The sequence below is a fragment of the Microtus oregoni genome, unplaced genomic scaffold, assembly GCF_018167655.1.
Source record: "Microtus oregoni isolate MIOR12 unplaced genomic scaffold, Mior012 000006F_ref0000085, whole genome shotgun sequence".
NCBI lineage: Eukaryota > Metazoa > Chordata > Mammalia > Rodentia > Cricetidae > Microtus > Microtus oregoni.
The window spans coordinates 5061457-5133545 of NW_024543065.1; the positions used below are offsets into that span (position 1 = coordinate 5061457).

General features: G+C 37.7%; 1 protein-coding gene across 1 annotated transcript; it reads right to left on the reverse strand.

Moving 5' to 3' along the window:
- Positions 1-5606: 5606 nt before the first annotated feature.
- Positions 5607-57093, reverse strand: Eya4 (EYA transcriptional coactivator and phosphatase 4). The gene is made up of 14 exons (XM_041653890.1): positions 57050-57093; positions 55574-55716; positions 55320-55463; positions 53940-54019; positions 49780-49963; positions 37551-37684; positions 36186-36269; positions 23706-23795; positions 16844-16902; positions 16576-16736; positions 14699-14813; positions 12401-12522; positions 10365-10465; positions 5607-7085 (listed from the first exon to the last, which is right to left on the reverse strand). The coding sequence occupies exons 2-14, from the start codon at positions 55674-55676 to the stop codon at positions 7005-7007; spliced, it is 1458 nt and encodes a 485-aa protein (XP_041509824.1). The 5' UTR covers positions 55677-55716; positions 57050-57093; the 3' UTR covers positions 5607-7004.
- Positions 57094-72089: the final 14996 nt, after the last annotated feature.

The following is a 72089-nucleotide window of genomic DNA, read 5'->3' on the forward strand; positions in this document are numbered from 1 at the left end:
AGCCTTTACTCTCCGAGCCATGATTTTTCAAATAATTGATGTGATTTCATGAAATTATTTCAGATTTTACTTACTCTGTTCAGAGTGATTTAGCCATGATCTGGCAAAGCATTTAACAAACAATCAGGAAATTGTTGCAGATTCAACTCAATGAACAATACTGCTTTGCAATGCATTGGTTTCCTCCACACCGACACTCCAGCCAGACATCTCCAGACATCTCCAGCCAGAGGTGAGCAGTCAGCCCTAATAAAAACCACAACCAGAATCTCATTTTCTTTTGTGTTTCTGATCAGTTGGAAGCTATATTGCCATCTACCAAATTGCTCAGGCAGAAACCCAGAGGTCAGGGTGTCTATGCCTGAGGACAGGAGGAGAAGCAACTACTGCTGCTGACATCTTAATTTCCTTGAATTCATTTCCTTCTTTTCTCATTTGTGGCCATCATCTTATTCAGGAATCAATAATCTTTGACATTCTGTGCTATCCTCTTAGGTCCCACAATCTTTATGGTGTGACCAGAAAAACTGTTGTGAAATTCGAGTCTGGACACATATACCCCTGGATCTCTCTCTTAATACCTTCTCATCCATGGTAAAATAAGCTCTGTAATGGAAATCCTCCCCCTCTAGCTTTTATTATCATCCCCCCCCCCATTCAGTGTAATCCCACCTGTAAGAGGGATTCTTTCTACTTCTCTAATATAACCACCCTCTTCTTTCTTTCCTTGTTGTCCAATTGTCCTGTTATCAAATTGCTGTAAATGTATTTATGTTTATACCTGTTGATCTGTGCTGCTCTCAACCAACCATGCTCAGAGATGTTTCTTGTCCCTTGGACAACAGCTAACGCAACACCTCATAACTGGTCCAAGGGTTGCGAATAAGCGACTGCGAATGTCCAGCCATAAATCTGACATCGATATCCCACCCACCACTGCTCAAGGAATGTTATGGAAGAGGGCGTGGAAAGAGCCAGAAGATGTGGGGTAGCTTCCGGATGTGGGGTGACCAGTGTTATCACCAACTCACAGGAGTAAAAGACTCACATAAGATCAAGCTAGTCAAATTTCCACTCCAGGTGGGAGAGGAGTTCCTGAGACCCCACCTCTGACTGGCAGGCTGTTGCCAGTTGATAGCTGCTGGGAGAGGGAGAGTCAGTTTTCTTCAGGATTGTGGACTCTGCATGGTTGCCAGGCTCCAGTAGATGCTCCCATAGCCACGCACATATGGGCAGGACTAATGGTACTTAGTGTATTTTACACACACACAGACACACAGACATACAGACACACACACACATGCATGCATGCATGCACACATGCACAAGAGAAGAGGACAAGAAGTTGGCAGGGGGCACATTGCAGCCATTCTGGGGTAGTTGGAGTATGGGAGGGAGAGGTGAATACAATCAAAATAGATTTTATACAGATAAAAAGCTTTTGTTAAACTTGTTTTATTGCCAGGATTCAGAATCATGAGCCATGGAACTTGTAGAGAAGTGTGTTTTATGCAGGATTTTGTTTCTCAAAGTATGCTCATCCAGCCAAGCACAGTGATTTGAAAGTTACCATTTTAAAGTTAATACATTTTTAAGTTAATGCAGTGCCTTCCTCCAATAATCCCAGTACTTAGGAGGCTGAGACTGGAGGATTGCCACAAATTTTAGGCCAACTTGAAACACAAAGTGAGTTGTAGGCTAATCTGAGTGACAGGGTCTCCCTCTGTCACAAACAAGTGAACACATACCCTCAACCAAAAACAGAAGAAGAAAACTAAGGAAGCAACTTATGAACCATTAGAAGATTGTTCTTAATCCAGCTGGTCATTATCAGTTCATACTTTTCAAATGTATTATTGAAACATATTATTGCTTATATCTATTGTTGTTATTTTCATATATCATTACATTACCAAGCACCCCCAAATGCTGTAAACCTTTACATTGGTCTCATCCAACCTACCTGCATGTATTCTTTTCCCCGCTTCAGATCTTGTGTCACTGGAAGTCATGCTTATTTTAGAGGCTGATTGTACATGTTGTCCTGTGATTTAGCCACCCACTCCACAAACACGTCTTAAATTCCTACTATGTGCCATATATCATAGGCCTACTATGTGCCATAGTTTCCACTGTGTTCCAGCAATTTTCACAGACGTTTACTTTGCAGAAATGAGTAAAACAAAGAAAAATCCATCACTTTGCAGAGCACACCTTGTAAAGGTCAAGCGACACCATATTAAAGGTGAATAAATTACATATTGCACTAAATAAAGCAAAGATTAATATTATCTAATACAAAAAAGTGGAGACCTATTTAAATTTAGAGATTAGAACCTTGTTAGTTCCAAGACAGTATTGGGGAAAGGGCTGGAAGAGTATTAGGGCATAAGCAGTGAATGTCTGGGTGAAGAACTGAAAAGAAAAAATGCTGGAGACGAGTCTCCGAAGCTGGTAGCCAGTGTGTGGCAAGATTAAAGATATTCAGCAGGAAAAAATAGCTAGAGGAGGGTAGAGCACGAAGATGAACTACTTACATCACTGCACCATTCATGTAGGCTTCATAAGCCCTTACGTACAGTAGTGCTTATGTTGAACGCGGTGGGGAGGCAGTCGCTGAACACTTCCTGAAGCAGAGGAGCTTATTCTGATTTAAAGGATTGTCCTGGCTGCTGGAATGACAGGTACTGAAGGGCTGTGAGGCCCAAGCAGGGTACTCAACCGAAAGGCAATCATGATGCAACTGGGAAATGCTGGTGGTTATGACCTGGGTGGTGATGGTGGAGAGGTGTGACGTGGCTGGGGTAGAAACACAGGCTCTGATTTGGATACGCTCATTTGAGCTCTTATGCCCAAGCAGGTAGACGAAATAGGCAAAGGAGACATACTTGTTTGGAGCCGGGGGAAGGAAAATTTAACATTTCTCCAAAAAAAAAAAATCACCTTTCAGTGATAATTAGATGTGAGGGAACAGAAAGAGACACATCTGGTCAATTAATTTTAAGCATACCTATTGTATTCTGTAGGCCTTAATGGTCTTTGGTACAGCATACGGTTTCCTAGAGTATGCTCACACACAATTTCCTCTAAATTTTGTTAATTTGAGGCTTAAAAAAAAAAACAAGTTGTAAATGGGTAAAAAGTGGTTCTGAAATTTGTCTTTGATCTTCGTGTAAACAATGCCCTTGTGAAGAAATTAATATCACACATGTGATAACAAGCTGCTAAATTCATTTCATGAAAACACTCTCTGTTCTCTTGGAAGATACTGATAACAAAGAGCCATAGGTTATAACAGTTACAGCCATGATCATCTAAATCTTTAAATATTCTATTATGGACTGGCAAGATGGCAAAGCAAGCCAACGGATGACCTGACGATCTGAGTTCAAACTCACATCGTGAAGCAGGCTCCCACACATTGTCATCTGACCTCTACATGTGTATGCGGGAAATGGTACGTGCACCCCCACACACATTCAGACATACCAAAAATAAACATATAATAAATGTATACAAATTCGAATAGACAATACCATATTGTTAAAAACACTTGTGGTTGTATGGTGATTGTAGCTGAAGGACTGACGATTCCTATGCACAACTCATGTCTTCACAAACCAGCCGCTTTCACATGTTCAGTAGCAACATTTACTGTATTATAATTCATTTTGCCTTCAATGAAAACTCTTCAGCATAGGCATAAAAAACAAACACCACATTCTGAGACTGAAATATGAATTCCATCTGACTTAGAAGCATGGAATACATGAGCATTAAAACTCTACAAAAAGGAATATGAAGAAAATGAAAACAGTTGCAAAGGTATTTATTGAGAAATAGTAAAGATGTACATATTTTTACAAGCTTTTAATATTAATTTACATTTTTTAAATTACGTAGGCCCCAATAATCTATAACTTTACTAATACATAACAGAAACCCTTGACTTCGACTGTGAGATCCCTACAACACCACCATAATTGGGAGTCAAAAATGCAACTTTGGCTCATGATGCTTACGTTTGTGTTGAAAAGAAAATGCCATATTCACAAACAAGTAGGCTTCATTAAAACTTCACAGTAGGGCATGCTGTTGAAGCTATTTTGATCTTAGCTCACCAGACAGTTAGTACTTATTTTTGTGCACAGACCATACAATCTTAAAACCTTATTTTTTTTAACTTCTGAATTGGGTTAACACATTTCTTTGAGTTTTATCATTTTAGATGTTTGCTATAATATTATAGTCAGGCCACCTATTTTATTACTCAAGTGATAGGGTCTTGATATTTTTAAGGTGCAATATAAGGCAGTTCTTGTTTTTCTAATATCATATCACATTTGAATATGTAATAGCCCAAACCCACCTGAGTTGGAGAATGGTTTTCAAACTCATTTACAGCAAGGCACAGTATTCTACACAAAAACAGAATGTAGGAACTGCCCGTGGGGCTGCTTTCTTTATTGTTGGTTGTCTGAGGTTACATTTTTCTTGTTTTTTTGTTTTTCAAGAAAGAAAGAGGATTTTCCTGTCCTAAGGTGGGAAGGAAAGAGTTGCAGTCTGAGCTTGCTCAAAGTCACATAACCAGGCTGGGCCCATGGCTTTCTGGCTACCACCATTGCTGGTGTTACATTGGCTGTCTCCTCTGGACAGATACTCTGGGGGGCTGGGGAGGAAGAAGTATGCCAGCAGCCAGCCCTTGGAGTCCTTGGAAAAAGGGGAGTCTGTCTGGCCCTCAATTGGAGCAGTGTTAGAAGCCTTGTTCATCAGATTCTAAAAAGAATTAAAACTTTTGATGCAGGGCCACAAGTCTAGCCATGAGAGAAACTGGCTTTTGCCAAACTAACTTCATTTTATCATAGTAATAAATATTTAATGTTTAAATTCACAAATGAGTACTGGTAATAAAAAAATAGTCTTTAACCTTTTAACCATTTTCAAGCTGAAGACCCGCAGAAGTGTGAAATTTACTGTTAGTATTATTAGGATTAAATTATTCCCATCATAATTAGCCACTATAGCATTATGGGAAAAGGTAGCCAAAGCCACATTTAATCTATGAGGATCGTATAAGGATTCCCTATCTTCTGCAGAATTATTTCATTATCTTTCTACTCCACACAGGGCCTCATCATTCTCTAAAGAAAGACAGCTCTCCCTCCAGAGTACTCATTGCTATGTTTGAGCAAAGCATTTGTCTTGTTGAGTTGCAGAAGTCTCAGGCAATGAGCTGTCATGAACTAGCCTCAGACGAGGGGCACTAACAGCTGGACTCTAGGGTCTATCTGACGCCGTTCAGAGCGCAGAGCTTCAGGTGTTTACACCATTAGCATATTTTACTTCTTGAAGTCATGAATTTCCACAAGGCCAACCGTGTCATAGCCAATGAGAGAATCTGTATCATGTCACCAACACAGGCTACACACCAGCAAAACAAAAAGACATGCAGACACAATGATGGCAGGCTCTCCCGGCAATGAATGCAGGCCTTGTTCAGCAACCATACTAAGAGGAAACCAATGTATTCCTGTCTGTAAATGGGAAGACCCTGGACTAATGTGTTCCAAGGAGAGCTAATCCCCTTTACTGTTGATATCTGGTGATGTTGTCAAGACCTAGCTTGTCTGATAATGAATTTATGATGATATTCTATAAAATTTTCATAGACTCAGTGTTTTTTCCCTTGGGAGCTATCTGATAGACCTGCCTTCTATCACTGAGGGTATACTCGCTTTTGAGTGACATGAAAGACAAACGTATTCTGTCATGTCCACTCAATGTGCATGTTAAGCTATAGCCATAGCATATTATAAAAATGACTTGAAGGATATTTGCTAATGGTTTGCACCATAATATCTTTCTCTAAGCAATTTACACATGTCCAGAATCTTAAATTGAAATTGGGTAAATTAGCATGAATATGGCTCTTAGTTTTCTTCCAGAAAACTGTAAGAAAGGATAGTTGCGACATCAACATATATTTCACTTTAGAAATAAAGAACTCACTGTTTCCCAAACCTTTTGCTTATTGATGCTAAGATAGTTGACTCTTACCTATTACTGGAAATATTCAGAAGCCAAATAAGATGCAAGCCTTCTTGTATTATTACGATTGGTTTCTCATTCTAACAAATCCTCAGTTTGTTGATGATTCAGTATTAAAATGCCAGTCTGAATTTTAAATTTGGTCATGCCAAGGATTATTACCAAGCTTTTTGTTTATTTGGGTTTTTTTTTTTTGCTTTCTGTTTGTTTGTTTATTTTGTCTTTCATTATCTACAGAGACTTTAACCAAAGTTACATTGTAACACACAAACGCTGTCTTGTCTTTAAGGCACAATGCATCAGTATGAACATTCTCTTTGCCAAACTTAAAAAAAGAGACAATATTATATTCCCATTTCCCTGGCCCTCTTCCCGCCCCGACAAAAAAAGAACAATTGCATCCACTTTCAGAGTCAGCTGCTAATAAAGTCACAGTAAATTATTTCCATCAATAATTTACACAAATTACAGGTCTAGATAGGACTGTCAGTATACAGTCTGAGTGCATTCAGATTCAGATTTTCTGGGCTAGGTAGGCTAAAAGTCAGATTCAAACCTCAGGGGTGAGAAGAACTCTCATTTTGAGGAATGTTTTCGACCACCTTGTCAGAGGCAGAACAGGTGCTGTGGTCTGGAGGGCTCGAGTTCTTTACTAAAGCTGTTAATTCCAGTTAGGACTCATTTGGTGGCTGTCAGCAACCTCCACAGATTTTTTTTTAAACCATGAAAGTATTGTAAAGATAATAAGACCATAGAGTTTCCTTTCTGCAGCACTAAAGTTTAATTCCATTCAGCAACCTGAATTCTTCACTCTGGAGTTCTCATTCCAAGCATGATTTCCTCCTTTAAGACCATTTAGATGTGGAGAAGAAGCCAGCGGCATTGGATCACACATAAAAATTCAGTGTACTTGAAATATAAAAAAAAAACAATGGATCCCCAGCTAGAGAATACAGTTACAAATACTCTAACTCCAGTGCTTGATGTAGAGCCAAGAGGTCCGAGTGGCTTGATATCCTCCAAAAGGGCATGTTGTGCTGTGTGGTCAAGACAAGGGGAGAGGAGAGAGGGAGGGGGCAGGAACGAAGAATGGAGACAAATCACAACCATCATCCCATGGAGACAGACAGCAGCACACATCAGGGTGTGGTGTTTACCCGAATTCAAAGGAGGGAGTTTAATAGAGGGAGAGCCACAGGTGAAGGTCTGCTAGCTAGCACCAATGCGGAATTTTCTAAGAAATTGAGAAATAGATCTGAACTGTATTTTAATGTATAACAGTCAACACCGTGTTTCCTACATGGTTTAATCTCTACGCTGTAAATCAGAATTACCAAGGTCAACACTGGGGAAAGCAAGATGACATAAAACTCTTGCATGGATGAGTGATAAACTCTCTATCAGCATATTACTTTTAAAAGTTGATTTCTTGGTTAGAAATAAGAGAAAATTAGACTATGATCTTGCTAAACTCAGAGGCCTTTGGTAATGTGAGGGGGATAAAAGAGTGAATTTCTAACTGTGCAACAATTTGGAGCAAAACTAAATAAACATTGGAGTTGATAATATTCAACTTGTCCAGGGTAATTAATAATTTAAGCCAGTATATGGCTTGATTTATCACACCAGTACAAGACAGAGAGGGAGCGGACTTAAACTTCCGGTTTTCATGGGGACATACCATCCCCATGTGGATAGACAACTCTTAGATGGCGCACTAGTTTGTGGCCTCCAGAGATGTGTTAGTATGCACCACAGATGTAATTAACATTCAGGATTTACAGAGGAGACTGATTAGAAGTAATATCTGAGGAGACCTCATTGGGAATAATAATAAGGAAAAAATATACTGTAGTAAATGACAAACAACAGCATTATTTGTTATTTTGAACTTGAAACATCTTCTAGGACATATGTGAGGGGAATGTAGTCAATATGCAGTAGAAATATATATATATATACATATATATGTATATATATATATATAAGTATCTTATTTTAACATGAAAGTTTATTATAATCACTACTACTATGTAATTCTTTGCTGCTCAGTATGGTAACCACTACCAACATGTGGTTATGAATGCTTGAAATATGTTTAATCCAATTTAAAATACATTATGAATTTTAAAACCAGACTAAGGCTGACACAGGAATCTAGACATCATGTCAATAATTCCTATATAGACTAGGTGTAGCTATATAATATTTGGAACAGATTAGGTCAATTAAAGATACTATTAAAGCTGGCTCTACTTGTTCCTTTGGCTTTTAGAAAAATTAAAATTTACATATACATCTCATGTGCATCTTGAGATGGGAGTGCAGTTATTGTTATTGGTAAGATTTGACCTTTTTTCCTCTTTGATTTCACAAACACATGTTTTAGTTCAATTAGAGTAAAGAATTTGAGAAGGGTAACATTTTCCATTTCAGCTCAGATCTATTTGTAATAATAAAACAGTACTCAGTATATCTGCACATGCGATTACTTCTACGTTAAAAAAAAAAGCATGCATTCTGAACACTAGGGCAACCAGCCACCTGTGTTTCCAAATAGATTCACAGCCTTCACCCATCACCCAAACTACACCCACTTCAACAACCATTTGAAAACAGCATTCTATCCAAAGTTTGGATCCATTTGGAGTCAAGCTATATGCCCCTGCCGCTGAGAAGCAGAAGGCATCTTCATACTCTACCATCCCCAGTGTGGATAACTAGCATGGACTTGATAAATCTTGATTCTGAAAGGCACACATTGTTTACTGGCTCGTGAACTTTCCTAGTTCTGAGCAAGAGATCAATAAATTTCACAGAGGTTAAAGACTACTTGTATTTGTCTAAGGGTCTGTTGTTTGTTATGTGTGATTTTAGTGCCAACATGAAAAATTTAAACAACGAACTCCCATACAATGGACATTCATAAAGTCCAGAAAAGATGACAGCTGTGTGCGCCTTAAACACCTCAAGTAGCAGGCAGCGGGGCAGGTTGGGTTGTTTGAGGCTGCAGGGCTGACCTTATACAGAATGTCCTTGGGACCAGTGTGCTGTCTTGAGTCATAGCCACTGCTAATTAACACTCAGGAAGTCCCATGTCACCAGCTCTTGTAACAGAATGGGAAAGCATGGGGACTCTAGGGGACAGCTGCCCAGGATGCCTGAAACCTTTTAAGTAGAACCCTTTCCCTTTCTTCAGTTTGCTGGGTTTGAGTTGACTGGATACATCAATCATTTATCTTTCTGTTATGCTCATAAGCTCTTCTATATTACAGTTTATGAGGTTATTAAGCTTATTAGAACAAGCAGTTCTAATTATTCTATAGAAAATAGAAATTGAGTCTATGCTGTGATATGTGCATTTGGAGGTTTTATTAGAAAGTGATTTAGATAGTCCATATATGAGAAGTATAACATTATCTTTATAAGCTAAAATGCCATTTATTGGTTTTGTTTTGTTTCAAATTTTGTGGCCCTCCAGGGAAGGAAGTAGAGGGCACGGGTTTGTGTTGTTTAGTGTGGAGAACAAACTTTATATCATTCCTCTTCTCATGCTGAACCAACCACTTAGTGATTTAACTACTACCCCAATTCCTCATCAGAAATATGCATCAGATAAAAAAGGCTTATTTAAATCAGTAGGGCGTATGAGATCTGAATAGGCTCAAAGCCAGCTGCTTGGTACTTAACTACCAGTGATTCACTGAAATACGTGAGAAACTTCTAGATGGAAGGGACATTGCCAGTTTGACTCTAAAACAAGTTGGCACAAAAAGTATGAACAATGCACCAATTCCAACCCTGCTGACTAAGGCCTCTTAAGTTCCCTTTCAGCTATCAAGTCTGTCTTCAGTATTCATTATCAAGGAACCGATCTGTCTCCAGGCAGTCACAAGGAACATGAGGCATTTGAGAGCCATGGGCCACCCTCGCTAGCTGTGTCATGAGTTTGTTAAATTTCTTCATCTGGTACATTTAATGAGTTTTTAAAAAATCGGTCTCTATGTGCACTCCTGTGTGTGTGTCTGTGTGTGTGTTAAATGCATGCTCTAAGTTTATGACTATGTTTCTTATATAGTTAGATACATGTGAATAAATATCAATAAATTATCCTGAATGTCCTAGCAAATTCCAGGCATAAAATGCTAGACTCCAAATGGTTTATTGGCAGGTCAACATTGGCTCTCATGCTCTTATTGATTTGCATTTGTAAATGTCAATCACTTGTCAAGCTGCCATTGGGCCAAACTACGGGAACGCAAACAAAAGAGGCTTGCACTAGAAGTACCACACCAACATTGGTTGAGACGGGTTACCTTTTTCGCTGCCTGCTCTTCTTCTACACCATCCCCAATTACAACATATACTACTTTTCTGCCAAACCTTTGCATTATTCGTTCAAAGCAACTTTCTTTTCCTGGAAGATAAACAAGATAAAGTTCAGAGCGAAATTACCTGCTTAGCTGCGTGCTCTTCATCTCGGCCGTCTCCAATCACAACATAAGTTATGTTAGTGCCAAATCTGGACACTATACGCTCAAAACAGCTTTCCTTGCCTGAAAAACAATGCATTGCTTATTCTTCCAGCCATGGCACTCACTAACCTAGAGATTCAGAAAGTGTTCAATGAATGCCTCTTGAACAATGTGTGAGTGAGCTTATGACCTTATGATCCCTGCATTTAGAAAGCAACAAACACATTGCAGTAATATTGCTTTTTATCTAGGAGAGATCATTAAAGAAACGCTTTTGTTAGTCTAAGAAAGACAGTAGGCTTGACAATTTGACCCTGATAAAATGTTAGTGTGTTTTCAACTCCACTGAAAGAGCAGTGAAGCACCTTTTATGGGCAAATAAAAGTTCTACAGCATTTGTTTAATTCTAAGAACCAGTTTTATCTGATTTATCTTTTGGATAGGCAAGTCAGTTGGAGAAAAATGAAGTCTTATCTCTAAGGAAAGAGGGAATACTAACAGATTTACCTTGATAAATGACCCCTTTAAACAAGTATGTGAGCACACATATAGTCAGATTAATTACATCAAGTGTGCTGTCCAACTGACCACAGCTGTGATTGCAGCAGATTCGCTGACTGCACCCTGAGGTATGACTGTGGGGACCTTGCTCATGTCTTATCTTTACAACATTGGCATTTTTTCCCCAATCCCATTCCAAGAATGTTCTTGCAGCCATCACTACTTTTGACTTTTTTCTTCCTTATCTGCTAGTTCAGGATGCTGAAACAAAAATTACTAGTGACGAAAGAAAAACAATGATTACTGTCTTGGGTTCAATGGAACACATTTGGTCAATGGGAAGAATATTAACCTTTAAATAAAAGAAATAGGTATTTAGATAAAAAATTATTTGTTCTGTCAAAAAGAAAAATCACATTCTATCTATCAATCCTACAAATATAATGTATGCCTCTTCACAGAGCATAGTATGGGATTGGAGTCTAGGGTCTGATTTGGAACATGCATGACAATGTGACATATACTTTAAGAAAGTCTGGCCCTCCCTAACTGTTCCCCCACATAGCTGCAATCTTCACAAGACTTAGAGCTAGCTATGATGGTGGGAGGTTTAGGATTTTGAAATTGTCAAAGTGCCAGCAGGTAATTTTGTTGCTTTTGGGGGCACATGGCATAACCTAGTTATTTTCCCAGGCGTTTCCTCCACAGACAATGGGATATATATCCTGCCTTCTTTTAACTCTATCAAAATGGCAGAACTTGACGAAGTTTTATTTTGAATGATAATTGGAAGTCAGACTCTGCAAACCATATTTGAAGATGAAGATGGCTCCATAGATGTATTTTACCTAGGAAACAGATTGTAGTTATTTGAGTCCTTCTGTGTACTGGCAAGAAATGTATATTTCAGGTACACAAGTAAAAAATGTATATTTTGGTTTATGAAAAATTTTCACTTGTTCCTGAAATTATTTTTTGATTGCTGGTAGAATTAATCTGAGGCTTCCCAATGATGCCAAAATAGTATTTTTATTTTTAACCTTAGACCAAGACATAATTCCATTTTATAGTAATTGAACAATTAAGTAGTATGGTTATCACATGTATTACTCAGCTGGTATAGTTAGAATACTGTATAAAATGGACAGAATGAGTTAGGATTACCTAAATACCAAGTTCAGCATTTTACACCTAAGAGCTCTCGTCAAATATACACATGCATCATGAATTATATGTGATTTTGTTATTCGAGGTGCTCCCAAATTTTCTGGATGTGTTAATGGAAAACTGATTAAGAGAGAATCATGCAGAAATATAAATACAGTTGTGGAACACTCCAAGCACAGATGTGGCTACATTTCAAATAGTTCCCTTACCTATTTTCGTTGCACTGTAAATGTTCTCAATGGGAAAAGCACCTCCTAGGCTGTAGAGCAGGATCTTCGCCAGGGCCGGGATCAGCTGCGTCGTCGTTACCAAGACGTTTACACAGTTACTCCTACCAGGGAGGAAATGCACGGATTTGCTTTCTAGTGGCAAATAACTTCTAGCAGTAAGATTGAAAATTGCCCCCGTTGTTTGTAAATGCTTGAGGAGACCACCTCTTTCAGTCTTTAACCACCGGTGCTATCAGCCAACAGACTCTCCCTGGAGTTAAGGACAATTCCCATAACCCAAGACCATTTTCTGACATTTAATGGCTCCATTGTGTTTGTCAGAGCCAGATTCTATTCAAAGTCCTTTAACTCTACAGTGATGAGGAGAAAGAGAAGTAAGTCACAGGCTTTGGAAGTTTGGAGAAGCAGTTTGACCGGAAGCTTCAGCATTTACTAAATAAAATGTGATATTAGCAGCTGCTTCATCTTTCAAAATTATTAACACTCTATGACAGAACATTTGTAAAGGACAAATATAAAAATGGAAATGAGAGGTATAAATATTAATTACATATTCAGAGATAGTTTCCATCTTCATTTGCAAATTTGCTTTCCCAGTAGGAATTATATATTATCCAAACAATTTCTTTTGTCTGTTATCCTCATATTATCTACAAGCAAACTCTTTTGCCAGTTGGTACAACATAATTTTTCAAAATAATGTTTAGATGAGTTTTGGTTTCTCATGGTTGTATATAATGCTGTCTCAAGGCTGTTTTTGGTTTTGTTTTCCTAAACCTGGAGTTACTTCTTTAGTGAATACCCACAGAACAAGGAAGATAGATGGTAACTTAAGAACTCTGACACATAATCCATCAAATAATTTGCTTTCCCTACATTTTTGGATCTTGTGTAAATTTTAAATATGTGTTAGTGCTAAACTCTATGGACAATTTAGCAAGCTTTGTAGTCTCTAAGCAGTCTGGTTGTTGGCTTGTTCTGTTTTTTTTTTTTTACGTCTTTTCTTTCTATTCATTTAATCATTTCCTAAGGTCACACAATTTTGAGGTGGCTTTAAGTTCTTTTATAAAAAATACATAAATGAGCTGTTGGTTCAGTTCTTGGAGAAATGCCCATGACGGTCCACAGTTTCAAAGTCCCGGAGTCCTTGACCTCTGGTTGATTAGTCACAGTTTCAGACATGATACCGAAAGTTCCATGTCCAAGCTTTCGCCGTCAGACAATTCTTGCATAGAATTCATTTCCCTACCTGAGATTCTTACACATTTACTACGTACCCTCACCTTTCTAGACACAGAGTAAAACCTAACTCATTTTAGGCCCAACATTTCAAACAGTTGCAATGGACAAATTTGTTCCCCACTTGACTCTTTGGGCTGAATTCTTGGCAGTTTTCTCCTTTGTGTTGTTTCTACGGATCAAATTCCAGGCACTAACACACTGGACGCTGGAGACTTCATGTCTGTCAGAATTTCCATTAGAATTGTGACACCAAGAACTGAAGAGAATGTTCGTGTCTGCCCAAATCAACACAGGAAGCTAACGCAAGCCCCCATCACAAGAACTTTCTGTTGTTGGTGATGTTTCTGATCTTGCTACCAGAAAGGAATCACATGCCAGATTTGACACATAAATTTACTTTCATGTCCTAAACATATCAGACTCTTCTTTCACTCTTGCAAACTTTTTAAGTATCTGATATCTGTCCGGACAGCACCTCTTTTTATGCCTGGTACACACACACATGGGTTCACCTAAGCCAGAAATAACACTATACAATACGAAAAAATAATAATTTCACCACCAGCACTTTTTCCAAATGTATCCTGCTGAATTATTGTTCATAGAACAAAGCTGAAAAACAACTTGAAGTTGGTGTAATTTTGTTATCTATATCAAGTTGGTAGAAACACTGTGAAGACTTGCGGTGGTCAGCAGCTTCCCTATGCTTTCCTGGTACACTTATATGGTGCATACCACCTGTCAGACCTAAGCCACGCGTCTTTTAACAAATCTTCTTTTAATTCTGTCATTGTCCTTTGGATGATTTGAATCCTTTGATGATCACAGCACTGCTTCCTCCTCATGACATGTTATATAACTTTCCTGTGGGATTATCAGTGGTTATGATCACACACACACACACATACACACACACATTGAAAAAAAATCATTGGATGTGGTGAATTGCTAAGAATTGAAACAGTTTTGCTATGTTATGTTGTTAGACTCAGATCTTCCATATAATTGAAGTAGAGGGGCAACAATCCCACTTACCTAGTACTAATAATTGATAAAGACTTAAGTGCATTCGTTAGCCAGGAATCTGTTAGGCCTTCGATCTCTGCCCTTAATTGCAGCCATGCATCCCTCTTGGCAGGGCCAAGGAGTCCTGAAACACCAAAATACAAAGTGCAGTCAGGAGTGAACACTGTCTCTGTGATACAGAATTTGACATCTCTTCTGTTTACAAGAAACAGTTTTGATTTTGGTTGTGTTGTAAGGAAAGAGGTGCAGGCTTCTTCTACTAACATAGATTCATCCTTTTGGAGTCGACTATTCTCAATTCATTCAATGAATTCTTATTAGACCAAACACTTGGCTAGTCATGTGGAGATATGACACACACAAAAAAAAGACCCCAATATTTTCCCTCTTGCGGATCCCGGAATTCAACACAATAGCTGGAAGGCTCAGCTACTTCTAGGCCTGAGTCTCCTGATGAGGCTGGAATGTGTTGGATCTGGAGGAGCAATGGGGTCCCTCCAGTCCAGGAACACAAATGTGGCACTTAAAAGTATTGCCTCTTCATAATTACAGTTCCATGTTGGAAAAGTATTGTCAGGATCAGTATGCAGCTGCTACGGTACTTCTTAAACTTGTGCCTGAGCTTACTGATATTTTGTGTTTTAAAAGAAATCGATAGCTCTGTTTAAAATCCCTAGGAGTACTATCCCAGCAAAAGCAGCAATGGTGGGAAGAAGTTGGCATGTTAAATTTTAGTTCCCAGAGATGTTGGGATATTCATCAGTGGTGACAAGCATGCAAGAGGCTCCAGCACTGTACGAAAGGAAAAGAGGAAGGAGGGAGGAAGGAAAAAGGGAAGACAGGCAGGAAGGAGAGGAAGAAAAAAAAAGAACAAGACAAGAAAAAAGAGAAAAGCAAAGCAGCCCTGCTTTCATGATAAAATGAAATCACATGAACATCCATTCAAAAGGAAGGTTTCTCACTCAAATTGTATTTCAGCTAATGGGAGCAAATACACACCACATACAATAGGCACTATTTAAAATTAAAACATTTACCTTCCAGAAAGTCTCATTTTTCTAAATTCCAGTAAAAAAAATGCTACTATCTGCCAGAAAATAAACTCTCACATCATTGATTTAAGTACCCAAGCCACAAGACTATATATTAACAGCCTTCTCAATTTTAAAATAATTTTAACAATACTATGCTGTAAGATGAGGGAAAGACACACAGATACTAAATGTTTCAGACCTCTCAAAGGGCTGTTTAGCTTTTTTTTTTTAAAAAAAAAGGTAAATGTATTATTTACAATTGATTTTACTTTACAAAAGTGTCTTGTACAAAGCATTAGAATGAGTTGGGAAACATAACTAGGAGCAGGGCTCAGTTATCTGTTTGGAAACAAAAGTCTTCCCTGTATACAATTTCTGTTGACTCAAATGTTCACATAGTTGTGGTTCTGTCTTGCTCTTTACATCTATTGAGTAGTATTCACTAAGCATTTAATGTGATTTAATGGTAGAAAATATTGGGAAACAAGCACACAACCCCATCTTCACGTTGTTACTAACTCTTTCAGTAGTTATGGCTCTCAGCTTTTCACCACCCCTTCTTTGTCTTATTTTCATTGATAATTTCAGAGTACTGCCGATGAAGCAGAATAAATATCCTGCTGGAAATCTTGATAGAAAACGGGTTTTTCACAGAATAGCCAAGTCCTTTTACAGAGGTGCATTCAATTTTCTCCTAGTAATTCAAAGAAAGCAAAAATTCAGGCTTGGCACTTTTCAAGGCGAGCCTTTAGCTGATTGGTTCTCCAATGGGTCAATCTCCATCAGGAAACTACAAACCAAATTCTACCGAGAGCCAGGATGCCAACACTGGATGGACTCGGCCGCACGTACCTCCGACATTGTTCTTGTATGTGTTATATAATTCCTTTACTCTTCTGTAGCGAAAAGCCAACTTCCTCATCCAGTCCACTCCTCCTCTCACACCTGTTGGCAAACAAAGGTTCGCACTACTTGCAGCTGCATGGAAGCCATCAGTTGCAAAACTGTAGGTACTGCAGCACCCGAAATGCATCGAAAAGAAACAGAAGAAATAATTACGTGTGCAAAACTCCGCGGCTGAATTTCTGTAGCAAATGGAAGATTGAAAGGCGTGGCTTACCTTAAGTCCTGACCGTTGTCATCTGAGGAAACATCATCTATGTGAACTTGATCACACTCCTGGGAAAAAGGAGAGAGCAGACAGACATCACCAAACACATCTACCACCAGAAAGGTTTCCCACCATTCCATGGCATCACACTATGGCCACGAGATGGCAGCATGGGCCCATCCATCCCTTCCTCCAAGGCTTGTTTTCTCATGTGGGTTAATAGCCCCACTTCCTTTCTCAGATCTAAATCCAGAAGGGTCACATCAAACGGTCTGAAAACTTGGAGTGCTTTGAAAAATAAGTTTATTCTTAACGTCATTGAGAAGAAGAACTCTTGAATCTTTGAGATCAGTGTCCCCGCTAACCTGAAAATACACAATGTGCCATAGGTCTGAGCATATCAAGTAGTCACTATTATTTATTATTTGCTTGGTGGCAAAAAAGGGGTCTTGACCTCAGAACATGGTGTCCTGTGAGCTTTCCAAGACTTCCTGCTTTTTGCTAGAGTGTTTTTTTTTTTTTAAACTTAAAGTCATGCTTTTCTGATACAGAACAAAGGTGGTAGCCAGAGGAGCTGACATTCTCTTTTCATCAAGCTTTGAAAGCATTTTTAAATTTTCATGAATACAAGTAAAAACAGTTAAGATTTACATACCAAATGAGCTCCAAACCCCAAGGAAAATAAACTTGGTAAGGATGCTCATTTTGGATCTGATTTCAAGTCAGCGTTTCGAAAAGCAAATCGTGGCTTCCACATAAGAACTGGCCTCTTCGGGGCTCTAAAAATCCTGTTCTGTGTTTAAATAATTTCAAAGTTCCCGTAAAATCGTATATGATTTAAGGTGAAATTGGCTGGCTTGATTTTAAACCTAGCCCTCAGAGGAATAGGTCCATGGTTAATAGTTGCAAATGATTACAATTCACAATAAATCAATGAGGTGTGTGTGTGTGTGTGTGTGTGTGTGTGTGTGTGCATGTATGAGTTTTGCAGGGATTGAGGTTAGACTCTTGTAGAACCTTGCATATGTTATGCAAGTGTTTTACTACTGAGTTACAATCCCAGCTTTTGAGCCTCTTGTATATCCTTTAGATTATTAATATACCCACTGATTTTGATGCTACACTTAGTGCTTATCATTCAAAAATCAATTTAAAATGATCAAATTTGAAAGTGTGCCATATTAAGAAAGACTCTCCACTTTGAATTTATTATAGACGTGGAAGTGTCTATAGCCAAACACTGAATGCCTAGCCGTCAGCCTTTCAAAGAATATATTTATCCCATTTAAGTTGACTCGGATTTCTTTGCACTTACAGAACTAAAGGGTGAGGGGATGGTTCAGCCACAGGTAAAGAGCATGCTGTTGAGCCTGATGACCTGAGTTTGACCCTAGGAGCCCGCAAAGTGAAAGGAGAGAACCAACTCCTGTGAGTCCTTCTCTGACTTCCACATGCGTATGATGCAGATAGTTTCCATCCCCAAGAAAATAAAATAAATGTGAACTAAGCAAACAACAAAACACAAAACTAGGTGGCAAGCTCAGTCAGTAAAATTTTTGGATATAACTTCAAAATGTAGTTTGGATGGAGAGATGCCTAAGCATTTAAAAGCATTCGCTGCTTTCCCAGAAGACCCAGTTTTAGGTCCCAGCACTCCCATGACAACTGACAATACCCTCTTCTGCTGCATACACATGCGACCCATACATGCATGCAGGCGAAATACCTATAAACATAAAATGAAAACAAAAAAAATCTTTTTAAAAAACTAGGTATACATATTTTAATAGTTCATAGGTTTTACACAAATTATGGGATTAGCACGTTTTGAATAAATCTCTACCTATGTTCATATGTAAGGGCTGAGAACAATTATTCTTTACTAGAGATCATCTGAGGGCACTTCTGGGAGAGATAATCTGGATATAGTGATTTTCCGAGGCATATTCTAGAGACAGAAAATAAGCAATCCAGAAATTGGGGAATGAAAGAGCTGAACGCAAAACTTAAGAACGGGAAGGAGGGGTAATATGGAAAGGGAAATATGCTCAAAGTACATAATACGCTTGTTTGAAAGTGTCATTATGCAATCCAGTACCATGGGCAATGAATAGTCAGCAATAAACATAACTCCCAGTTAAAAAGCAAAAGAATTGCTTCTTAAATACACAGTAGAAGTCGAGACAAATGATAGTAACTGGTAGAATTGCCACAATCATTTCAAGTTCCTGGCAAAAAGTCTTAGTGACATGAATTAAAAGCCCAGATGGTGAGGGTTGTGGGAAGATGTGGATGTAATGGGTTGAGGGAGAAGAAAAAGAACAGACTAGGATAGGAATTGAGGCTTCCTGAGCTCTGCTGTTTCCCTTTTATGAAAATTAGTTGAGAAGGATGCAGGCTATCCTGTTATAAAAGGAAGCATTGCACCTCCAAAACAAATCAGATACAAGTATAGTAAGTTGCTGCACTGGGCTGTAAAGTGATCTAAACAGTTAGCATGACAGCTGGAAAACTTAATTTTCCCCAGAATATGGAGGCACCAGAGTAGTCCAAAATGACCTAAGTATTTCTTCTTCAGACACGGTAAAATTCTTTAAATAAATAAATGTTAATGTGTATGAGTGTTTTGCCTGCATGAATATCTGTGGAACACATGTGTATCTGGTACCCTTTGAGTCCACAAAAGATGTTAGATCCCATGGAACTGGAGTTACAGACAGTTGTGAGCAGCCATATAGGTCTTGAAAGTCAGATCTATGGAAGGGCAGTTAGTGCTCTTAGTCACTGAGTCATCTCTTCTAGCTCAGACATGGTGAAATTCTTGGGAGGCATTTAGGTCGAAATAAATGTCTGACACTCCTCACTCCATTGAACTGCCAAAATCTTTCCTCATATAAATAATCTCCATGTGTCTCTTATGTAATAAACTTATTTAAATTCCCCAAAATGAGCAGGGAGATTTTTGTGAGTTCCTCCAACCACCAGAAGTTATTTCTTGAATACTTTTTGATTTTAATTTTTTGAAAAGCTCCCCTGACGTTTCAAGTATTAAACTCACATGATTAATTTGTACATAGCTTGCCCCCAAATTCATTTTTTACTCTTGAGGACAACAGTATATCAAACTTATTGGACCATGCACTCTGTATTTGAAGTTAGGTTTGAGGGTCTTCCAAATCTAACTCTCTTTAAATTTATGCTTCATAACTCTCTGTGTTGACTCTGGACAGTTGCCCGAGGATTACGGTCCAGTTAAAGAAACTTGAACTTCAATTACTTAGATTTTTAAGGGAAAAGATAAATAATTGTTCATCAACTAGCTTTTACTGTGAGGAACCATGCAGGGATCATTTTAATCCACACCTAAAATGCCCCCTCCAAACATCCAAGAGCTTTGGTTTTGAACATAGCTTAGCAAAGACCTCAAATGTTTGAAATAATTCTGGTGTTAATCATAAATGCTTTAAATTTGTCTTATAGGGGTAACCACAAAGTTGGTCCTGATCTATTCCAGTTAGAAGCCACAGGGCTCTTCTCTCACTTTCATGAACCCCAACTCCCTGGTGCTTTCTCCTCTGGAAGTTATTCTAACTAAAATAACATTTTTTTGAACAGAGAGAATTCTCTCGCTGGGCTTGGGGGTGGGCAGAATGGAATGAAGTGTTGACTAGTCAGAATCCAGATTTGGATCTTTTAAGGAAGTCTGAGGAGAACAGCTGCCACTGCCATGGTCCACCATGTATTGAAGCATTTACTGTTTCAAATGGACATTTGGATTCCACAAAAGATCCTAAGACACAAATATATAAGAAAAAAGGTCCTCACAGTAAGCTAATGAGAATATGTACTGCCTTGAGTAATTGTGCGTGTCAGCAGAAGCAGGTTTGGCTTAATTCTGTGATGGAGCCTTTGCAAGAAGTGTGCTGACAAATGGGTTATTGACATAAACGTGATATTCAAAATCAGCCACACAGGATGGTAGGTATGTAGGTAGGTAACTCTACCAAATGGACTTGACAGATACTGCATAGATCTTATTAGTGCAGCGCTTATCTGTGTCACATGACCATACATGTTTGTGCTTCTTGGGCTCATCTACCTGCGCAAACACACACGCACACACGGCTGTTTGGGTTGGGCTTATCATTTACTGGGCAAGTGGAGTGCAGTTGAAGAGTTAACTGTGTAGTTTGAGTCAAATAGTGTTTCTGTGGAAGTCTAAAACACACCCCAAAGAGAAATGTCAGCACCAATGTTTTCTCAATAAGTTCAATATTGCTGTTAATGATCACAGCTGATATTTATAAAGTACCTTTAACATAAGATCTCGCATGAGATGAAAAGTCTGAAAGCTCAATATATAGCCACAGCTTTGTATAGACATTTCAATATTTACTCAAAGCGTGTAAATGATTTACATATTTGTGTTAGGATACCCTCACATTCTCATTTTGATCTTCTGTTTAAAGGTTAGGATTTTATTTAGATTCTGATTATATATATATATATGTGTGTGTGTGTGTGTGTGTGTGTGTGTGTGTGTGTGTGTGCGCGTGCGCAAGCACTTCTGGAGGGGGCATGTATGCCACATTGCCGGAGTGGGGCTCAGAGGACCACTTTGTGGAGTTCATTCTGTTCTATCACAGTGAGATCTGATAGGCATGATGGTCCTACTTTTCTCTATGTCATCTTTTTTCTAATACACCATGAAAAAGCTTAAAGTTCATTTACTTCACGTGTTTCTAGTGAATGGAAGTCAAATGAGATAAATGTTATAAAACCAGGACAAAAAGATATACAATTCCTCATTTCTCTTAGAAACTTTGAAAATATTAATCAGCTTACATTTTAAGCTAAGATTATCCATATTAAGAACAAGAAAAGTAACAAATAGGTATTACTTTATTTAAAATGTCAAGTTCCACATAAGTTTGATTGTTTCCTATAACAGGCATCATCATAAAAGCATTCTGTATCCCAGGGAATAACAAGCAGTGAGTGGAATTAGCTGAAGTCGGGTTTTACAGGGGTCGTTAGTAGTTCTTATTATACAAAAATTGAAAACTAGAAGAAGGATACTGACTTTCATATTGTTTATTAACAAATAAAGCTTCTTTGAACAGGTATTATCAATGAAAACAAGGACAGAGCTGAGAAAACAATTGATCACTTCTGACCTTGTAGCTTTCAGCACATGATTTTATGGCTCACATGGAATAATTTTTATCTCCTGTCTCTGATACAGCTAAGTCTTTACCTAAAATCTTATCTAAGTCACTCACTAAAATATGATTTTCTTTCTTTTATCCGAGTTTCATCAAAGCTTGGGGGCAGAAGTCTGTGCTCTGGACTCAAACCTGATTTATAATCAGAGGCCCATTATTGAGCTAACTGGTAACCTTGGACACACAGGCGCATATGACATATATTTTATATATAAAAGGCATATATGACACACATATGACATATATATAAGATATAGTATATATTGCACAATTGAACCTATAGTTTTCCCTCTGAAAAGTAAAGTGATAGTCTTATTTATATAAAAGCATTGACAGTTAATGGTAAGTTCAACATAAAATATCTAGAAACCAGATGAGATGTTATAATAGTCATCATCATCTCTGTTCATAATTTGGCTATAGATAAATACTTTTACCTCATTGTGAAATCACAAAATTAAAAAAAAAATTAGACATGTCATTAAAAAAAGAGAAATCTTTATTTTAGTCCAGTTGTATTCATCCATAAGGAACCTTTGTCCAAATTACTTCATTATTTCAGATTCTATTTTCTGCATGTCTGGTATACCAAATTGCTAACACAGAGATTATGATCTTTATCATGGCATATATGTAGCTACTCTGAGGCTAGATTTTCTTGTGCTGTTTTATTTTGTTGATTTTTACCCTTTTTGTCTCTTGTTGGTCAGACAACTGGTGTGGGAAGTCCTTCTGCACATATGTTGCTTTTATTAATGAATAAAGAAGCTGCTTTGGGGTTCACAAGGCAGAATAGAGCAAGATGGAGGGGGGGCTGGTGGGGGTGAGACTAAACTGAATGTTGGGAGAAAGAAGGTGGAAACAGTGAGAAGCTATGGAACCAGAGGAGAAAGATTCAGGCCACCAGCCAGAGCCTTGTAGGTAGGCCACGAGCCTCGTGATAAAATATAAAATAATAGAAATGGATTAATTTAAGATATAAGAGTGAGCTAGAAATAGGCATAAGCTAAAAGGCCAAGCAGTGTTGTAATTAATATAGTTTCTGAATGATTATTTTGGGCAGCTGGGAAATGCACGAGCAGTCTCTGACTACAGACAACTGTGTTGGCATTGACATTAGGATTGGAAGCCCCATAGAAGAAAGTACTCAATGCATCAAAACCCATCAGCTATGCTATGTAAATAGCTCCAGCATTCTTTAATCTAGAAAGGAAGTTAATGAGAATGAGAGTTTGTCTAATGATGCGTGCAATAGTCAATGTTCCATGCTGGGAAGGAGGATTGGTGAATATTGCTCAGTGAATAACATAAATTGTATTCTGAGTAGTAACCTCAATAGGTTGATGCTAATGCAAAGATGAAATACCAAGAACCAAGGACAGAATGAGGAATTGCCTGACCGAAGCCACGAAGGGGACCATCTACTCTTCTAAGACATTTTATTCTCAGTGTCTGTCTGTAAATATGTATAATTCAAGAGCACAAATTTTCATTCTGTTTATAATAATTTTTCCACTTGAGAAAAACTTAACAGTTATCATCAGATGAGTATCATGTTTGTAATTTCTTATGGTTTTTGACATAAATGACACCATTTGAGAGTTTTTGTGTTGGCAATAATTATTTTTAGCTTTTAAAATTCTTACCTCTAAGTCATTAAAAAACAAATGCGTATCAGCAAGATTAAAGATCATTTCCTCCATTCGGAGCCCGAGGGTCACAGCCATTGGGGGATCCTGAAAAATGCATACATGATGAGGTAAAATTTCAACAATCATGATGACTACTAAAACACTTTAGGTACATATCATTGAGAGGGCAAAATATTAGATGACTTTTTAGTGAGGATTAAGACATTGTCCAGAGGTGAAGGAGGAGTTAAGAAACTGGGAAATATACAACAATATGACAATGTCCTAGTGACTGATAATGTAGAGTAGGGCGACTGTAGTTTACAATATTTATTGCAGTCTTCCACATGGTCAGAATAAAGGATTTCAAATGTTTTTACCCCTAAGAATGACAAATGGTTGAAATGGAAATACCAATCATCAACTTCATCATTACAGAGCACATACATGTATTGAAATTTATGGTAACACCCAAATACAATTATGCTATTTGTAATATTTAAATAATTAGGTATGAGTGTATAAAATGACTTATGAATTACCCACAAACATGAATCTCAAAAGATATATCTGGTAATTCACATAAATATATATGAGCAAATAGACTAAGAACATATTACAATAGAAATTTATCTATCAAATCAGTATATTCATAATTGAAACATGAAAGCAACTACTTTAGATGACTTTTTTGCATACATGTTATGTATATCTTTCAGAAAATGTATTTGGATGAGTGCTGAAGAGCAGAGAAAACATAATAAACATTTGAAAGGATACTCAATACTATACAGATGAAATAGGTTATATTTAGAATATCTATGCATATGCATGCAATAACAGCCAGTGAAAAAAGAGGAACTGAATTGAAGAGTGGGAGAGGTACAGGGAGGATTTGGAAAGAGGAGAGGAAGGCAGAAAGGGAGCTTGGGGACAGGTGAATAATCCTTCACACGGTGTGTTGAAATGATTGCAGGTGGAAGAAAAGCTCAGAAAGTAAAAAAGTTGGAAGGGATGATTCCTTTGAGTGGAAGGCTAGCTGGATATTTCAGAGGGAAGACAATGGTTTTGCATAGAGCTGAGAAGTCTAGAAGAACACTATTGGTTTTGGCTGAGAAGTTATTTGGGAAGTCCTCAGAGTATTATTTGGCTTGTGTGGCTGGGCCATGAAACAGACTGCAGGAATTTGAGAACAGAGAACTGAAATTGGGATTTTAGCATTTTAATGAGTGACATTTTAAGAACTGTATTAAACTTGGAGACATGTGTAGCTAGCTTTACTTCAATTGCAGATAAGAACACTCTATCCACTTCAGGCCCAGGGACATTCAATTACACCTCTCGTCTACAACATTTGCCAGTAGATACCCCTCCACAGCACCAATCAGCTTTTTTCCTATATCTATGTTCATAGTGTTTTGTGAAGGAAACAATAGAGTATAAACATATTTCAAATATCTCACCCATATTCTGTTGCCTTGGAAACATGTGGAGAATGGGAGGGTCAGTTTAATAAATAGGAATTGAATGCTAATGGAATGTGGAAGCATAAAGAACAAACTTAAGGCTTGATGTAGAAGAAGATGAGGTTAAGGCAGGAATAATGTGTAGCCATATGTTATTACTCTCATTTTCTCAGCAGGCAATTTTATGGATCTCTTAAAGATTATTGACAAAAGCCTATGTAAATTGCTCATATCCTGGAGCATGTCCTTTGGTGACTTAGACTTGGGTTCTGCTCCCACATTGATCTGCTGTCAGTGACACCTTACCTGGATCAATATACACAAATACACCCAAATCAAAAATGTGGGATGATGACAGTATGGCAGTGTTGTACGAGTACACTGATACAGAATATACATATGAGTTCTGGAAGGATCAACGTATCTATAATAGAACTCAATACAAATCAAAGATCAAATTGTTTTGTCTAACAAATACTCATTCAAATGTAAAGAAAATATATGTTGTGTATGCAAAACTTTTAAATTTTATTTTATTTTATTTTTAGCTCAGGCTATTTCAGAACTCAGAAGAACCCCTGACTGACTGTGTTTCCCTCCATTATATGACTCTCTTTTGTTGTTGTTCATATCCTTTATTGCTATTGAAAGAACTCTCTGAAGCTAGAATAATTTTTTAACTACACATTTTGTCTTTTTCTGTTAAAAATTGCTCCCGCTAATCCTCTCTTTTGGAAGGAATGGAGTGGGTCTTAATTAGCACAAGGTTATAGAAGACGTCTAAATATTCTGCTAAGTCATGGACCCGTGAACAAAAAGTCTACAGAAATATCAGGAAAATCAAATGTAATTACAGCATGAAAACATATAATTCCATTAGTGACGCTCCCTGCTTTTGAGGAATGTCCATGATGCAAGACAGTAGAAGGGAGCCTCACGGAGCTCTGATGATTTCTGCCCTAAAGATATCCATTTCAGATGGGGGTACAAAAACATCTTGCTTCTTAAAGTTTTTCTGTCGGAGGCTAGCTTAGTGAAACTTTTATCCCAACTGGTATCTGTTTCCCTTTTTAAGTTTTCAATAAAATTATTGGCTATCTCATGTTCATTCCTTACATTCTTTGCATTTACAAATCTGATTGAAGGGAAGAAGGGAGAAAACCTAGTGGCCCCGTGATTGTTACTTTGATTGATAACATGCTTCCAAACTGCATCCTACTCTGTGCTATCCAACAGGGATAGAAAAATCCACAAAGAATGCATTCTCTGTGTGTCCGATAAGCATACATGGAAATACATTTTTAAAATAAATGGCTCTTCTGGTAATGAGGCTCAGCGTGTGGTGATGAAAGCTGTCTGTGATCACACCACTGGAGTCAACCCCATGGCACTCCGAGGGCTAAGCACTTGTTTTGCAAGCTGTGGTGTCTGTACATCACATACCCTACTACAGCCAGCATGCAATAAGTATTCTGGCAAAAATTTCATTTCTTAACTAGAAAAGTTTAGATTTGGCTTTGGTCAGAGTGCGAGCTAGTTAAATTTGACTAAGGTTTCCAGAGAGTAAGCCCATTGAAAGAGAGGTGTTTGGTCATCTATGCCACAAGACAAGGAAAATGAAGTTAAAAGGTGGAGATCTTGCTGCCCAGAGGCTGTTGGGGGAAAGCTTCCATGCAAATATAGAATTTTATCCACCTCTTCCAGGTAAGTAATTTTACAGCTAATATTAAGGAAGCAGATAACAGCATCACATTCTTCCAGTTGAAGGATTTACAGATCTCAGATTAGAAAATGATGACTGTGTGTCTGGTGGGTAAAACCTTCCCAGAGTTTGGTCATCGTGGGCACCCGTGGCTGGGAAGAAGCCACCAAGGGCTGCAGTTCCACCACTTTTTCAAGCATTTGAGAATGAGACATGCTTCTGGAGAGAAACCATGATTTATACTAAAGTGCCTACTCCTTTTCATAGATGTTTACAGATGAATCTGGGTTTGCTGCATTTTTTCCATGTAGCTGTGGTGAGTGTTGAATTCAGAACTGAAAATGAAGTGATAGCAAAAACTTGGACAGAGTGAAAAGGTGGGAAAATAAAGGCACAGTTGGGGTTGTACGATTGTTCTGATACATATTACACATATAAAAGAGTTCTGAAAGATTAAGCGTGTCTCCAACAGAGTTCAACACGGGGCAAGTGGAACTTCTGCCAATTTGCCAATTTATCCCGTATACTGCTCTATCAAAACATTGAAATGATTCCCAAGACACTTAGTTGGAAAGAGTAAAAGGGAAGGAGAGAGAGAGAGAGAGAGAGAGAGAGAGAGAGAGAGAGAGAGGAAGGAAAAGAAGATAAAAATAAATAGTACTTCGCCTTGAAATGCGCACCTCTAAGCCAGATGTTGCTAGTGTATATACCCAAGTTAGGATCAAGTAGAGCACTTCTCTAAATCAAAATACTAATGCCTATTAGCCATGTTAGCACAGAACATAAATTGGAGCCAGACTGTCTGTCTGTGGGTGTCTGCCCTGCATTGGGCCATCAGCTGCAATTCCTCCTCTAGGGAAACACTGTAAAAATATCTCAGGAGAGGCAGCAATTATGTATTTTTAAAGAAATGGAGGACTATTTTTCTTTTAAGATCCTGGGATCTTAGACCAGTTATTCCTTTGGGACCTAAAGCACATTTGTAGAATTTTACACAAGGGACAGAAGATACCTGAGGACAATGAAAAGGAAGATAAGCTAGCTCCATGAGTCAAGGTAGAACTTGTTTCTGGGATCCCTGGATGCAACGGTTCTTGTAATTAGACATAAGATAGGAAATAAAATCCAGTCATGAACCAGAGAGAAAACTCTGTATTTGACTTATTTGTCCGAGAAGTAGGTAGTAAACTTCAGAGTTCCTAAAGGAAAGCCTGGGTCTGTGGGTCTGCTCGAGCGCTTGCTTAGTATCTATGAGGTCTTTGGTTCAATTTTCAGTATTGCCAAAAAGAAAAGAGAAGGAAGAGGAGGAGGAGGAGAAGGAGGAGGAGGAGGAGGAGGAGGAGGAGGAGGAGGAAGGAAGAAGGAAGAAAGAAGAAGAAGAAGAAGAAGAAGAAGAAGAAGAAGAAGAAGAAGAAGAAGAAGAAGAAGGTGGTCTTCTTTAGGAACATTAGAAATATTAGAGCATGTCTTTAGCAACCTTCCCTTATTGATCATATGTTCATATTGATCATATTGTCATATGGCTTTGAGTGCCTACTACTTGCTCAAATTCTGACAAGGGAGAAGTAAAACAAAATCAACAAAATAAAAGGCGGGAAAGATGACTCAGTTGGTAAAGCACTTTCTATGGAAGCATGAGGACCTGAGTTCAGATCCCCAGCATCCACAGGAAAATCCGGGCTTGCAGTTATAACTTCATTGCTAGGGAGGCGAGACCAAAAGATTCCTGGCGCTCAGTAGTTGAATCAATGAGCTCCAGGTTCCAGGAGAGACTCTGAAATGGGGAAAAGGATATATGTGCTTTAATTTGGGAGAAGGCAGGGACATCAATATAGAAGGAAAGGGAGGAAGGAAGGAGAGATAAATCACACTAAGGATGTCTGGAAAAGCTATAGGGAACCATATTATATTTAACTAAAATTACATATAATGTATAGGATGTGCATAAAAGTTTAGTTTAAATTAAATTGTACCATTTGAGGTGATAGTGTTTTCTCCAAGAGTCAAAGACTGCCTAATAGAAATCCTGATACTAGGTATGAGAAGACTCCTTTTAAGTTGTTGGTCAACAGAGTTCAAAGGCTCGTAAGACAATACAGAGTATTACTATTGACCTTAGTTGTCTCCAGAGGTTGAAGGTAAGTCCGATTACAGATGGCACCACATACATCAAACATGGGACTCTGAGGAATGGAGCTGAGTCAGACCTAAAAGTCTCCACAGTGAGGACTAACCTTCATATTACTGGAGGTAACCATGCAAGCACCAAAGGAGGAAAGTCATTGGTAATTTTACCCAGCTGTGATGCCTATGAACTACAAGGTAATAATGATAGCAAGATTTTGCTGAAGATACAATAGAGGCATTTAAGTCTTGGCTGTAACCAAGGCAGTGCAACAGGACAGAAATCATGCCTGGTCCTGAAATCCTAGCCAACTTCCAGAAGATAGTAAAGTCTTAGAGCTTTTATTTTTTGGTGTGTGTTGGGGGGTTGAGATAGTGTTTCTCTGAATAGCTTTGGAGCCCGTTCTGGAACTCACTCTGTAGAAAAAGTTGTCCTTGAACTCACAGAAATTCATTCACCTGCCTCTGCTTCCTGAGTGCTGAGATTAAAGGTCTGTGCCACCAGCACCTGGCTAAGGTCATAGATCTTAGAGGAGTACCTACTAGTACACAACCCTCATCAAAGAAGCTTCCTTTTGTATCAGACCATTATAGAAAGCCCTAACTAGTCAAACATAAAGACTGTAAGGGTGTTTAGCTGTAATTGATACATCCAAAACACAACTCCTGCATCAGAGGCCCAGGGAACATCACAGAAGATGGGGGAGAGAACCGTTCTAAGAGTCAGAGGACCAGAATGTCTACTGTGACATTTGTTGTCTGTATACGACTGGGAATCTAAACTCATGCAATTTCAGCTATACAGTTGTCTAAACAAAACCTGAATAATAAAAGCATCAGTTGATTTATGATTGTGGTTAGGGGAAAGCTCACAGGGCCCCCCACCTCTTTATGAAGGAGTACAGGAAATTAATGACTCCTAATAGAAGGGGAATTATTCTTCTCCAGGAATGGGCCCCCAAAGTGATCAGTACCAAGTGGTCAGTCCCAAGTACATATACATACAAGTAAGACCAAACAGACTTAGCTGATTGTGTTTATATATTTATACACACTTATATATTTATACACACATATATGCACACACATGCACACACACACACACACACACACACACATAAATGTTGCAATAGTAATTAAAAAAGAAATCATGAATTTGAGAGGGAGTGTGGATTACCGGAGGTTTTGAGTGGAAGGAAAACCATGTAACTACTGTATGCACATATGAAAATTTAAAAAAGTGTCAGACACAACACTTTGAAAAGGAGGTGGTAGGCACATTGCCTCCCAATCTCCCATCACAGACTTTGACACATGTCACTGACCTGGATTCAACTTCACTCCATGTGTGTGCATTCTATTTGTGTCTTACTACACGCATGGATACATGAACATTCTATGAGCAACCATAAAAAGTACTACCCATTTTATTTGGCCTTGAACTCATAGGAATCCTTATGAGTACTTGGAATAAAGTATACACTACTACACGTGACCCATATTGTCTATTTTTTAACACTTGGAAATTTAGTTCTATTTTCATTTACTTAATGTGTTTCAAAACCTGACTCTAGTCACCCTGAGTATAAATAATGCTGAGTTCTTGTCACTCAATTGAGTGTCTCATACTGAAGGGTGAAGTTAACAGATACAAATGGAAGAAGCATGTTTCCTGGAAAGCATTCATTTGCCCAAATTTTAAATTCCCTTTGAACCACATACAAAACAAACTTCGCAAGGTCATATGATCTTGAGAAGCAGAAATAAAATTTGAACTCAGGTCTATATTCCTCCCCAAAGCCAAACTTTAACTCTTATGTCCAGAAAGGAGGTAATGGCATCATGTTAAGTGTCCTGATTGCTACTTCAGATGCACAATTCTAATTGTTTAGCAACGCCTGTTACTTCCTATTAAATCATGCAAGTCTACTTTCTTCATAACACTATAAAAACTCAGCCAGTGCTTCTTTCAAAGTCTTGGTTCTATGTGAGTACGTAGATTATTAAATCCAAGCACAATTGGATGGTTTAATTTGATGCGCTCTGCTCTTTCACAGACATTGCTTCATATAGGCAAGCCTTCTTGGGAGCTTGAATTATGATCATACAGCTTAATGTAATATCCACCTTTCCTTGATTTTTCCCCTCTGGCTTGGGCTATTTATTTCACTGGCCTCCTTACTGCATAATGGCTTTGGATAGCCATGGCTTCCAAACACAAAAGGCAATAATGCTCTAACATAAATTGAATCCCTGTAGCAAAATTATTAATATTTATTCCCTCACCTACTAGGGAATTATTGTTATTTAGGTAAAATAATACATCCAATAACTCAGAGCATCAGAAGAGTCTCCATAACTCCCAGGTGGTGGATGATGCCTGGGTGCCATCCTGTCAAGTCCGTGAACTTCTATTTTAGATTTTTGCAGTGATGAAACTGTGTGTGCCAACTGGTGCTCGGCCACAGAACCCATCACCAGCCTTCCGGCAGCAGAGCCTTCACTTGCCACTCTTAGAAAGATCCAGAAATAGTTCTGCTTGGGAAGAAGGAGTGTTGACAGTTGAGCAGAGTCAAAAAGTGACAACATATGAGGAAGAATTCTGAAAATTTTGTATTATTTACAAGTGGATACAGAATTTTCTACAAGTGTTCTTAAGCGAATAAATAAAATTAGTTCCATGAGAGCACTTATGAGATAATGGCATTCCTAGAACATGGGAGACTTGAATTTTATTTGCTAAGGTACCGTGCGACAGTACCAAACTGAAGGAGGATAGAGACTTAAGACCAGGTCAGAAAGACAAGTTCTGGCTAGTTTTGCCACCTGTAAAATATGTTGTACACCATCAAATGTGCAGAGCAGAGGTGAGAGCTAAGTAGGCAATGCACGGAAGAGAATGTACTTATGGAATGGAAACACAGTGTCAGAGGTCAAAGACAACACCTGCTAAAAGTTCCGGGTCTGGGAGAAAGATGGAGGCAGGCAGGTTGATAGGTGTGATAATGTCAGGGTTTGGTTTAGGCACAGTTCAGGTACACATGTCTACTACTTCAGGTTCAATGTATTTTATGCCATGCAGCACCATGATGCCCTAAGCATCATGAGAGCAAATCTTGACCTTCTGCAACTCTGAAAGCATCTGTTTCCAGTTACTTATCATTTGGGGGAAAGAGAGTGCATTGCTACTTAAATGTATTTGACTTGATAAATAGAGTCTTCTGTTCATAGCTAAGTGCCATTGATATATTTACATGACCTCATTTAAACCATCTAATAACTCCAGCAAGGAAGACAATCACCTTAAGTTCTTTTTAAGTTTTAAGTTCAAAACCACTTATTTATTTTGAGACAGGGTCTTGCTATGTATCTTAGGCTGGCCTGGGACCCACTAAGTCCAGACTGACCTTGAGGAACTTACTGTATAGTCCAGGCTGGCCTTGAAGTTACACTCTTCCTACCTCGGTCTTTTGGGTATTAAGATTACCAGTGCATACCACCATGCCACTATAATCACCTTCTGATAAAGAAGTTGCCTTGGAGGTTAAATGATTTGTCATGCTTATCCAGGTCCAGGGCATCTGGTTTAGATCAGCTGATGACTCATTGAAAGATGTATTCAGAGCAAGTCTCATCCTCTGTAAGCTCATCTTGGGTGACCAAAAGTAACAGAAGAGGGCCCTTGCTTTGTGGGGATCATGAGAAATCTCTCATCCCTCACCAATTCCTTCCAGCTGGAGTAGCCCTATTCTTATGTATTTTGTATAATGACACTCTGAGGGATAGGTGTATCATATGCAAAAAGAATAAACTCCACTTCAAACCTGGAAAATCATCAATTACATCAAGTTGGGCATTAGAAACTTGGCAGTGCCTCTTGAGAGATTTGTCAGTGGTGTACCGCTGTGGAAAATGCCCTGAGATCTTGGATTCAGTGTTGCTCTTAGAGTCAGTCAATTTGTGAGTCAACTGAGGAAAGTCAGTTGAACTTCCCTGCCGTTCTATGGCATTTTTGTTTGAAGGAGGAGAGGTGTTTGTTTGGCTCATGGTTTCAAAGGTTTCAGTCCATAATCACTTGACCTCATGCACTGGACAAGAGAGTAGTGGCACTGTATTTTGATGGGACAGTTCTTATCACTGAGGATGGGAGACTTTGGAGCTTTATATGAGCTCCAAAGGTATTCTCCTATTGACATAGTTCTGCTTGTTATGCCCTTCTGCCTAAAGGTTCTATAACCTCTCAGAATGGAGCTAGTGTCTGGGGGAACAAGAATTCAGGACGTGAGCTCATGGGGATCACTGGCGTGAGCCACATCATAACAACATTGGTTGGTGTTTCTGTTGCTGTAGCAGAGTATCTGAGATGGGGTAACTGAGAAAGAAAAGCAGATTTTAGCTGAAGGTTGTGGGAGTCTGGATGTCTAAGGCCTGGTGATGGTGTTAGCATTACATTCCAGTGAGGTGCTATGTGGTTTCAACTAATGACAGAAAATAGAAGTGCAAATAAAAGGGTGGACAAGGATCCATGGCCATAAGAACTCACTGGGTAGGGTCGGGACTCATGAGGCTATCATCACTTTATTCAGGCATCTCATTTGGTGGGAGAAATGAAAAACAATAGATTTCATAGCCCACTAGTCACAGAATTTTGATTTTGCATTCCAGATTTATCACAATAATTTAGTTATAAATTGTGATCATGTTTTAATTACAATCTCATCTAGATATGTTATGAACTGAATGTTTGTGCCCCCTTAAAATTTATATGTTGAGGGCTGGAGAGATGGCTTAGTGGTTAAGAGCACTGACTGCTCTTCCAGAGGTCCTGAGTTCAATTCCCAGCAACCACATGGTGGCTCAAAACCACCTATAATGAGATCTGGTGCCCTCTTCTGGCCTACAGGCAGGATACTGTATAAACAAACAAACAAACAAATCTTAAAAAAAATTTATATGTTGAATTCCTAACCTCCAATATGGGAACATGAAAGAGAAAAATTTGGTTACAGGAATGGCACACTCCAACAAGAACTTGTTGTCTTCCTCTGTGTTCCCCAAAGTTTGGGAGAGCAAGAAGGTCACCCTGACCAGAATTAAACCTTATACTCTGAACTTTGAGAAAAACTCTATTGAACTTGGAGAAAGAAATTGAAATCAGCCAGTCTGAGGTGCTGTGTTACAGCAGCCTGAGCTCACCCATATACTTATAAAACATTATCTAGGAGCATGAAAAAGGAAATAAAAGTCAATAAATATGAGAGGCAAATGTGTGTGCATATTTATTTTACTATTCCACATGTTCTTTCCTTATCCCAGACATATCTATGTACATATCCTGCTTTGGAGCCAACTCTTTTATGTATTATGGAAATAATCCCTGAAAGTATAGTTGAAGACAACTATGCCAAATGATTATAGTGATAAAAAGGGACTAAGATATTTTCTGGTAAATAGTTGTTAAAAAATAACTACCTTTTGTATTTACTAAGAAAAGAAAAACAAAGGACAATATAGATTACCCAAGTTAAAATATACAAAGATACACTTGATACTAGAAAGACAGCTCAGCGGTTAAGGGCACTTCCTGCTCTTTCAGAGGACCTGGGTTCAGTTCCCAACACTGATATTACTCTTGTAATTCTAGCTTCAGAGTCTGACACTTTCTTCTGGCTTTCATGGTCACATGAATGCATGTACACATGAACATACAAATACACACATATAAATAAAAAATGAGATAAAAAGACACACTTGAATGCAGTCCATCATATATTTTCTAGAAGATAAAAATATAACAATTGCTAAAATTATCATGCTGATAGGACATAAGGATCCACCAACTAATTGTCATGCTGTAAAGGAATGGCGAGGCATTTCTGTAGGTGTGACTCTAATAAGTAAAAGAACCAAAGCTAAACACATTTTAATACAGGAGTGGAAATTCGGCCAACATTTTCTTGCCTGAATCTGCTGAGGTCAAATTGTACTGACATAGTAAAGCAAGTGAAGATGTAAGCATCCATGTTTCCATCAGAACAGCCTCCTGTGGACATGTCAGTCCAGAGGACAGAACTCACATAGGCATGATGGTGTTTTTAGAAATTCATTACAGAAGCAGTAGCAAGAGAGAAAGGCAGAGGGGTGGTGAGCCCTTCTGTAAGTGAAGGGGTGTGGTCCCCAAATATGTGAGGGTAAGATCTTTGGCCTTGAGATAGAAAACTCAAGATTCCTGTAAAGATGTAAAGGCAAGCCCCTCTAGGATCAGGTCTCTTGCCAACCCTAAAGTGGTTCCCTTAACTAAGAATTGTGGTTCCGTGCTCCCCTGTCCCAGGTGCCCAAGCTGAGGTCCCCAGTTAGTTCCTTGGGCAGTTGAGAATAGGGAACCTGAAATGACCCTATCCTTGAGCAATACTGACGAATATCTTGCATATCATCATAGAACCTTCATCTGGTGATGGATGGAGATAGAGACAGAGACCCACACTGGAGCACGGGACTGAGCTCCCAAAGTCCCAATGAGGAGCAGAAGGAGGGAGAACATGAGCAAAGAAGTCGGGACCACGAGGGATGCACCCACCCACTGAGACAGTGGAGCTGATCTATTGAGAGCTCACCAAGACCAGCTGGACTGTGACTGAAAAAGCATGGGATAAAACTGGACTCTCTGAACATGGCGAACTATGAGGGCTGATGAGACGCAAAGGACAATGGCACGGGGGTTTGATCCTACGTAATATGATGGCTTTGTGGGAGCCCAGCCAGTTTGGATGTTCACCTTCCTAGATATGGACGGAGGTGGGAGGTCCTAGGTCTTACCACAGGGCAGAAAACCCTGACTGCTCTTTGGACTGGAGAGGGAGGGGGAAAGGAGTGGGGGGAGGGGGAGAAGGGTGGGAGGAGGGGGCGTAGGGGAGGAGGAGGGGGAGGGAAATGGGAGGCTGGGAGGAGGTGGAAACTTGTTTTTTTTTTTCTCCATTTCTCAATAAAAAAAAAAACACTGGAAAAAAAAAAAAGATGTAAAGGCAACTCCCAATTAGCTCTGCCGAGTTGCCAGTATACATTTGAGAACAAGAAGTTACCACAAAGGGATGACTATTCTAAGACTTGACAAGACGAGTGAAAATAACGTATTTTAAAGCAGACCTTGATTCTTTTAACTAGCTAAGTTTTGAACTCTTCCTGGAATAACTCTTGATTTCTTACCTTGCCATACTTCTGTGCGTAAGAGCCAGTGAGGAGAGAGTGGAAGACAATGATGGTTTCATCCAAGTCCCAGACGAATACACGCTGAGGAGAAATGGCCAGTGTCAGCACAGTTATGGTTGAAGGACACAGGACTTTATAGTTGGAAAATGTTCTTGCTATAAGCAGCCTTGAGTAGTCTATAACAAATCACCCCTTCCATTATTTATTCATTTGTCATTTGCCAAGTCTGACTGTCGGAGAACCTGGCGACGTGGGTGATAGAACTTATCAAAAGCTTAATGATCAGGTGTCCTGACTGGAATGAATACAAACAACATTTGATCACAGTTACCGTGAAAAAGATAAATTCTGGCTGTATGATTAGAAGGGGGTCTAATGTTGATATATTTTATAGTTTTAGACCTCCATGGATTCATTACAGTTTGAAATAGAAGACATCAAATATTTCCAAAACAGTCTATGAATAGCATCTAAATAGCAACTGTAAAATGCTGACCCTTGTGTCATATAGGATGGTGAATGTGTTGTTTGGCCTGGCAGGACTTATAAGAGATCTCAAAGGACTCAACAAATTTAGGAGATTTCACCCAGATACTATGGGTTTGACTCTGGAAGGGAATCTGGAGTTTGGACCACACTGAATTACACTCCACAATTGCAGGATGGTGAAGCCCTGGGATGGGTCACTATTTCTGCCCTGCCACCTGCCAACTCGGATCTCTAGCTGTCATTTATCATGTCACCAACCAGGCTTCAGAATGCATCTCATCTCTCGAGTATAGCCATATAAATCTTTCAGAAAGAGGCACAATATCTGCTGTTTGATTTGAGGTACAACTGGAATTTTTTAATTCAGTTAAAATATGTAGCTGTGTAATTGTGTAGCATTATAGTAAATGAGAGTTTCTCAGTGTTTTATGATAGAAACTCAACTTGCTCACAAAAAGCTCACAAATGGAAAAATACAGTAAAAGCCCACAAAATCAATAGATATTCATTAACAAGATTTTTTCTTTCTACACAGATTGCTTTTATCTTCTTAAAAATCTGTTTTCTTGGGATATTATTCCACAAATAATAGCTTTATTTTTAGCCTTTTTAAAATCAGGTTAGATCAACAGATGAAATTATGTTGGTATTCAACTTTCAAAGTTCTCTTGCCTTTGACATTACTGTTTTAAATTTTGGTATTATAGTAGACAAATATCCCCAAATTCAAACTGATAAAGTAGCTACGACAAAGCAGGTCCATTCAATTTATGATACATATTTTAATTTGGAAATGTACTAGGCTCTAAAGTATGGATGATACCACTTAGTAAAATTGAGTATCTTATGTTCCTCAGAGATAAGCAAGCATACCTCCAGGTCACTGTCCGGAGGTGGTGAGGGGTTGTTTTTCCGGCCTCTTCCTCGAGACTTTGACCCAGAACTTCTACATGTTCTGTCATCGAGGTCTTTGATTGGTGTGGAGGGGCTCTGCACCGTATCAAACTCTCCTATAAACAAAAGGATTGTGTCAGGAAGAGCTGCTTACTTTTAGAACAATTACACGTCTTCATTATTACTTCACAAGTTCCTACACACGAGTGACCTCTTTATCACAAAAAATATAGTTCGTATATGTAAAGTTGTAATTTAGTCAACAAATTGTATAGTCATATAAACTCCTCATAGAAATCTGAATGCCTTTAATATACCATATACATTCAGCTTCCTGTCTGTACTTTCATCTCCATTTTATCTGTATTTTCATCGAGTCTCACCTCCATTTGGGTCTCATTTCAGAGAACATGATGTCTTCTGGATCAACCCACGCTTCCCCCACAAACATGCCTTCCCAACCCCACCTCTTACTGAATCTGCCCCCTCACTTCTTTCCTGTCTGATCTTCCCTTTACCTGGGCCACTTGCAAATTTAAATCTTCTTCTTGACCACAAATTTCTATCGAGCCATGCTTTGCTTACTATTTTCTTATTCAAAGGAAACTTCTTAAGACAATGATTCGTACTAGTGCTACTCAGTAGAAATAAATGAAAGTCCCAAGATTGATTACAAAATTTTAAATTTCTAGCAGTTACATTTCAAGGCAAAAAGAGACCCATAAAATGAACTCAACATATAAAATGTTAGCTCAATATAAACAACATATCATTTTGGCATGTTATTGATAAATAAAATTAGCAAGAAAATTTTTACCATTATTACTTTTATTACAATTTTTGAAATATTGTGCTTATTACAATCATTTCAATGTGTGGTATATGTGTTGGAAGTGCTTAGTAGCCATAAATGGACAGAAGTCACACAACTATATAATACAATTCCTTCCACTGATTGATATCTAACTTACTAAAATTTAATTTCAGATCACCAAAACATGAATACACATACTTTACCAAGAGTCCCGAATAACCAACAGCTTGTCAAATTCAATATACAGGCTCAGTCCTTATCTTTCCAGACAGGAGATATCGTTGATGCTATTCAACATACCTGCCTAGAGTTAGTATTTGTTAAATGACAGCCTGTGGATTGTTAGTTCTGGCCTTCCTCTCAAATGTCTTTCTACCTAGGAGTCACAGACTTATCCTGTCGTGCTCAGGGCATGGTATCTAGGAGGTCTGACATTCCTACTCTACACATTCTGCATGGTGTAAGCTTCTCATATGCTAATGCCGCTCTAAGTGAGAACCCAGAGCAAGTCACTCCCTCCACTCAGTCAGCATGTGAAGTCTCAGATACTTTATCTAATTGACTTCTGTATGTCTACAGGTTCCTAAAATCCAGACTCATGTAAAATTAGTGACCATGAATCTTGGGAAGCAGGCAGCACTGCCAAGGCCAGCATTAAGATAAACTGAACTACATAAGGCACAGTGTAACGGGTCATCTAGACTTGCAATAGCACTTCAAGGATTTCACTCAGTTTCACTGGACCTCAGTTTCAGTATATATTGAATTCTGGATAAGAAGCTTTTTAAAATTATTGAAGATGAATCAGAATTGTATTTAATTTAAACCATATGTGGAAAATGAAAATCTCTTTAACTTAAATTAAATTTAACTTACATTAAATTTAAATGATGTGTTTATAAACAAAGAGTAATATGATGATCTTAATTTATCATTAAATTTAAAATAAAATTTAGTATGATAAATCACAGGGCATTAAGTAATTCTGAACAAATGGCACACAGTGCATGGCTTTCCGGAGACACAGTAATCATTACAGAACGAACCTCTTATCATTTCTTTTGATAACGACATTTTATTTGGGAAGAATTGCATGGTACAAGATCAGAAATATATCTTAGCTATCTTTCCCCATAAATAGAAGGGGGAAGAGAGGAGATAGAGGGACCACGAAGAGGGGCAACTAAAACTAAGGGTCATTTGAGGAGTCATATGGCAACCTAATAAAGTAGAAACTTCTCAAAATGTATACATATATGAAGATTATCTAAATAAAGTTGCCAATAAGAGGGGAGACAGAGCCCCTATTGGGTATCTTTCATCACGAAATGAAGTTTCCAGTGTTGGGAATGGGGTGCATGTAATCAAGTTGTTTGACAAAGAGGTCTCCATGGAAACCCCCAAACAACCCTGGCTATTGCTGAGACTATTGGTGGCCCTATTGCTGAAGACTGCATCTACACAACTAACTGAACGTGGAGAAGTTGAGCTTGTGCCTACCTACTCACTAATGTCTATTGTACTGGAAGGTATTCTGCATGTTGTTAAAGGAGAACCCAGCTACAAACCCTTTGATCTACAAAGGTGATCTGCATGTAAGGTGCGCTAATGCCACAGTGGCAGAAACCAACCAATATTTGATTGTATTTAAGACCCCGCCCTATGAGAGAGAACCCATTCTTGACACTGCTTGTAGGAACCTAGCACAAAAAAGACTCCTAATGATATTCTGTTATACTTATAGACCAACATCTTGCTCAGTCATCATCAAAGAAGCTTCCTCCTGTAATAGATGAAATAAATACAGAGACCCACAGCCGGATAACGTGCAGAGTGTGAGAGACCTTTAGACATTCAAACCGAAACAGGATGCCTCCATCAAATACTTCCATGTAGGGCCCATGAACCTTCTCAAAAACAAGGTGGAAAGGGTGTAAAAGCAAGAAGGGATGGAGGGTACCCAGAAAACAAGGCTTTCAAGACATACCAGGGCTGGTGTGTGACCTCACACAGACTGTGATAGCATCTACAGGGCCTGCACAGGTCTGGGCCAGATGGAGTCCTAGAGCTGAGAGGGGAAGTGGACACAGTCCCCATCCCTAACACATACGCTATCTCCAATGACAAACTATTTGCAAATGAAAGATAGTTTTCTCTAACGGAATCTTACCACTAGGTATACAAACACACTTAAGGGCAGGTCCCATGCTCAGCGGTACATGACCAGCACAAAACCAACTCAATGGTTTAGAGGTTTGTTTTTTTTTTCTTCTCATAATGTTTTGTTTATGCTTGCCTTCATTCCTTCCTTTTTACCATTTCTTAAATTCTATTCAGGTTTGTTTCATACTATTTGGGCGAAGTACCTATTTGTTTTCTAATGAGAAAGAGTAAGAAAGGGTGTGGATTTGGGTGAGTGGGGAGAATCTGGGAGGAGTTGGGGAAAGGGAAACCACAATCAGGATACATTTAATGAAAAATATATTTTCAACAATGAGGACTACTGAGAACTCAAGAACAATGGCAATGGATTTTTGATCCTACTGCACGCACTGGCTTTGTGGGAGCCTAGGCAGTTTGGATGCTCAACTTACTAGACCTGGATGGAGGTGGGGGTTCCTTGGACTTCCCACAGGACAGGGAACCCTGATTGCTTTTCGGGCTGGGGGGGGACCTAATTGGGGGGAGGGGGAGGGAAATGGGAGGCGGTGGCGGGGAAGAGACAGAAATCTTTAATAATTAAATAAATTTAAAAAAAGAAAAAATAAACTAAGAATATAAAAATAGTCTTAATATAAATGTCATTGTCTCTCAAAATATTGCTAGTAGAGATCACTGTACCTCTTCCACTATCATGACTGACAGGAGGGACATCCAAACAAAAATATTTTAAGCACAAGTTTAGATATTGCTTTATCTTGCGGAAACTTAAGTTTCAACTTATTCAGATAGACATTAGAAATTTGAATGCATAGTAACCTTTAAGTGAAACCACATGAACCATTTCCTTTCCTCCACTCTTACAGTGAAACCATAATTTCCTTAGGTTATTAAATCATGCAAATCAAATGCCTTCCTTTAAATAACATGAGTCAAATTAATTCTTACTTTAAAATTTTATTTTTATTTATGTGTATTCATGTGAGTATGGGTATGTCCACATACACTTGTGTCCAGGAAAGTCAGAAGATGACATCAGATGCCCCAAGCTGAAGTAACAGCTGTTTGTGAGCCACCAGACATGGATGAGTACTGGGAACCAAACTCAGGTTGGTCTGCAGGAACAGAGAGTGCTCTTAACCACTGAGTCATCTTTCTAACCATAAACTGACTGTTACTTTAAAAGCAAGATTAAACAGAATTCTTTTGGGGTGTCATTTATAAAACCTTTCTTTTTGCACACATGCACACACCCAGACACACACACACACACACACACACACACATTGTTCTTGTTTATTCATTTTTTGTGTGTGTTTTTGAGAAAAGGTATTATGTTAGTATCAAATTTCCTGTGTAGTTAAAGGTGACACTGAACCCCAGATCCTCTTGCTTTTTCTCCCCAAGTGCTGGAATAACAGGTGTACCTGTGACCCTTGGCTTTATAATTTTTTGTAGGTCAATTTTTAAAGTGTTATTTTCAGAAAAGTAGCTTTTTATTTTGGTAGCAGTGTAAGAGTTGAAAGAAGAGAAAATTGCAAACTTCCAGTCATGGTCTGAAGTTGCAGGCAGGGTAGCTGGTGGCAGGCTGGGTTCATACTGAAGGAATTTAACAGAAAGAAGCCAGCCATTTAAATCTGATACTCAGCAACTATCACAGTGTTGAAGGGAAAATGGGATCACAGGAAGTGTGTGGGTTTCTAGGCCCAGGAGAATCTCTTCCCATTGATTCTCTGCCAGTTTAGTTAAGGATCTTCAAAGTATTTTAAGGATACGGAGGAAATAAATAAACAAGTGTTTTCTTGAGAGTAAAACAGGCCTTTGGAAGAAAACTGCAAAGTATGGCCCCATTTTAATTAAACTCTTAGTTTGAGCACACAGTGCCTTTTTAAAAGAAGTATATAAACACGTTTTTGGCTTGATTCCCAGCTCATTATGTTGGTGAGAACTCGGAGCAATTGTTTGTTCTTTTTTTAATTTGTCTAGAAATCCCTCAAGCAAATCTGCATACTTCATCCTTTCTGCCAATTGCCATTTAGGTCAGGAACACTGTTAAGGAGTTATAAACAAAACTCAATAATGTGCTGACTGTGTGCAAGTGAGCTCTCTCCCCACATGGGTATCTAGTTACACTCAGCACTGGCATTGCTGGGTAAGGGGAGACACATAACCATCTTGCATAGACACGGGTCTTCAGAATGGAAGTATCGACTCAATACTCCACTAGCAATGGTGGATGTACATGTGTGTATTTGTGTGTGTGTGTGTGTGTGAGAGAGAGAGAGAGAGAGAAAGAGACACACAGAGACAGAGTCAAAGACACACATACACAGAGAGACAGGAAGAGAGAAATAAAGTTCACCCTAACACAGAACTTACGTCCTTATTACTATCTTGTAATTATGGAAAAACTGGTGACATGATATACATAGGGTCCATGATATACACCGGCAACAATCAGCTGGTATTTGTTGGTGTTGATGTGACTCCAGAATTTTTGCTTTAACTGCTAGGCTCATATTTATTCTCCCAAACAGCACCAGAGTCTACTGATCAAGAAAGTCCTTTAACAACCCACCAGAATGAAAGAAAATATTGGGAAGTCACACATCTGACATTCCTGAAATATATAAGGAAGCCAAACCACCCAGTGGTAAGACAACAAAATAACCTGACTGAAACAAGAAGTAAGGGGCCTGAGAGGACGTTTCCCAAAAGGATATATAGAAGGTCAGTCAGTATATGAGAAAGATATACAATGAGAGACATGCAAATTCAAACTGTATATTCAAGCTCACGTTTGTCAAGGTGTCTATCACCAAAGAGGAGAAAAAGTTTTAAGAGTTGGACTTAATGTGGACAAAAAGGCCCCTGTGACTGTGCCATTAAGAGGCAGCATAGAAGTGCCTCAAAAATCAAAAACAGATTGCATGAATGACCTAGCAATTCTGCTAAGATATATCTGCCCCCAGGTTATTAAAAAATAATTTTAAATACATTTTTATTAAAAAAGAAATACATCCCTTTCCTCCCTCCAGCCCCCTCTATCTTTTCCAATCCCTCTCTCAAACTGATAGTCTCTTTATTCTTATTGTTGCTACATATATGTACATATATGTATGCAAAATTATATAAATAGAACTTGCTGGGTCCATTTTTTTTGTTGTCTGTGAATGTATGGTTTCAGGCCTGACCACTCTGTGTTGGGATCAATAAAGCAGCTCATCTCACAGGGAAGTGAATTCTCCAACCCAAGAAACGGGGTCAACCGAAGTATCAAGACATAGATTTATGGATGAAGAAAGTAACACAGACAGACAGACAGACAGAAAGACACACACACACATAGATAGAGAGAGAGAAACAGGCATATATATAGACACAGAGAAAGAGAGACAAACAAACATACATACACAGACAGACACATATACACACACAAAGACAGACACAGACACACAGATACACACACACACACACACACACACTATTAAACTTCAAAGGTGAGAGAAATCCTTCCTTTTTGTGACATCACAGATGGCACCAAAGGTCATTAGACTAAGTGATGTAAGTTAGGAACATAAAGAGGAAAATTACAAGGGCTCATTCATAAATGGAGTATGAAAAACTTGCTCCCCTAGAACCAGAGTGCTGAATGGTGGTTACCAGAGTGAGTTTGGGAGTGGGGCGGGTAAAGGGGGAAATGTCAGGAAAGGGATACCATATTTGTAGGGTAACTTGAAGGCATTTATTGCAGAGTGTAGAAAGCTAGTTACAATGTATTACAGCTTTGAAAATTGCTGGGCTAACAGTTTTTCGCTTGGGTGATTGATCGTAACCACAGAAGCAGAGCAAACAAAGTATTGCATGTATCAGTCATCTGTATGTAGTCATGTTATTTCACTGTGTGTGTAAATTCAAAACATTACTTTTTTAAAAAATATGGTCAAGGTTTTTAATTGCAATTTAAAAACTTCCAAAGACATCATCTAAAGATTTAACTGTTGTATATGAGAGAAGAGGCCTAAACAGTCAGGGCAAAAGTTTCCAAAAAGTGAAAGCCCTTCCTGTGGATAGCACAGGCCCTGACAGTGAACATAATGTCCCTTCACAAGTAGACTGACCTCTGTAACGTTTCAATGTGCTGTTCTCTCTCCCAACTCTTTACTAAAGGGTAAAGCCAGGACCGAGAACATAAGGGTCACTGAACACTCATGAATACTGCTTTAGAGTTGCTGATCCTGATGTCTCTGCCAGTTTCATAAGGGTGCAATCCATGGCAAATGTAGAAATTAAAAGGTTCTCTCCACTTACACCATCTTGCCCGTATCATGGAGAAGATGTCGCACTCTGCTTCGTGAAGTTAGTTAAGGGCTGTTAAGTCATGCCCGAGAAGCTAGCTTCCTTTCTGAGTGGAAAGGGCTTTATCAGGTCCTTCATTCACCTTGAGCACTTATTAAGTTCAGTTAACTAATGCCCCACAGTGTTTTTTTGAGATCATATAGTCAAGGATAACATTGTTACACATTATTAAACACACTTCTTAATTTTTAAATGTTTAAAAGACTTGCAAGGGGGAACTGTAAAAATATCTTTCCTCTTCAATGCTAACTTTCAGAATGCAAATCAAAACCATCAATTTACCTCAGATAAACTTCATTTTAAGTACAGAGAATGATCTTTGTAAGGACACTGAACTAGAAATGTCTGCTTTTAATCAGCATGGTAGTGTATCTCTAAACCCATTGTCAAACCACCTAATAAGGTAAAATAAATAATTGAATGCTATTTGCAATTTCTAAATAACATCAGTCATTACCAGTTGCCTTGGGCTTTTCTAGGTGATTGAATAATTATCCCATAATCAGTACAGTAATGAAGAACTGCCCTTTGTAAGGTCTGGATATTTAGCTCCAACTTTATTTCATTAGGGTTATCTGTAAATCAGAACAAGCAGCTGTCCCTTATTGAATATAAGGATAAGGTATGTTTCTATTTTAAACATGGAAGTCCACCGTGAATGCTCTTTAAAAAATTGTGGACCTAATTGTCAGGTCTGCTCTGTAAGCCCAGAGATGCACAATCAGTTAATGGGGAATTCTTTTCCTGCCCTGGAACTAAAGCCATCAGATTTCACCATTAATAAAGAAAAAGCCTCTGGTTATGAATTTATTTGCTTTCTGGATGCATGCCAGTTCTGAAAAGGCTAAAATCAAAGTGAAGTCTTTGAGAGAAGACTTTGAGAGATCACAGAATTTCTCGAGAATCACACGTGCGACAATAGTAGTTACTAGATGAAATGAGTTCTTTGTAAATCCAGCACAAGTCTGACAAGATCTGAAAAAGTTGCCAAACTGTATTTGTTAACAAGAGCAACCACTAGAGGAATAAGAAATGCTGCGTTCTAACAGTGTGTGCAGCAATATCTCACTGGACTATGTCCCCTTCCCAGGCCACCAAGTAGTATGAGCACTTGCCTGCATTCAGTATTTTCTTTTCTTCCTCCTTTCTTTTTAAAATAATCTTATTTTACATGCCAATCTCTCTCCCTCCCATCTTTCTGCTCTTCCCCACCTTCTTCCTACCCCCATGCCCCATCCACTTCTCAGAGAGGGTGAGGCCTTCCATGGGGAGTCAACAAAGTCTGTCACATCACTTGAGGAAGGACCAAGGGGCTCCTCCACCTGTATCTAGGCTGAGCAAGGTATCCATCCCTAAGGAATGGGCTCCAAAGAGCCAGTTCATGCACTGCTCTTTGGCTCCACAAAGTGCCCAGGTCACATAGCTGTCACCCACATTGAGAGGGCCTAGTTTGGTTTTATGCAGGTTCCCCAGCTGTCAGTCCAAAGTCAGTCAGCTCCTACTACTTCAAATCAGCTGACTCTGTGGGTATCACCGTCATGGTCCCTTTGCTCATGACAATGCTAACAAAAGAAATATTCTTTGTATTGGGAATGGTGGAGAAACTTGGTTGTGATTAGATAGAAATTTGAATAAAATCAAATTTGAACTAGAATTGTATACCTCACATAGCATACTGAGTGTGCAAGGAGTTTTCATTCATGGTAGCTGTAGTCTGGTCAGTTCAGATGCACCTACATCATCCTGTCTGTCTCTGAACCCCGATGAGAAGCTTTTCTATGATTCTGTCCCCATGCATTCTCAGTGGGGAAATCTCTCTGATGCTATTGAACAATGAGGCAAGCATCGTTTTGTCTACAGTATCCCTACTACTTGCTAAACATGGATTCTGACAAGTGTTTTAACTAAGGCCGGATCGTTGATAAAATGAAAGAAGACAGAGGCAGCTTTGAAACATATGACTAAGGCTGGGATTAACAAGTGAGGTTCCTAGGGCAGAAAGCTGAATGATCTTGAGATCAATCATTTACTTAGATTTGGGGTCCCAGCTGCTTCAACGGCCCCAGCTTGGCATTGACTTTGCCTGTGGTACCATGCTCAGCGAGGCAGAGAATGGAGAAAAGCCTGAACAGAAGATTTAAGAGAAACAGGGGCCTGGAAATCAAGATGAGCTGTGTAGTCATAAAAGGGAAAATGTAAGAGGAAAAGGAAGACATAAACTGTAATGCAGGGTCACCAAAGACAAACTGCACTGTCTAAAACCCTTTTGCTGGGTCCAAAGCTAGAAATGATATATTGGGATCAGCGAGACAGCTCAGTTGGGAAAGGGCCTTGCTGCCAGATCTGATGACCTCAGTTTGATTTTTCTGGATCGATGTGGTGGAGAGAACTGACTCCTTAAGGTGTCTTCCCAGATCAACATGCATGTTGTGGTTGTGTGCATGGGCATGCTTATCTGAATGTGCATGCATACATACCTGTACACATAAACACACAACAGACAATAATTGTAATGATAAAAAGATAAGAGATGATACAGTATCTCTCTTTAGCCACAAAGAATACCATGATGCTACATTGACCCTGGAAGGCATTAAAAATGCTAAACCACATATCATGTTTTTTTTTTCTATGCATACATTTCCATGATAAAGTTTAATTTGTAAGTCAGGCACAATGAGAGACAGTAATTAAAAATAAAATAGAAACTATTTAACAATAGTTTGTTGTTTAAAAAACATTTCAATTTTGTTGTTTTTCTATTTAATATTTTTGACTTCAGTTGTGTATGTTTAACCAAGATGACAAAAGCAAGGATGGATGGTGGATTGCTACAGTATCCCAAACACAGAAGCAAAATTAATTAATGTGGTCATTTCACAAATTCAGGCTATAAGCATATTTCGACTGTTACTGACATAAGAGGGAGCCTTCATTCATTGTTGTTTCATTGTATCCAAAATGGTTTACTTCTTAATCTTTCGCTAAGTATTTGAGATTTTCCCTCCTCCCATGCATTGCTAATTGCTTGCATGCTTTCTTATTCAAACTCAAGCTATTTATATGCAAAGTTCTTGTCACTGATGAAATGCTGTTTTCTAGCACATGGTTGGGGCCAGAGACTAAGTAAATAACTGCTTGACTGATAAAATTAGATTGTCTTGGTCTCACTGCTAGAAATATTTTACAGAATTTTGACCACATTTCTCTGTGTTTTCCCTTCCCAACTGGATAAAACAAAAGAAAACAGAACAAAAAAGCAGAAAAGAAGTTGAAAAAAAAAACACTCAAGTTAGAAATATAAACTTTAAACTCATTAAGATTTATAAAATAGCATCGATTCTGGTGTTGGAGAGATGGCTCTGTAGTTAAGAGCATTGACTGCTCTCACAGAGAACCCGAGTTTGATTTTCAGCGCCCACATGGCTGCTCACTAAGGTCCCAGGATATCCAATGCCCTCTTCTGACCACTACAGGTACTGCATGTATGCTGTGCAGACAAAATTGCTTAAAAAACACATACATAAAAAAAAAGTTAAGAAAGATCAATCTCATATTTTATTTGCCTTTTGAAAATTCTTTATATATACTAGATTAGAAGTTTTGTATCAGATATGTGTTTTAGAAAAATTTTGTCTGCAATTGTAGCCTGTCTTTTGGTTCTATAACAGTGTCTTTCAATGAGAAACTCTTAATTTTATTAAATCCAATTTATTATTCCTTTGCTTTTAAGGGTTGTCTATAACCCTTATAATTTTATAATTTTTAGGATTGTTTAGTTATAATTTTATAAAACTTAGTAATAATTTTAAGGATTGTTTATAATATCCAAGAAAATGTTTGTTTTCCCAGGATCACAAAGATTTCCTGCATATTTTTCTTCTAAAATTTTTTTACCCAAAGGGTTATGATTTACTTTGATTTTTCTACAAAAATATGAATTGTGATTCTTCTTTTGTACAGAGATTTTCAGTTTTTCAGTGACCGTTTGTGGAAAACCACTAGAATTTCTCTACACAACTTTCACCAACCATTTCTCAGGGCGGGCTTGATCCCGGGTTCTCCATTTTCTCTCTCTACTCCGATCATGTATGTATGCTTTGATCATCACTGTAGACCACAGATTATTGCACCTTGCAAGTCCTAAGATTAGGCAATGCCATTCTTCAAACTTAGTTCACATTTTCAAAAAAATATTGTATATTCCAATTCCTTTACTTTTTCCTAATAATTTTAGAATCATCTTGGTAACTCCTCCAGGACAATTGAATGGAGCTTTGATGGGAAAGATGCTCAGTGCTGGTCTAGCTAGCTTTAAAGTCTGGTAGCAAACACAATTCTAACAAGAGGACAGCTGGCTTCAGATTAAAAAAAGAAAGAAAGAAAGAAAAAAATTCGCAATGAACTTTACTATTCACTGATCAGGAAAAGATATTAAACTTCCTACCACTGATCCTTCAAATCCTAGGAATGTAGGAATGTTGATGGTTAGAGTTCTGGTGCCTTACAAGGTAAAGGAGTTATACAGTCCCCCCACCCCTGCAAAAAGGAAGCCCCCCCCCCCCAAGCACTCAAGAGATAATATTGCAGCTGCTCTTTGCTGTCAGGTTTGCATGGAATAAAGAATGGCTCTGGCAAAAGATTCACTCACCCATATTGATATTCTTACACACATAATTATTTTGAGGTTAAAATCTCCTGTCTGCCTCGCAACTCAAAAGGGAATTTCTGAAATGCCTAGGAGCCTCGTCTTATGCAGTAGGCTAAAACTCATTAATCATCGGCGTGACTGTCTGGCAGTTTTCAGGCGTGTCTCTGCAAGGCTCATTTTCTTCCATGTTATTAGGTAGCGCAGGATATTTTGAAATATTTCACTGGGGTGAAGATCTTTACCTGGCTGGCTAGTCAGACCTGGGAGAGCTTCCTGCAGCTGGTAAGTTGAGGCTGACGATGATGTGCCATCGGCTGCGTTGTTGGATGCCATATATGCCCCATAGGTGGATGCCGAGTAATACTGAGCATATTGGTTTTGGCCAAAGGCTGTGTAGGATGGGTAATCCTGAAACAAAAAATAAGGTATGAGGATATAGAAGAGCAATCACCATCTAGCGCAGTCCAAGCAAGCAAGCAAACACCATCACTACGGCAACGAAACGATTAGTGTGCAGCTCTAATTGCTTTCCAATCCATGGCTTGGAGTTGATGCTAATGAGAGGAACCTATCTGAGCATCTCACAAATGCAGCAGCAATTAATTTCTCTATTAGGCTTGCAAACTAGTTCTAAAACATGAATATGAATCTGGCTGAAGTTTGTTTATGCTTCATTTCACCCCCTATAATGACTAATATATTGCTTCATGCCACTAGTGTGATGCACTGAAAAGGGAGAGGTCATATTCGTAAATCAGTTCGTATTCATTTCGTTCATTTTTACACATTGCCCAACAACACCGGCAAGCAGGTGTTGTGTCTACTTCTGTCTTCTACATAGACCTAAATACATATATTTTTTTTTAAGTTTTATTCCTCTTCTAAGTCTTGTTTTTTTTTATTTGATCTTGTCCAGCATTTTCAAGTAAATAAACTAATTTTCTCGCCACCACAAGCAACCTGCTACCTGAGGCTTTACTTAGTCTTCAGTGAAGTTTTTCAAAACGTTTAGTTTTGCTCCTTTGTTGCACGTAAAAAAAGGAAAGCATTGAACCAACTCCCCTGACCTGTTTTCCATTAAAAAAAAGAACCTTAAAATGATGAAAAATGATCCTCCAATAGCCTTTTACATATTAAGATGATGAGTAAAGACTCGTGATAAATGGTGTTTAATATATCTAGCATGGTTTAGCCAAAAAATGTTATCAGTGATGACAAATTCTTGGTCAGGATGAAGATCCCCTGTTGTGATAAGTTCTGAAGGGAACAAAGATCCATATTTGATGTCATTTCCAAAAACGAAAAATTCTCCATATAACGAAACACATGTATTACCAGGAAGCCTTAAGTAATATGACAGAAAATGAAATTCTATTAGCCTGTTCACCTCAGGATCTGATGTTCCCCCTCCCGTTCTGTGAGCCAAGTAGAAAACTTCAATACGTGAACAAAGAAGTTTTTATCAACACTTCTTAAAGTGAAACAGGTATGACAAACAAAGAAGAAATGCTGACTTTGGGCCATGGCATTGTTCTAAGACTTTAAATGGACTTGCTCACTTGCCACTCAGAGCCTTGTCTATGGAACTTTGACAGCCATTTTTACATCAAAAACTGCTAAGGCACAGAACTTGAAGAGACTTTCAGCCTGGTGACCCAGCTCATGTGTTTCTAGGGTGGAGCTACAGCCTGGGAAGTCAACTCTAGCATCTGTGTGTCATAGCTCTGCCAGCCTGCCTCTGGCCTCACCAGAAAAGGATGCTGCACACCAGGAAATGTGGTAGTGGCCTTTGGAGAAGGTGATATATTTTTTTCATTCAGATGTATCTCCAATATCCCTCCTCCTCTTATTTCTACTCTTACCACCTTTATCTAAGCATCCTTTATTTCCTGTTGATGCTATGGCACTCATTTTTCTAATTTGTCTCATTTTCATTTCTAAGCACAAATAATAAGATATTTTCCTATTCAAAAGCACGAGCATCTTCCCAGTGGTCCTAGACTCCCAACTTACTGGAGCTTACAAGGTCCTACGCGGCCGGTAGTCTACTCCACCCATGAAGAAGCTGACAGGACCTTATGTGATTGCATCTAGTTTATCATTTTCTGTGGTGTTTCTCTACGTTCTCGTAACGGGAGATCTGGGCTCCAGTCTTCCTCCAGTTCAATGGCACACGGACCCTCGCTGTCTTGCCTCCCTGTGACTTCTTGTCCTTGCTTGTTACCTCATTCTGATGAATCCTAACCTAGTTATGGCTCCCATAGGAAAGGCTTGAACAATCCTCTCCTGTGCAACGTTAGCTTTCTAGGAACGTTTTAGCAGGGTCTTTGGTCTCCTTGCTAGTTTGCTGTCTACTTCGCTCTGTAGACTGATCGTTCCATGAGGCAGGCAGGAAGTTTATCTAGTCACACCACTGTCTCACGTCCCTAAGTGTACAGACCTCCCTAAATTTCTCAGATACAGAACATTTTTGAAAATGATAAAACGGTATTCAATCCTTGATCCAAAATACAGTTATAGTCTACACAGGTCCACCAAAATCCTCAAACAGATGATTTAGATCTGTTTGTGATCGAAAGTTTGTGAAGCTTTCTTCTGCTTTATATATTGTTTTTGTATCTTCCCAGGAATAGGAGAGTAGGGTTTCCTTTATGATGCTTTTTGTCAAGTGTGAATCTCAGTGGTTAGAGCATCTAGTCTACCTTCCGTCTGTGTTGAATCTTTTCTGTTTCTTCAGCAGGACTATCCACTTTCAGAGAACAGAAAATAAAGATTTAATTATTTTTTAACTTTAAGTGCCTAGTCAAAAACATGATACATATCAAGAGCTCAATAAATGTCTGCTGTAAATTAACAAGTAAATTCTAACTAGTGGAAGTCATCACGTTTTTTTTTTCTTCTTTTCTTTTTCTTTTTAGAAAGTATAGTGCTATAAGGTACTTTTAAATTAATGACAATTTATAATGTTTCTATGACTCTACAATTTTATTACATAGCATTTTAAACTAAGTTTCCTTTGAGCCTTTCGTTATGATACTAAACTACAAGAAGGCAACAATAGAATTCTTGTTATTAAATCTAAAAAGGAAGCTTTTGTGAAATATCTTACATTTTAAAATGTATAAAAACAAAGTAATTGGACCACAGTAAAGGAGTACATTGTTTGTCTAGAAATCAGCTTCCTTTCCGTCTCAGTTATTCTGAACACAGTCGAGAATCAGGAAGCAAGGACACAGTTCCGGAGTGCCCACAGTATCGGCGCTCTGTTCAAGGATGTTCATGTGGGAACATTGACTCTCATCCCATATGTAATCCTATCATCCTTATTTTAAAACTCATGAGAACGTGAGCAAAACACGATGAGGAGAAGAGTTAAGGGTCACTAGAGGCAGGCTCAGTAACCACAGAGAAAAGTAAACCTGTCAGGAAGGTGGGGAAATCAAACATTTTTAAAAGAAATACAGATCTAATTAATAAAAAATTAAAAGCCACCAGCATTTCTGCAGGCTTTTTATTTAGTTGCTGCTGCTATGTTTTAGAATCCTGTCTGAGAATGTATGCCATAATCTTACAATTGATTCTAGTTCAATGAGTTAAGTAATGTTACATTAAATGAGCAATTTCTACCAAGGAAAATAAAACTGTCTACTATAGCTTGAGATAAAAACATGCATTATTTCTCATGATAACATGACAGATGATGAAAATGACTATAACTCGGGTGTTTAATGAGCAATCTTCTAATATTCAACACATCTAAGTCATTGAGAATAAAAACTACCCAATAGTTTTGAATAGGTATTTTTTTTTACTCTGTTGAATTAAAATCTTAGTTTTAAATAAAAAAAAATCATATACATTTACAAGGCAACCTACAATAACTAAGTTCAAAATATACATATATGGTATTCTTAATGAATCAATAAAATTGTAGTTATAGAATCTCTCCTTAGACTTCCCAAGGGAAGAGCTCCCTAACTGTGCATTCATATATAATATATATGCAAGTAATGTTATACACACTGAGCAGGTTGTATTTATATATGTAAGATTATATATCAAAAATCAAGGAAAAATAGACCATAAATTTGAGAGAAAGCAGAAGAGGAGCTTATGGGAGTGGTTAGTGATTAAAAAGGAAAGTAATATTTTAATTTCAAAAATTAAAATAAACCTAAAAGTTTTTAAAAATAAATTTTAAAAGACCATTTCCAAGAACTCAAGAAAGGTAGATAGAGACAGGATTCTTCAATCTCTGCATAAAAATAAATAAAGGAATTACAGACAGTTGTAAATTATAAACAACTATAAATTATAAATAAATAAAACCTTCTAAAATCTAGAACAGAAATTCCAAAAAGTGTAAATAGAAAAACTACAGTACCTGTTGGGAGCCACTGAAATTTGTTGAATTGGAAACGGAATTATTTGCATAAATGGTAGATGATGGTGCGAAACTGGAGCCTAGAGGAAAGAAAATGCACTTTAGCAGTTCCCATATTTGTGCGGCTGTAAAAGGGAATGAAATTCAGTCACTCATGGCAGTGTGGATGGGGGCAGAGGACACTGTGTCCAGTGAAGGAAGCCAAGCACAGAAAGATGAATGAAACATACATTTTCATCATGGAGAGGTCTGCAGGATAGAGATGTTAGTTCGTAGCTGCAGCTAACTCAAGAAGAAAGTGTTGATGTTGGAATGCACCTTGGCTGAGAGTAACATGGGTTGCAAGAATGGATTCTTAATGTTTCACCAGAAATCAATTATGAAAGCTTGGTACACATGCACATACAGAGTTACCCTGACTTCTACATTATATATTATATTAAAATATTTGTCAAAATAACACTTCCATACTCAAGAAATAGGTAAAATTTCCAAGTGTAAATTAGAAAATATTCTATTTAATCAATAACTTCTTGTGAAATGTTTAAAAATATGTCACTTTGTAGAATTTAGTGGGAGAAACATTTCTCAAATTTTGTTGTGCTGTTACTGAAATTTGAAATTGAGAGATCTGAAAGAAGATTTATGAAATTCTTGGCCCCTTCTAACAGCTGGCAAAGGTTTCTGAAAGAACCTGCTGTGGGATAATCCTTCTGTACACTGTGAATATGTATTATTCTCATTGGTTGATAATAAAGTAGATTTGGCCTATAGCAAAGCAGAATAAAGCTAGGTTGGAAAGCCAAACTGAAAATCCAAAGAGAACAATGGGTAGAGTCAAGAGAGAAACCAGGGAGTTGCCTAAGAAGAAAGATGCTAGAGAACTGGAAAAGCCACGGACCACGTGCCAATAGAAATGGGTTAATTAAAATGTAAGAGCTAGTTAGTAATAAGCCTGAGCTATATTCCAAACATTTTGTAATTAATATAAGCATATGTATGTTTATTTGAGACCAGATGGTGGGAAAAAAGGAAAAACTCTGCTTTCATTTACCTGAAGAGCTGCCTCCCCAGCCCTGTACCATGAATCACTTCAGAACATTGACAGAGAAAAGACATCAGACCTCTGAATGCCTGGCCTGGTGGCTTTCAGGTGGCCTTCATTTCCTGCCCAAGCTTAACCTGAAATGCTCTATTGAGTTCTGTCTCTCTACCTGGATCCAGCAATTTTCTTCAGGCTTCTGCCCAGCTAATTGTGTGTTCTTAGGAAATTGTATGAACCATGGTGAGACTAAAACCATCTTGGTAACTGTAGTTACACAGTAACATTTAAGGAATCTATGTTTTTTTCAGGAACATGTTTTATGCCTGGCTACTTACCTGGCATTTGGTAAGAGTAAGGTGTCTGGCCCGGTTGTGGGGTAGAAAACCCAGGGCTGTAACTGAGGCAGCCACTCTGTAATGGAGACTGAGTTTGGGAAAGCCCACTTTCTGTCTTGATGGCTGGCAACATCACACCAAGATCTGTTTAGAAAACACACAAGCAAATCACTTGTTTAGTAAGAGAATCTCCTTCTGCGCCTGGACTTTGACTAGTATGTTAAGCCATCTACCAGTCAACAGTGATTACCTACCATAAGCAGGCAGGCTGTAGGTCTGTCCTGTCTGTGAGTAGGCTGTGTAGACAGCTGGCTGCTGCATCCCCGAATACTGAGTCTGGCCTGCATAGGCCGACATCGTTTGAGCTGCTGGTGTAGAAAGAATGTGTGGATAGGGCCTAAATATCAGAAAAATAGCATTACTGTGGCACAATGACTGCATATTAAATCAGACAGCTTTGATTCGGTGAGACCCTGTAACACCAAGGAAGCAAATCCCCCTCCATATCCCCGACTTATCAGAAATGAATAAAAGCTGAGAGACAGCGAATAAATGCTTAAAAAGGAGCCTTGGCTTTGATGCCAGCCAGCCTGATGACCTGAGGAAGGAATTCAAAGGCTTGCAGGCGAGGTAGCAGCTCTAAAACAAGCAACTGTGTTGAGACAGCATAGAGTGCCTCTATATCATCATTTCTTGCTCATGTCTACACCAGCACACCATTTAAAAACCCCACCAAGTATTCACTACTCAGATGGAAGTTTAGAAAGAAGGATGCACCTTTCCATAAAGAAATGAAATGCCATTCCCTTTGTCGGGTTCATTTTATACAGTGTTCCCGACTGGAATCCAGTTCTTGGCCTATACTTAAAGCATCCTGGATGTGGAGTAGCATAATGTTGCATTTTCATATGCATGCATAGGAAAGCTAGAATTTTGGCATAGCTGACAAACAGATGAGTTCTGATGTAAGCCCATTAATTCAATTTAGCTCAACTTGAAATCTCTTTTTGTCCTGCCCTCAAAACAGATGATTATACCAGTTATAAAAACAACATAATACTCTCAGAAGTATGTTTGCCATAATTTGGACTCTAAGAAAATATTTCAGTGATCAACTAGATTATGAAATATTAATGTTTGGGTAAAATTTGATTTCTATATATTTTCTTGTATAGCCAATCACTGTTTAATTTTCCTTAAAATGAGTATAAGCTTATTTTAAAAGTCAAATTCAGTGCATATTTATATTTAAATTTTCCAATATATTTCAAGTTCTATCCTTTTAATTAGTATCAAACAAAGATAGTTACTTATTTTCAAGATAGCGTACAAAATCATTTTTTGTACTAAACATTTGAAGCAAATACCTTGTGTAGCTGAAAAGTCCCCATTTTTCAACAAATTCAAACTTGTGCATGAAATGCTTCAAATTTAAAAGTTAATAATATTCAAGTGTTCTGGTTTGAAAGATTTTGAAGCTTTTTCTACTTGTTTTACACACAGCATGAAAACATAGAGATGACAGGAATTATCCATACGTATGTGATATTTCTATTTTGAATTCGTGCAATGTAGACTCTTTCATGTCTAATCTAACTTTGCATCTCTCATGCTTCAATAGTTATATGCATAAATGTTTTCAATATAAAGTTGCCATATTATATAGGTACAAATGAACACATGTAATTTCAGAAACATCCCTAGCAAAACGGAATGTGCTGGGCACTTACTTGGAGGGATACAGCTGTGGGGAATACTGGTGCGCTGATCTGGGGCTGTAACCACTACTCGTTATTACTGTAAGACACAAAAAGACAGTACACGAAGCATCGTTTCGTGAACACATCTTCACTAGTGAGTACATAACCTACTTCAGGAGATTGTGGATTAAATATGCAATTCTTAAAGTTCATTCACTTCCTCAAATTCACTGCATAAAGAAGCAGTTGGTTAGGCACCATCTTCATTTTAAAGTGTTTCAAGTTTTGTTACAAGAGTATGGAGTGCCCATTCCTCCCACAAACACTCCCTTAGTCTTCCATTTTCTCAGGTCAGTGTGTGCTCTTTCTATTCAGATAGCTTATTGGCAAATGCCTTTGGTTACACAGTAAACTTTCATGGTACAAAAGTCAATGTTTTAAATGGGAAAACTTAACATTTTTACACCAAATACAATCTTGATATACTGACTCCATATTTATTCTAATTAAAATAGACATTAAGAAGTTTGAGGTTCAAACTGTCATTCCTCAACTGTAGAATTCCACGATTTCCAATTTCCTTCTGTCCTATCAGTCAGGTGGGTGTTTAAAAATGCACAGTCAAAATGTTCTTGTAGTAAGAATGTGCACTAAGAGCATGGGTTATAATCCAATGTGTTTTGCGTGGTGTAAAATGTGTATCAATTTTATTTTCAAGCCTGTTTTGAACCATCAACAATAATATTTGTTGGAGAAGAGCTTAGGAGGGAAAGCCAGGTGATTTTAATATTTCATTCAAATTTGCACCCCACAGTGGAATCTTTCCAAAAGTTTAGAAGTCTTTCTCCCCTTTAGCCATCTGCCATGACTATGACAGATGTACTGCACATATATGGCTTCGAATATGTTGAACCAGTTCCCTCAGAGCCGGTCCGTACTGGGCGAGCACACAGAGTGTCTTTATTAGGCCATCTGCTGTTCATTCACATCTCAAAAAGATTAAAGTAGTACACAACCCAGTGCTGGCATGAGTTTAGTCTAATCAATCATAGTTAAACTTCAAAGTACTCCACCCTTTCTGAGTTGCTCCTATGAATGCTGGAGCTAAACTTTTAGACTGGCAAAGAGTGACAAATAGGCTTATGTTGCTGACTGCTTCATGCAATATGATACAGTCCTACGTCCAAGTGCTATCAAGTGCCCTTGTGAGCTCCACAGACATGAATGCAATGTGCTTCAGATGCTGTTTAGTTGGTATGTGTCGAGTATGGAAGTCAAACTTTAATTTTCATAGCAATGGTGTAATAAGCATGTGTTTCCCCCACGCTGTGAATCAGTCTTGAAAGTCATCAAATGTGACTTTAAAAGGGTTAAGTTCTAAACATTTTAGGAACTGAATTTAAGTGAATTTCCTACATACAGCTGGAAATGAAACATTACTTTCTACTTAAATTCTCTGAAACTAAAAAGAAAATTTTAAAACTTGAAATCAGATTAATGAAAACAGACCCTTGTACAATATTCCACGGATGCTAAATTTACATTATCCAAAATTCCACAGTATTGAATATTATAACAGAAACTGCATTAAGAAAGGCTTAATTCCAGGTTGCTTTTTCTGCTTTTTGATGGACTGACTACATATTAGCACAAGAAAAACTTGAACTGTCCACACTGAAGACTAACTATCCTCAAGATTGAAAAATTGAAGGAATTTCAAATAAGACAAAATAACAAGAAATATTAACTTATAACATCTTTTATTAAATTAGGCAAAGCAGAATTCTATATTTCAGAAAAGACCTATATGTACATGAACACCATTCTGAACATATAGAATTTTTTTCCTTCAATGAATGAATCTAAACCTTGTGAGAATATTGTCACCCAAACACCTCAAAGGCTTGATTGACCTTTGGAATTTTATATTAATGTCTATGAAATGATGGAAGGCAAAACCTCTGGCTCAGAAAACTAAGATTATTATGGAAGGGATAAAACTTCTTTACTAGAACTTCTAATTTTTATTCAAATTGGTAAGTTTCTAGAAAACTGTACTGAACAACATAACCGATTAGGATGAGCTGTGATTGTGCTGATCACTGTAGAAGCTGTCTCTCCAGAAAGACCTGCCGACTGCTTTGTGATAATCTGGAAACCTTTGTGTCAGGACTCATTGCTATTCAGGAACTCATACACAATCTTCAAAGCCCTGGATTCATTCTACTTTATCATGTCTACAAACAGAAAGAAGCAAAACCTTTAGAAAATCTTGAGAAATGATTTAAGAACTTGTAATGCCTATCACCAGTTTCTCAGAAAATGGGAACAAAAAAATGTTAAGGCTTTTATCTATTATATAAATTTATTTATATTTATATATGTATATGTATACATATTGTATAAACTTAAATCCTTTAGGGAAGAAGAGAAGTAGTGGGGGCATTTAATCTGGTAGGGGATGTTTTGTAGTACTACAGTTTGGGTGTTGCTGATATTTGGACTAGAATCTTGTTGAGCATCTCACAGTGCAGCCCATAGCTACCTCAGAATCATCAGTTGTCATGGGCAAGACCCACTATGGACCACTACTATCCAGTAAAGCTTTCATGGAGTTATGTGTGTTCTGTATCTGTGTTTTCTCTCAGGTGGCCACCAGCCATGGAATTACATAATTGGTATGTGGCTAGTTTAACCGAAAACAACTTTTCTTTGCTTCACTAAGTTTGAATTTACTGAGATTAAATGATCATATGTTGGAAGTGACTACTCTACTTAGGTCATGGAGCCCTCAAGAATTCTTATCAGAAGACTAGGAAGGTGTCTTTAGAGGTGGTAGGAGTGAATAGAAAATAGAACCATTGCTTGGACTTATTCTCTCTCTGTCCTCATATTTCCCACCAGAATACCATAATTAAGGCCCGATTATGAGCACATGGTTCTCAACTCATTTGTGATTGAATATGTGGTCAAACCACTTTGGGATCTCTCTGGACTTTAGTATTTTTATTTGTAAAATGAACTGTAGAGTTCTAAAACTACATTTGGAGCTCATCAGCTGCAGATGTCCCACACAGCCTTCCACGAACTTGTATATTCTTGAAGCACAATAGCAATTGCTTAACAATCTCACACCCTTTCCCCCCGGTTCATTCATATACACGCATTTTGTAGAAAATTGATAGCAGTTATGGTGAGCAAGCACAACAGAGCGATGCAGTGTGTTGGTGCCTATTGATCTCCTGTGAGGCGGCTGAATTGCTGAAAAGCACAGATCAGCACAGTTGGTACACTAGTATTTACCTCCATCTGCAGTACTAATACTTATGTGCATGTATGACAACTGCTCCAATTAGTGTGAAATAATAAAGCTGGATCATCTGTTTCCATAAAAAATGAAATACATTCCATAATGCTATATTAGACTCAAAGACATACCTCAACTCTTTGTACACAAAGCACACCCACATAAAATCCATGCACAAGAGACCATGGATAAACATAAAATGTATTAATGCAGAATTACGGAACTGAGATTTAACTACCATAACACTTCTCTGGGTTTCATGTTTATCTTTGAGATATATGATTTCCTTCTTGAGTTTCCAAAATTTTATTCATTAGATAATAAGCCATACAAAACAGTAATATAAAAAAAAGTCTTTAAATCATTTCAATTTGTACCCTTTGTGACCAGCTGTGAGTTATCAGGTATTTATATTTGAAAAGGATTGGTGTTTAAAGACACACTATTGTTCTCTTTGAAGCACAGGACTTCTCTCCCAGGCTGGGTTCTAATGTAACCAGCATGTGTTCTCCAGAAACCCATTAACCTTTAATACCTGTCACTCAGCTGCCTACACAGGAGGACTTTCTTAAACCCAGAGAGGAAACAAGGCTATTTAGAAGGGATCAAATGGATAGTTTTACATCTAGAAGGCTGGGCAGAAGGCAGTTTTTAATGTAATTTAAATAGGCAAGTTGAAGGAACAAAGTTAGCTATTATGGGCCTAATGATTAAATTGATCATGCAGTCTATAAAATAATGAAGAGAGCTGGCTCTGCTAATGAGAAAGTCATGGGATTGCTGCAGCGCAGGCTGCAGATTTGGCAGAAGGATTCCAAACACCATTTGTAAAAACACATAATTGTAGGACAATTAGCTCTTCAGTAAAGTGGGTTTCTGGCTGACTGCAGAGGCGAACACTCTCATAGCTTTGATCCTGGGCTGCTCTCAAGGAGGAGGATGTTTAAGGACCCCAGCGTGGACACAGCGACATGAGCTAAAGGCTTTACCTGACCCAGTAAAAGTGTCAAGCGCTCCATCTCCAGTCGTGGTTGTGGTTTCATTGCTGTTCAAGGGCTCTGTTTTGACTGCAAGAAGAGACACTATGTGGAAGAATAAGTACACGTGAGTTTTCCTTCTAAATTCGTAGCAAAGACCCTTACTGCCAGTGATATATATATATTCTAACTATCACGGGCATGCAAGAGAAAACTTGAGAAGTGGATGAGGAAAGTTTTGTTAATTTAGCTTCTATATGGGCATGCATTTAGAGAGGATTTATTCTAAAATCCTCTGGCTGAGCTGCTTCTGAGATTCTGGCTTTTAAAGGCAGCGAGCCTTCAAAAGTAAAACAGCACCACTCATATTCGCATTTTTTTTGAAAAAAAAAAACTCTCTTAAGCACACTTTCATACAGTCAGTGGACAGAAGAGAAACTGTCAGTGTCCTAACCACATTTAATTCAAGTTGTAACAATAATATTTACAACCTTCGCTTTTATTCTTTCCAAGAAAATATTTAAAGAGAAAATTGCATTAGAATCCAATGGAGGTATACACAAATACTTGAAACCCCAAGCCTATTCCCATGTTGAAAACAAGGTATTCACTATTAAAATATTCTGATAAAATAAACAAGCAAACCATAAAGCAAAATACCAAAAGAAGGTTTCTTAAAGTGTTGGAATTTTCTATTTAACAATATTACAATTTTGAGGCCTCTGAGATAAGCACTGAATGAGAGATGGTGTCTACAACATTACAAGTATCTTCATCAAATGCTTGTCATATGTAATGCTGGCAAAGTCCTCCCCTGGCACTGAAGCAGGCTGGCACACACTGTCATCAATATCACATGCAATGGGGTGGGGGGAGTGGCAGTGACAAAGCCTTTACTCATTTGGTCACACCATATTTTCCCTTCATTGGCAAAACCTTATCACATGTGTATAGCACAGCAGTAGGGGGAAAAATTAAGTTATTTTCTACTTAGCACCTCATATGTATCCTGGTTGTAAGTGGTCTGGTACAGTTAAGGAACTTAGAAGCAAGCAGAACACTAGAGATGAATGTTGAAGTCTAGCCAACCATGAGTCAGTATGCTAGAAAAGACTAGTGTTCTCATATAACACCAACCAACCAAGCAAGACAGCAACATGACCGTGTGAGAGAAGCAACTGACTGATAGGAAGCATGCAGTGACATTACACCCTTCTGTCCCCAGTTAGCCAAGCCCTCGCCAAAGTCTAGGTTTAGTATCCACAAACGAGTAAGAATGTAAATTGATAGAGGATTCAGAGAACTGTAAAGGTTGAATGTGAAGTGAAACACACATGCACACACATGTGTGCACACACACAAACTACGTAATTTGGGGGTAAGAAAAATATAGGGTTAGCCTCTTTTTCAATACTAACAATAATGTGTCTAGTCTAGTTACTTGTGTAATAATAAATAATGAATCTGTAGCTACTACACTCAGCAATTTTCATACACAGTGTAATCGATATACCTGACCTACACGTACTACTGTAAAAACTACTGATTATTACAAAATGATTTATTATGCTTTCAGAGTTGACTAATGTTTTAGAACACATATGTTCAGTAAAGCTTGATTGGAACCCCAACGGCTCTTCGCACTTAACACTTATGATCTGTGTACCATAAAAGATTGTGTGAAATTGCCATATCCAGACAGTGGCTCAGAGTATGATAAAAAAAATATGATTTCCTTTTAGAGTGATTCTAATTACTTCACTGTAGTGAAAACATGCAAAATACTTGGATCGACTAAGAAGCTATGTTATACATGTTTTCTTGAAGGATTATTTTCAAACACAGTGAGAAGTGGCACGGTGAAAAGTAGATCTAAGAGAACACACTCAAAAGGTGACTAACACATTCTAGGCAGTCTAGGTGCATGGGAAGAAATCACATAAGCGATGAATTCATTTACTCCCACAGAAGTTAGCGAGGATTATCATATCTTCATTTTCAAAGGACAGACTGAGACATAAAACAATAACTAAGTCGCTCTGATCACATTAATGGGAAGAGCTTGAGTTTGACACTAGCTGGTGAACTCGCAGGATCCACTCTTTTACATTGTACTGTCTTCAAGCACCGTTAGATAACCGAAACTCTCTTCATTGGCATAAGGATAATCCAGAGAATGACCTAGATGGGTGTGGAGGCTACCATGCGTGGTTCAAGTTCCTCACTTTACTCCTGACACCAATGACACAAAGCATAGTCCAAAGCCTTCTGCGACATTAAGATGAGAGACAGCCTCTCGGAGTTTCCAAATTCTAAAATGGCTATGTACATGTTTAAACGTGCCTGTATCTATAAACAATACTGTAAAAGAATTTATTTTACCTCCACGAGATGTCTCCCTCGTGAAATGAGAGGAGCAGAAGGTGAATCAAGTTTGACAAAACTGGTCTAGAAGCCAGACATGTTGACAGTCATTAGTTTTGTTTCCTTGGACGCTAACTTTGAGAGTTGATTTAAACATTACTCAGCATTGGTTTTGATTATAATTTCCTGAATTTGAAAGCTTCAGGCAGTCAAAAGGAGAAAGAAGACGAGAAGAGGGTGGGGTTGACCCTTTCATAATACTGGTAACATCTTTCATTAATTTTCAAAGTCTCTGTTCAGGACAAAAGTGGTTTATTTTATTGAGAAAGGCCATCCCTGGAGAGAATGTGAAGGAATGCAGAAATATCAATAGGTGTTCAGTGTTCTGAAATGAATGGATCTGAAAGTAACAAGTCAACAAAATTAATACTAATATTTGGAAAAAATATAATAATGTCAAAATTATTTTCCTTTTCAGGGAAGGGCAGTATAAAATAGAAAGGGTTTGTTTGTGATAATAGTGCTTTAAAATCTTTCTAGTCATGGGAGCCAATCTCAGCTGAGCCCGATTAATCTTGGCTAGAAGAAAAGGGAACAAAATTGATTATTTTTTTCTCAAAAGATAAATCAGCTTTTAAATTTCATGGGAATTGGCAAATCACCAGAGCTCCTAGGAAGCTGCCTCTATTTTGCTGTCATTTCTTAAAGAAAAGGCTATTCATTAATAAGAACTAATCTGATTTTCCTCAATGGCAGAAAACTCAAACAGGTAAATCCATATTTTCCCTATCATTAAAATGGTTATAAAACATTAGAAAAGGGTATTAGAATATTTTGATACTATAAAACAAGTAGCATAAAATATACATTGTATCAAAATTATAAAAAAGTCCTTAAAAATTGATGTCATGTCCCTGGACTTTCAAATATGTTTGAGTTATATTGACTATTTGTTTTATTTTTGTTTCTGCATTTTTAATGAGATATAAAATAAACAGTCCAAGTAAAAAACTGTTTTTTTAATATTATGTACATGGTGCTATTAGGAAAATGTTCATTAACAAACCTTGCCTTTTTACAATTTTTTTGAAAACTTATAAAAATCCAAATTCAATACGCAACATGGAAATATTTGAACATACTGCAATCCATTTATTAATTTTGTAAACTAATATATATATATATATATAAAGAAGGATCATCACTAATTTTCAGGATAGCATCAAAAATCATTTGCATATATATGTAATGGAAGTAAAAATCTGTATGGTAGAAAACTTCAGGTTTTTTTCAGAAAAGATCAAATTCTTGTAATAATTATTTTGAAATAAAATCCATAGTCATATGCAAATGTGATGGTGTAAAATGTTCTGAGGCTTTCTTCTTCTACATGCTCAAATAAAAAAAAATCTGTTTCTCTAAGAATAGAATGGAGTCTTACTGCATTCCGAATCATTTTGCTAACATCATTTTGCAACATCAGTCCAGTCACTAACTCTTTTCTGCATACAGATGGGTGCCTTGCAAAGAGACAATAGTAAAACTATATATATATATATATATATATATATATATATATATATATATATATGTGTGTGTGTGTGTGTGTGTGTATACATGTAATGCAAAACTATATATGTATATATACATGATTAGCTTTCAGCAAAATTATATATATAGTTTTGTGAACTATATAAATGACTAACCTTTTTAAAATTTTATATATATAAATATAAAGCTAGGTTTTCAATACTTTATCTTTTTATATAATTGCTATCTACAGACTATGTCCAGATCACATGTGACAAGTGCCAGCAGTCATTTATAGCTTCTAAATGTTCATATCACTCCTCCATTTTCATCCCCATTCCCATTTCATTTTTTCAAAGCCAAACTGATCTTGTCCCCTTGGAGTATCTTTAGAATTTAGGCTTAAAGGCAATACATGACATCATTTTGGGAAGAAATTCATTTAAATACCCAAATGTGAAGCTGATGCTCATCGATCACACTCTCACACTTATATTCTTGGAAGGTAGGGCAATAATTTGCAGTTTGCATTTCATTTTCAGAAATCTGTGCTCAAACTGTTACGTATATAACTCCACACACTTCTTTCTTGACCATAGCAATTACACACGGTGGCCTTTTTCAAACAGTACATTTTGGTCACGTTTTTCTTCTCTCCATCCTTGTCACCTTCCTTCCCCACCCAACTTCATGTTTTTCCTCTATCTCTTTCTCTGACTTTTGACAAATTCTGCAAAGACTTTCAACAACAGCATCATGGGCTGGAGAGATGGGTCAGCCATTAAAGAACAGTCAGACTCACAGTCGAGAAAACATAAGAAGAGATCTATTAAGAATGTTCCCATTTATAACACTACTTGGAAGCTGGCATCATTTTCCAATTTTAATCACCACTATAGCACATCATTTATGTTTGTCTGGAGCAATAAATTCACCAAAAAATGTATAAGGACCTGTTAGTGTCCTTTCTTTCTAATTGTACAATTAATATTTAATTTTGTGTAAGAATTTAATGAAGTCAATTTAAGGCTATCATTCTCCAAGAATATATAAAAATGTATAGTTGTAGAATACAAAAGAGTAGATTTTTGTAGTAGGGGGACTCTTTTTTTAAATAAGTGACATCCAGAAACAAATTTGCTGCGTGTTAGTTGTCTACATGTTGAAAGTTCTGGAAGATTCCTTGATATAGCAACTGCAAATTTAAAAAGTGCAACCGATAACAGTGTCTTGGCTTTGATACCCCAGATCTCTTCTTTCAAGAATTCTTAGGCTACATGGTAAATAAAATCTTCAACCACTCTGGTTGCACACTCAGCTTGGATACACCATGACATTCTTGGTCATTTTCATGTCTGTTTCTCTTTGTTCTGTGCTTTGATGCCTGAATGGTCAGTAGCACATCGTTTAGGGAACTGGTTTCTCATTTTCTAGTACCGAGAAAGGTTATAATTGGACCTCGATATGATTCAATTAAGTGAGAAAATAAAAATTCACTGTGTTTGACATTGCAGTCAGCACTCCCAACAGATCTAAGTGTTTTTGTATATGACATGTAGTGAGTCAAGGTTCCTGACACTATTTCTAAAATTCAAATCAGGAATTACCTGTATCAGGAAGAAGGTTCTCAGATGCCTATAAATAATTGTTTTGTCTACAACATATCAATAGACATGCCAAATCTGCCTTATGATCTGTTTGCTTTCTTTGTGGGCTGAGAATGATTATAAAGTTATGGAGGAATATTTTATGATTTGAAATCTTTATTCCACCGTTTTTAAGTCAACTTCATTTAAACACAGGCAGGCTCATTTTATTAGGCACTGTTCTTGCATTTATGTAATAACAGTGGGGTTGAAATAATCACGTGTCCATACAGCCCACAAAGTTTCACCATTGACTTTTTTGTGAAGCCCTCCCATCAACCCTCCTTCTCTGCCCACCTTAGTATCCTGAGTGTTAGGACTGTAGGTACCACAGTACCAAACCTGGTTCCTACCCTTTACCTTTCATTGGCTTTTACAAATGATAAAATTATGAGGTGAAAATATGGGTTTAAGCATAAATCACCACATAGATTGATATAATAGTAACTAAAGTGATATAACATCTTAGTTCACTTTAAGAAATATTGTGACACACTTAAGTGACACTAACAAGGAGTCAGAGTCTTGAGGTGATGCTTCAACTTATATAAAAATCTATGCAATTAAAATTTGTTTTAATGGTAAGGGAAAGCAAAAAAAAAGACATTAGATTTTAGCTTTTCTTTTTATTTTGTTATAACAAATTTATCAAATGAGCTAAATCTAATTGTAAAATCATTCTTATAATAAAGTATGTGGGGCCAGAGAGATGGTTCACCAATGACAAAGGCAGAGACCTGAGATCAGTTCCAATCACCCTTATCAAAGGGCTCACAAACACTTGTAAATCCTGCTCCAGGGGCACACACAGACACACACAGACACACAGACACACACACACACACACACACACACACACACGGGAGTGCACAGAACTAAAAATAATAATAAAAACAAATCTTGAAAAACATTTTATCCCCAACAAGAGAGATCACAACAGGAAATATTTAGCTTGCATTATAAAGAACTGCTAGTAAGTCATTAAAATTTGTTAAAATTTTCCTATCATTATGCCACCAAGTTTACATCATTAGTTATTACTAATACCACTCAAAATGGTATCAATATAGTCTTAGCATATTGAGTTGCTTTCTTGAGCCTGGTTTAAACAATTGTATATTCAGAGAAATTATAATACAATTAATATTTTCATACAATGCACATTTTCAGTTTCCTTAAAAACTATTATCTAATTATTATAGAATTATCTACTTAAAGAAAACTATATTGGTATTTATCACCAACCAAATTATATATGCTATCTATAACAAAAATACCTGCCAGCAAGGATACAATTTTCCTTTAACATATAGGAACTAAAACTTGGGAAGCATGAGGAACTTTTTCAGGGTGACACAGACAGGGTGCTATAGTCCAGATTCACTGTGTTCCTGTTACACATCTTCCTGAGCATAACATTAGGAACCAGGAAATGTGATGCTTTACATTTAGAAAGTTGTTTTTGGGTGAGATGACATGGACAGGATGAAACATTCTTTGCAGGAGTTCGCCATGGTAACACTGCATTACATGTGATTACATTACTATCATTCTAGAACAAATATCGGTGAGCCATGAAATGAATTTTACATTGTACTACTTTTAAAAAACGGCAAATTCAGAATATTTTTGCAACACAACATATTTGTAATACAAGAGAAGCATGTGGAATTTAAATTTCATGGTGTATAAATACAGTTTTGCTGGAACTGGACCATGTTCATTTACATACTGCCCATTGCTTCTAAACATTAGAGGCTATGAATTGCTGGAACAGAATGAATGACTGACCTAGCAAAGGGGAAGAACATTTCTAGCTGGCTCCTTACCAAAAATAATCAAGAATAACTACACTCTGGCAACAGTTTTTAAGCATGAAAAGTATATTTCAAGCATGAAAATGGAAAATATTTATGATTCAAACTATGAAAATATAAATGATGAACAGAATAAAATGGTCTTTACTTATTTGTCATATATTTTAATTTAATCTAAAGTAGAGCAATGTCCAGCCAAACTGTGTTTATTCTAATTCCTGGATGGGATCTACGCTTTCATTTAAATCCTAAGCTGTCAGGCAATGCAGAAGTGTGATGGTTTTCTTTTAACTTTTGATTACATATTAGTGTTTATTCTAGGACAGTGGTCTTCAACTTTCCTAGTGCTGTAACTCAGACAGTTTCTCATGTTGTGGTGACTCCCAAACAAAAAATATTATTTTGTTGCTACTTCCTAGCTGTAATTTTGCTACTGCTATGAATTATAATGTAAATATCTGATATGCGAGATATCTTATATTTAATCCCAAAGAATTCATGACTCACAGGTTGAGAACCACTGTTCTTGGAGAATTCTTACTTGTATGTATAAATGCCATCAATATCAATGGATTGGAACATATGAACAGACTTAATTTATAAACTTATTATTTATTTGTTTATTCAACTTATTAGTTGACATGGGGTTTTACTTTGCCTGGACTTACACTTGTGAGTTTTCTACTTCATCTTTCCAAGTAGCTGGAATTACAGGAATATTCCACTGTGTCAGGCTAACAATTTTATTTACACAGCTTTTATTATTGGTAACTCTTAGAATGGTAGGATAGTAAGTGCTAATTTTATTTTAGATTCTTTGGACTATTTATCAAAGAATATAAAATAGCAGAAACCCTCTTGTAGTATTAAGAATTTAAAATGTGGAAATAAATGGGTCATTAGCTTTGACTGCTCTGATTAACATGATTTTATTACACTGAATGAACCATATAAAAACCTGGTCATTAGCTATGAGTCAATATGATCACCATTGGTGCAGAATTATGAAAATAAGAGAAACACCCTACTGATCCAAGCATGTAAGATTAATAAATGACAGACAACTCTTAACCACGGCTTGTTTACTTTTTCACTCTTGCTTCTGAATATGGAATGTAGAAAAGAGGGGCAAACATAGAGGCAGTAGCAGACAGCAAACCAGAGGTCAAATCCACACACCCAAACACATGCAGTGTACCATCGGCTCGCATACTTGTTGCGGAAGAGGGGGTGTTGCAACTCAGCAGCCAGTCTGCTGTGTTTAAAACAGTCATGTTGTCCCCTGAGAACAGGAACAGTATAAGAGTTCATTGTCTGAAGGGCTGCTGAGTAAACTTGAGTAATCTTCAATGCTGCCACTTTTCGATCTTTTAGCGAGACTCTAACTGCACTGTGTGCCTGCTATGTTTGAGTGTATCAGATCTGAACGGGTGCTCTGAAATATGTGTGTGATTCATGAAACTCCCAGGTCGTCTTTCAGGGTGCTGAACTTTTCAATCGTATTATCTGTAATCACCTTAGACTTTAAAGGTAAATGTTCTTACTCCAGCAGTTATAATTAAATATTCCTATAGACTTGCAATCCCATATCCATGAATTAGCGGAAATTATAGATGCGTGTTTAGAGACAAATAAACAAAGGACGTGTTAATCTACACAGGGTTGGTGTAACACATCATTAAATGCAGGGTAGGTTGCAATGCACAAAACTGAACAAAGAAAACCATGGATTTCAGATTAATTGGGAAGGGTGTATCAATCTCACAGATTTATTTAAAATGTAAAAGAAAATATGATGTGGCAAATGCTGATTTCTGGCGCTATGAGTCGTTTTCTAAGTAAAATAGGTTTTGCATAAATCTGACTTCGGTACCTAGGCTGAATCTTCAAAATTCAGCATGATTGTGAATAATATATGAAAAACTTTCATATTGCTTGTGGGTATATATTCTGTATTATCTCTAACTATACATATTTTTACACAGTTGGATCATATGTTCTGACAAGTTAAATGCATTCCTTAAAATTAATAAAAGACAATATTTCAAATAACTACTTATTGTTGCCATAGGTTGTATCATAATTATGATTTAATAAAATGAGAATATTATCTGGGAAAATATGCTATTCTCTTTCATTTTTGAAAATGCAGCACATATAAATATTTTATTACATTTTAAGTCCATTGCAAGACGCACCATTTTAATGAAAAATGTTAGGGTAACATTTTTTATTTAAAATTTAAACTAAAACAAAAATATTCAATTGCAAATTTATGCAAACATCCATATGTGATGTCTTTTTTTCACAATTTTTAAATTCTGTGGAATATTTACAAATACAAAAAAAAAGGTAACCTTTTGAAATTTTTTTAAAACGTTTCTCAGAAAAATCTAGTCTCACAGCTATAGATAAAGGATTCAATGTTTATGATACGTAGAATACTTAATCATACACTAGCTGGATAATCTTTGGATACAATTTTAATTATGGCATCAATAGTAGGATAGTTATTTATTAACAACCCCTGACATATAAACTTAAAGCAAACACTTAGATGTGAGTCTGGGCATCTCTGGGATGGCACTTACCTCCTGTCCCATTTGTTGTGACTGACGTGCTGCTGAGACTGGATTTATCCAGTTTAGAGCCCCCATGTGTATCACCGCCTCCTACTAAGGCATGGGGACTCGCTAGGTCTTGCATTTCCATAGACCTGTTGGAATAGGAGGCAACAGAGATCAAACTAAAATTTCAGCAAATATTTTTCCCTTGAAATCTTTGCTCATGTGTGTCAGTAACAGTACAATGAAAACATGACAGGATTCCACAATGAGACTGCATGATTTACTTTTCTGTGCAAAATCCCACACACATGTTCCATGTAATGATGCAAAGAAATGAGCAGACTGCAATCATGACCATCCATGTTGGCACTGACGGCTTCCTGAAATAATCACCTCTGGTACCAACACAGAGGATGGAGAAAATGTTTAACTCCCATAACTTGTAATCAGTAGCCATAAATAAACTGAATTCAAAAGCAGAGAAAATTCTAGAGACCTTCTTGATCCAAGTGGCTTAAAAACAAACTTGAGGCTGACAACCAGATCTGTAACACTTCTAACAACCACAGAGGAGGAAGAGGAGACTGAGACATGATTTTGCTTCCGACAATGTGGCAAGAAATACACTCAATAAATCTGAGGTCCTGAAAGGATGAACGTTTTCTGACAAAATTAAAGGAAGAAAGGCACAACTCTATGAACATGATTGGAAATCCTAGATGTGATTTCACAATGGTCAACATTTTAAATAAGATCTACAAATAAATACCTTAAAAATATTTTATTACCAATGTGACTTAACGTACAGAATTCATAGTAAGTATAGAAATAAGTTATTTTCAGTTATATATGGAACACTGCT

Bases quoted from the DNA above. Each gene is read 5' to 3' on its own strand.
- Eya4 (XM_041653890.1), bottom strand. From the start codon at position 55,676: ATGTCGGCCTATGCAGGCCAGACTCAGTATTCGGGGATGCAGCAGCCA. The intron at 55,464-55,573 runs GTAGGTAATCAC...TTTTCTAAACAG, and splicing joins CTACAGCCTGCCTGCTTATG to ATCTTGGTGTGATGTTGCCA. The intron at 16,737-16,843 runs GTAAGCCACGCC...CGGGTGCTGCAG, and splicing joins GACAACGGTCAGGACTTAAG to TACCTACAGTTTTGCAACTG.